The sequence below is a fragment of the Papaver somniferum genome, chromosome 5, assembly GCF_003573695.1.
Source record: "Papaver somniferum cultivar HN1 chromosome 5, ASM357369v1, whole genome shotgun sequence".
NCBI lineage: Eukaryota > Viridiplantae > Streptophyta > Magnoliopsida > Ranunculales > Papaveraceae > Papaver > Papaver somniferum.
The window spans coordinates 34,734,546-34,806,634 of record NC_039362.1 but is presented as its reverse complement, the minus strand read 5'-3'; the positions used below and the strand labels follow the sequence as shown (position 1 = coordinate 34,806,634).

Here is a 72,089-nt window from a genome sequence, read left to right as displayed (position 1 = left end):
TTACAAGTTGTATGATCAATCACGAAGATTAAATCCAACTTGGCTTTGTGATCCCTAATACAAATACTTTTATCTCGCTCTCGTTCATGAAGAACGAAAGACGTGGAAAACAACCTGCAGAGATTACGCCAATTTTCCAAAGGGAAGAAAAACGTGTAAACTCACGAACTCCTTATTTATAATGAACAATAGCTTGGAAGCTAAGCAAAGCTATTTTCCTTTTTCAAGGCTCTTCTAAATATGAGAATCTTTCCTAAGTTACAACTCTTGTCAAAATAATTAAATAAATAACTTATTTAGCAAAAATTGTATTTATGTGAATAAATCACATTTTAACTTAGGAAGGAATCACAAACACTTTAATATGGTAATAAAAAATATTTGGACCAATAGCCATCTTGCCTAGATAAGGAAACATCACCAATTTGACCAAAAATGCTTTTTAATCACGTAATTGGGCCCAAGTCCGTGAACTGTTACAAACATCCCATGGATTGTTTCCTACTAACGAACTGTAACAATCACAACAACACTTATAATTGTTACTTTAATAAATCACTCATAACTTCATCGTTATAACTCGGAATTGAGTGATTCTTGGCTCGTTGGATTCATAAGCTCATTCACTATAACATGAGATTCTTTATAAGGATAAAGGTTATTGTCTCCAAGGTCATGAATCAAATAACCTCAAGTATATATACATAAATGTACATTTACCGTCATTGAAATTGTTCCATGGAGTGAGCATTTATCTTGATAGATTAGAAAGGTAGAATTGAACAAGAATCCAAATGAAATCAATCACATACCTTGTTGATGTTTTCTTGTAGCCTTCAATCTTCAATCTTCATCCTTTAAGGAAAGCTTCGATTCAACTTCTTAGACCTAATCTAGTACGAAACTATATTTAGTATACTAAATCAAGAATGCATTTTGGCAACTAAAATTGACAACTAACTTGACATACCAACGCTAGTGGGTTCAACCGAGCAGTGCTTTAACAATCTCCCCCTTTGTCAATTTTAGTGACAAAACCATTTTACATATGGCTTGTACTTGTTAAACGTAAGAACGACAAGCTTGATCTCATTGGTTCTTCAACTCTTCATGTGTTCATCCTGTACTTGTTGAAGATCCATCATAGTATTATTACACAACATCAAAGTTCCATTGTATCACAACTTGACAATAATACTACGGTGATATGTATCACTCCCCCTTAGTCAATACTTCATCTCACATGGAAACCACTCCCCCTTACACAATGATCCGAAAACCATATGTATACGTAGTGTGAACTACATATTAATTCTCCTCTTTTCGTCAATAAAATTGGCAAAGGTATAAGAACGGGATCCTAATGAAATTTCCTAGAAGAGACGTTTCATAGACTAAAAGAAAAAAATACATACCAACTTAATTTAGATGCAATCATAAATCCGAAGCTAAATGCATTCATCAAGGAGTTTTAAGATACAAGATAACCCCTATAAAATTCCACAGCCGCATACCCCGCAAGATATTACCATTAAGCACAAGTTCAAAAGAACTCTCCCCTATTCGATGTCATTCCTGAAAGAACAACAAGAGCGACCTTACTCCAGAGAGAAGGATTTATAATGGATCTTAGAAATCCTACAAGGAGATATGATTTAAGAACCAATCATTGAAAGTCTCTCATGAGATCATGTTACTAAAAAGTTTAGAACTATCTCATGGTAACAATACACAATATGTGATCATCTTTTCTAAGATACAAACTTGTATAAACAAGACTTGATATGCTTAGAAGGAAGAATAAACTTTTCCAAAAGGATTTACACCAAGAATGATTACCATAAGAGTATGAAAAAGTTTCTTTGACAATAAAAACCAGTATCCATGGCTTCGATAATTGCTTCTAACCTGTTATATTTAAGAATTTCAATCACAAATCAAGTTAGGTAATTAAGACTCATACATGTGGTATCTAGCCATATGATCGCTTCCATATTAACCATATTCTTCTTCACCATAACTAGTTCAGTTGACTTCAAATGAACTAGTTAGAGAGTTGTTCAATTGCTATGAGATCTTATGTAACTACACAAGACACAATTGAAACAAAGATGATTCGATTCGATTGAATCGGCTCATGAACTTTATAGACACAGTTTGCATACTGTATTCCTTAATAATTTAAGTTTCCTGTTCAGAGCACATCTTTAGATCATAACCCACTCAAGTTCGCAAACAAGTTCGCGGACTTAAGGCAACCGGCAGAGTTTTTCAAACTCAGCAGAAAATCTCGGCAAAGAGACTTCCGCCAGTTTGCGGACTAGGTTCACGGACTGAGTTCGCGGACTAAACACGCAAACGAGTTTTTGGAAATCTCAGCAGAAATTCTCGGTAAGAGAACTTCCGTCAGTTCGCGGACTTGGCAAAGCCAATTCCTCCGGTTTATCTCAATCAACAAAGTTCGCAAACTTCAGATTAAGGAATAGGGTTTATGCACATATGTGTTTCCACAACAATGCTTATATCCATCATTGGTTATATTGATCTAAACCCTCATTTCAATCATTGAAACATTCTTAGAGGACGTTATATAGTTGTTACACTATTTATCGTCAAAGCAATTTTCAAAGTGATTGAAACATCATGACTTTCGTCACTAGGTGAAGATAAACTTGATTGAAGCGAAAGCTTACCAACACATGTTTCGAGGAATATATAAGCGAGTTAAACTCAGCTCGAAACAATAAATTGTTCCACATATTCAGAAATTTCTCAACTTAATATGTGCGCCACGATTCTTTTGCAATCCTCACCGCATTTATTAGGGCTTCTTGGCGATGATGCACTTTCAACACAATCAGGTTGTGTTGAGGTGAGCAAAATCTTGCTCACTACAGGTATTCGAAACAAAATCATGCATGGACTCTAGGAATTTAAAAACTTCCTTGAAACTTTCAATAAATGTTTCATACCTTTTTAAGATGTTATCCCTTGTCAAACTCTTGTCTGGGAGATCCTTCTTAATAGTACTCGTTGCTTTATTAGTCTTCTTTGGTACCCATTTCAGAGCAGCTTTTGGAGCAACGTATTTCTTTTTCTCCCCAATATAATTATGAAACTTCTTTGGGGGAATACTGAAAAAACTGGTATTATGAGACACAATTTTTCTCCAGTTTGGAACATCAGATCTTTTCATCTTAACAGAATCATATTTGGTTTTATCTCGTTTAAGATATCTGCAATTCCTTTGCAAGTGACCTGGTTTTCCACAATAAAAACAATGTTTAGTAGAATGGAACAAGTTATGTTTAGTGTTACCTGAACGTGTATGTGCTTGCTTTGGAGCTTGACAGAATTTCCTCTTGTCTTTAATGGCAGTTTGTAGAGATACTTTTCTTTTGTCGACCGTGGAAGGTTTTGATTGTGAAGAATCTTTAGCTTTGACAAATTTTACCTCTTTGCAAACACTTGGAGCGTCTATTCCTTTATAGCCCAATCCTCGTGTATCACGATGAATTCTACATGCTCCCAGTATCGAGGTTAATTTATCTGAGCTGCTATTCTAGACAAACTCTCTTTTAAGCTCGAGTTTTCTTCTTCCAACCTTTTGACCTTTTCAAGTGCAGTAACTAGATCATTCTTGGATGATTCACATTGAACTTTGAGATCTTCTTGTTCCGAATCAAATAACAAGTTCATCTCAATATTCTCCAAGTTATCTAGCTTCGCTTGAAGAGTAACTTCCCAATCTCGACCTTCAGCAATTTCTTCTTTAAGCTTTCGTATTTCGTTGAGATAATCTCTTACACCAATAGAATCAATTTGGTCTTGCAAGTCCTTATTCTGACTACAAAGTCTTTCATATTTAACTTTCTCACTGAAGATGGTGCTATCAGCTTCCGAAAGTTTCCGATGACATTCTTTAAGAAGATTATTAGCAACTGGATCAACATGGAACACTTCTTCGTCAGAATCAAAAAGAATTTTTCCAGAAGCTAATGCAACCTCGCCTATGAGCTCTTAAGGATTATAATATTTAGGTTCATCATCAAGAGTAGGCAAATCTGTTGTATATTCCGATTGTCTACGGCTCCAGCTAGGACATACTGAAGAAAGATGCCCGAAACCATGACAGTTATAGCATTGTACATCATCATTAGGAGATGTTGTAACTTTAGAGAAACTCTTTTCCCTGTCTCTCAATAGTTTTCTAAATTGTCGTGGAGTAAGATCCTTAGCATCTGGCGAACCAGATTTATCCTTAGAGGATTCAGAATTGTTTGCAGCTTTAAGAGAAATCACCTCTTTTCTTGCGTGTTCATAATCAAAGATCTTTAACTTTCCAACAAGAGTATTTTTGGAGAGTGTAGAAAGCTCGTTTGCTTCTTCAATGACATGTTTCTTAGACTCGTATCTTGCTGGTAGAGACCTGAGAATTTTACACATAATATCTTTCTCTGGAATAGTTCTTCCTAATGAAAAAGAGGAGTTAACTATTTGAGAAAGTCTTTGGTTAAACTCATCAAAGGTTTCATCATCATACATGCGAAGGTTTTCCCAGTCAGAAGCTAGATATTGAAGCCTTGCTTCTTTCTCAGAAGCATTCCCTTCGAATACGGTTTCTAAGATATCCCAAGCATATTTAGACTTATTACACGCAGTAACGTGGTGCTGAAGATCTGGGGTAATGGCGTGGATGATCACATTTAATTAATCCTTCATAATTTTTGCTTTGCAGCAAGAATCTCAAGATCATCATAATCACCAATATCCTTTTCAACAGTTACACCGTCTACTGTAACTGATTGAGGATCATAGCCATTAACAATAAGAACCTATGATTTAAAATCTCGCGCTTGAATGAACGAACGCATAGCAATTTTCCACCATAAATAGTTCGTGTCATCGAAGACTGGCGGTACGTTTATAGAGATATCACCTTTGTCCATAGAATCAGATTGCTACAAACACCAACTTATGAGGTCTTAGCGTGTTTACCTGCTCTGATACCAATTGAAAAAACGGGGGTCTAACAACACCACCCGATATTTCGTTTGGCAATCTAGACAAACTCCAATATACCTTCAAGAGAATCAACTAGACAGTTAGACTCAATCTATAAAAAGTATATCAAAGAGTTTTATATCTCTATATCTTGATTCAATCTGCAATCAGCAAATAGAGATTTGTGATCCCGATTGAATATAAGAGGATTAACTTGAACGGTATCAGAGACCAATGTTCAAGTGTCAATCAATTCACTCAACAACCCTAAGGCCGGATACAAGAACTGATTGATCTTAACGTACAACCTGTGATATTTCTATTTATATAAATAAAATATAATGCGAAAAAGAAATAACACAGACACCATAAATTTGTTAACGAGGAAACCGCAAACGCAGAAAAACCCCATGACCTAGTACAAAATAAACACACACTGATAATAATCTGTTACACCAATTTCCTACTACCTATTCGGACTAGATGTAATACTTTCTTCAGTACTTGTAAAACTCCTAGCAGAATACCGATTCTCTTTAGAAATTCTTCACACAAATCTTCTAGAAGAACCCAAGGTTCTCTTTAGAAGATACACCACCACGATTAATACGATTCAATATTTTGTTTGCACAAAACATCGGTTTGATTTCCCTTTAGATGTAAATCAAGGTTTTGGAAATCTTGTGTTTATTTTGATAAAAACAATTACTAGGTAAAAGTAATACCAAAACAAACTTGAAAATTAGGGTTTTAACTTACAATCAGTATGCGTACACACAAGGAGTCCGTGAACCTGATTTCCGTAAGTAAACTTGGGTGATTCCAAAGATCAATTTCCAAGTTAAGAAAACCCTAATAATTCTACAACAAGAACAACTAGAATAAATCTAGAGATATCTTGTTTCAAACTTCTCAAGGATTTTTACGAGATGCCTCAATAGAAGTTTTTCTTTCTAGTCTCCGATTTCGACTAACAAGTGTTGGTATACGATCGGAAACTGAAATCTATCAAAACCTAGGGTTTATGATCAACAACTCTTGAATGGTTTTATATCAGAAGAGAAAACCTTAGAATATACAAGAGGTGAAAAACCTAGATTACAAGTTGTATGATCAATCACGAAGATTAAATCCAACTTGGATTTGTGATCCCTAATACAAAGACTTTTATCTCACTCTCGTTCACGAAGAACGGAAGACGTGGAAAACAACCTGCAGTGCTTACGCCAATTTTCCAAAGGGAAGAAAAACGTGTAAACTCACGAAATCCTTATTTATAATGAACAATAGCTTGGAAGCTAAGCAAAGCTATTTTCCTTTTTCAATACTCTTCTAAATATGGGAGTCTTTCCTAAGTTACATCTCTTGCCAAAGTAATTAAATAAATAACTTATTTAGCAAAAATTGTATTTATGTGAATAAATCACATTTTAACTTAGGAAGGAATTACAAACACTTTAATATGGTAATCAAAAATGTTTGGACCAATAGCCATCTTGCCTAGATAAGGAAACATGACTAATTTGACCAAAAATGCCTTTTAGTCACGTAATTGGGCCCAAGTCCGTGAACTGTTACAAACAACAACACTTATAATTGTTATTTTAATAAATCACTCATAACTTCATCGTTATAACTTGGAATTGAGTGATTCTTGACTCGTTGGATTCATAAGATCATTCACTATAACACGAGATTTTTTATAAGGATAAAGGTTATTGTCTCCAAGGTCATGAATCAAATAACCTCAAGTATATATTTACCGTCATTGAAATTGTTCCCATAGAGTGAGCATTTATCTTGATAGATTAGAAAGGTAGAATTGAACAAGAATCCAAATGAAATCAATCACATACCTTTGTTGATGAAGTACTTGTTGATGTATTCTTGTAGCCTTCAATCTTCAATCTTCATCCTTTAAGGATATCTTCGATTCAACTTCTTAGACCTAATCTAGTACGAAACTATCTTTATTATGCTAAATCAAGAATGCATCTTGGCAACTAAAATTGACAACTAACTTGACATACCAACGCTAGTGGGTTTAACCGAGCAGTGCTCTAATACCTATCAGTAATACCCCGACTAAATAATTCTTCAACAAGACAAAAGAGGATCTCCCTGACGGGCACCCCTAGTACAACTAAAATAACCCATAGATCTACCATTTACAATTATAAAAAGCTTTGATGATTAGATAGTTGTTTGATTCCAACCGACAAACTAAGGAAAAAACCAAAAGCTATTAGAGTTTGAAATATAAATTTCCAGTCAAGAATATCAAAAGCTTCCTAATATCAAATTTCATAGCCATATTACCTCCAAACGTCTTGTAATCAAGCAGATTACAAGCTCCACAAGTGAGACTAACGAGTTCAAAAATACTTCTACCCTCCAGGAATGCCCTCTATTGCGAAGAGATGATTATAAACGATGTAGGGCTAAGTCTAGTAGCCAAATTGGAAGTAAAAATTACGAAAGCAATAGAACGAAACTTCTCAATAACATCAGCCCCAAGATCTTTAGGACGAAGAATAATGTGATTAGGATTTACACTGGGGACTAGCCGGCCCCGGTCAAAAAAATTGCACTGATTTAATAACATCCTCGCCAACCACATTAAAAGAATTAGTGGATAAATACCCCCAAGGTTTCTTTTTTACCTAAGTTTTGCAATTGATATCAATCTACTGTTTTTGTCATGATTAAAATTATTCATTGATTTGTTTTGAAGTGATTTGCTTTACTCTGATTATCTCTTTCTTCTAACTTTCTCACTTCTTGTTTCTTCATATTAGGTCATGGGCATTTGAAGGAAGCAACATAGGGTCTGGTGTCTATCATCATGAGATTGTGGGATTTGATTTGAGATAAAGCCTATTCTAAAGGTTCCTTCTAGGTATGGTTTTGATTCTCCCAATTAATCTGTCATTGTTTCTCTGATTGATTTCTTCTGAAGTTGGTATTTAGGTATGCTTTTTAGCATCATGAATAAGGATTGAATTTTCTAAGTAACTTTATAAATGGTATTTAGGGTCGACTGTTTATTTAATTGTTGATTTGGGAAAAGACAAATTTATTTTTGAGGGCTTTCAGTTTTTGAGAAGTTCTACTGATTAGAGGCTATAGTTTTTCTCTATGGTGGTATCCTGATTGAAGAAATCTAAGAGACTGGTAATTTTTATATATCTTTCTAGTTTCTGCTGTTTACTCTCTGGATACTATTTTTTATTGGGAAGCTTAAGAAGATTTAGATGGAAACTTTTCTTAATTACTTTTCACAGATTTTTATTCTATTTTCTTATTTGTTAGTGGAACTATCTCAGAATTTTTTCAACACTTGGCATTCATATTTGGTAAGCATGGGGAGTCCTTGTCTGCAGCTGATGGAATGTTTGTCTGTTGAGTGTGGTTAAGTTCTTTGTCAGTTGATTCAGCTTGAGATAATAGATATGATTATTCTTCTTTGTTAGGATAACCACTTGCTTAATTTTTCAATTTCCTTTATATTGAAACTGTTGTAGCACCTTACTTTCTTCTCTTCTGGGTGATTGCTTTTATCTTTTTTTTCTCATTCCATACTATTGAATATGGATCTCCTTGCAGATCATGTGAGAGTGTTAGATTTAGATTTATATGAAGATGTTGAAGAATTCCCTTTTAGGCTTGTTGGGTTGTTATGTGATAACTATCGCAACTATCATAAAACCTCTGTCAAACATTATTTGAATAGAATTTGGACTATCAAATCTGCTGATTTTAAAGTAGACAAACCTTATATCCAGGGCATGAAAGAAAATTTGAACCTTTTTGTGATTATGTTCAAAAAGAAGGGGGGTTTAGACTTAGCATTTGCATCTAGACCTTCAATGTTTTTTGGTCATTTGTTTGCAATTCAGCTTTTGGGTAATCTGGAATCAATTTTTGATTTGGTATGGGATAAAACTTTAATGTCTGTCCAGATTACAATTCCCTATGTTCTTATTAATAAACTTGGCTTGGTTGGGGTATACCCAGATTAATTGGGGTATACCCAATTTTAATTGGACTATTTCTTAAGGGAAAATGAGGAGTCCTAATGGGTAAAGTTACAAAACTACCCTTATCCTTTATAATTCTAATTACCATAAATCAGTTTTCATTCTCTTCATTTCACCTTCTTATCTTCTTCTTCTCCTCCCCAAACACCTTACCGGCTCCTCCATCCCCCACCACCGAAACTCGTCTATTAATTCGTCGTAATCGTCGATTCAAAAGTTCCGATTAATATTCAAAAATGGAACCACCACGGCGGAAGGGAACTCGTATGAAAGACGCTAATAGAAAACCCAATGAATATAACCCTGGATTTGCAAAATTAGTTCAACAAAAAGAGAAGAAAAAAACGATTGAAGAAGAAGAAATCGTAGCCGCCGAAAAAGGAGACATGGTGCGATTAAGAAAGTAAGGGCCTACTTAAACTCACTCTAGTACTTCAATTTCATGTTCTCATGTCAAATTAGATCAGAAAAATTAAAACTCTAAATTTGCAGTTATATAGCCGGCAAGGTGTTTGTTCCACGACCTTGCCGACATTTTATAGCTAGGTTTAGTCGGCAAGCTCTTAGGTTGAAGATCTTGACGGCTGTTAATATCTGTAACTGGTACTCACAGGGTCGGCAAGGTATTCAACCTAAGAGCTTGCCGGCGGTAGTTTTTTTTATAGTCGGCAGTGTTATAATTTTTTACCCTGCCGACTATTTTGAAAATAGTTTGCGTCTCCTGATGCCTTAAATTTTAAACGTCGGAATGGTATTTGAATACCACCCTGCCAGATTTATGTTAGCCGATATTGTTTTGATTATAGAGCCTGCCGACAATTGATGTTGAAAATCTTGTGTTCAAGTTGTTATAAGCCGGCAGGTTATTGGAATAAGACCCTGCCGACTATGCTTTAGCCGACATGTAGTTTAGATATCGACCCTTCAGACTTTTGTGTCGTCGACAAGGTTATATTTGTCGACCCTGCCGACTGTTGATTTTTTTTTTTAAATTGTTCCTGTTTAGGTCGCAAAAGGGAAAGCATAAAACTGCTACTCCTTCTTCAAGACCTCCTCGTGTTGGTGAAAAACTCTTGACTGCAACACATCGAGGGGAATTTGTTGTGCCGGGAACGCTCAAGATCCGTGTACAGAATGATTCTCAACCACCACAGGAACCAAATGATTCGGATGAAACTCCAGATGAAGACCAATCAATTCCATCTGGTAGAAGAGGTGATGATGATGATGTTGAAAGAACTTTGGCTGCTGGAGGAGGCGACAATGATGATGATGATGGTGATCAAAATATGCCACATGTTGGAGGAGGTAATGATGATGATGGTAATGGAGATAAAGAAAAGGATAGAGAAGATGAAATTATTGAAGAGGAAGAGGAACAAGAAGAAGAAGTAGGTGGAGAACAAACCCAAGATGCAACCAAAAGACCGAATATGATTATCACTAAACCAGCTGACTCCCACATGCCTCCCTATCACTTGATGGTTTGACTGAAACCAGGTGAGCCTCCAAAGGGAACCCCAGAAGATGGTGAACATTTTCTTTTTGGATATAAAGACTCATGGGCATGTCAAATCCATAATACCATCGTAAGTAATCTCAATCCGTCTTTGTTTTTTATTTAAGTGTATCTATCTTAAATTTGCGTCAAGTGTTTGTATTTCTTTTCATTTTGTTTTTTTGGTATTTAGGATCACAAACATGCCATCCGTCTCATGAGGCGCCAAGCTTCATGTTCAGTGACTAAGAACTGGGATCTTAACGATGAATGTGACGAGGTGCAAGCGATTGTCAAGAACTCCGGGTTGTGGCTTGCGGTGGAGAGTTCGAATACTGAGCATGATATAGTTACCGTATCTGCATTCTGTGAGAGGTTCTACGGAGAGACTGATACAATGTTATTCCCATTCGGTGATATGGCGATAATTCCCGATGATGCTCATCAAATTCTAGGCCTCGAGGTTGAGGGAAAAGAAACCAGTGATGGCTTTGATAATAAAATTTCTTGGGAGGGTATCTTCAAATTGACCAAAACTTTGTTCGGTTGGGATCAGATTGAGACGGAGTCTATGCTTGTGGTGAAGGATGGTCATCTAAGCAAGAAGTTTAATCTGAAGAAGTTGAAGGACACATTATCTGGGACCAAGAAAATCTATAATGAGGAAGGAAGGGTGGACTTGGTGCGAATCAATGCTACCGCGTCAGCTTATTTGCTATACGTCCTGGGCAAATGTATCTTCCCCGACAGTTCCGGAAGCTTGGTCGACGTCAGGTATATGCAACTGTTGGATCCCTTAGATAAGATGCATGAGTATTCTTGGGGTACTGCGGTGGTCTCCTTCTTAAACAATGAGTTGACAAAGGGTTCAAGGGCACTCACTGTGCAAGTTAACGGAAATATATGTCTCTTCCAGGTATTTTTATTGTCTAAATCATTTATATTTGCAAAATTCTCGTAAGATAAGATTCTTACTAAACTTTGTGTTTGCATAGGTTTGGATATATGAGAACTTCCCCACTTTGATGAAATCCAACTCCTACATCAAAGTAGATGAGAATGTTGCGGTTGATAAGCCAAGAGGGCAAAGATACAGTTTTAAGGGTGGTCAGGATAAGGAAATGCCGCAATAGCTTATCAAAATCCGAATCGCCATCGACAAATTGACTGCGGATGAGGTAATATTTGATTAGTATCGAGATGCTAGAAATCAAGGTTTATTCCAAAGGAGAGATGATGTTGCATTATACAACGGTCCCTTGTTGTACACCCATGGATATTCAATGTATGCCACATCGGGTAATGCGACAATTGGGTTACATCCAAGAAAAACCCCATTTCGATGCTGAGCCGGACTTTAAATTGCTAAGGGAGGACCGCACCACGTCCCAAAAAATTATTAACATCACTTACGCTCCAGCTTCAGTTAAAGATAATTGGAACGAAAGACGTGGCCATAAAGTCGATACAAGTCTTTTGGACGAGGTGACAGAAGGTCATGAGAGATACATGTCGTGGTACTTGGGTTGGGCTCGTCCTACTGTGATTAGGGAAATGACTGCTGAAGAATTGGCTCATAAGAGGAAGATGGCATTGAAAGACCCAGCAACAAGTCTTAAGTTCTTTGTAAGTATTTTAGAGTTGCTCTTACTGTTTTAACATTACATTATCGAATCATTCTATTAATTGTTTGTTGTTTAATTGAAAATAGAAGAAGCATTTGAAGAGCCTTGTGAGGGTGATGTGTTGCGCGAGAGAAAGAGGAGAGCCTTTGTCGATTGAAGATCAAAGCAAGCACATTAACTTTGCTAGCAATGTTGAAAATGAGGATGCCACCGAATTCTTCAAGCAAGCTGATGCTGAATTAAAGAGGGAAGAAAAAGCCAGGAGGGAAGCACAAGCCAAGATGAATGCTGACAAAAAGAGGGGTCGTTCCCGTAGTGGTGAATGTAGTAGTAGTGGTGGTGCTCCTAAACGGGGTCGTGGTCGTGGTCGTGAATGAATGCATTCCTAGTTTATTTCTTTATGTTGTGGTAGATAAATCTTAAGGTTAACGGTTGGACAAATATTTTTTTTTAAGGTTTATGGGACATGTTTTCGTATTTTGGACAAAAAGTGTTGGATTTCTAGTTGTTGAATGAATGGTTTGTTTAGCAATGTAAAGTTTCAATACTTACGCCGACGTGGTCTTGTAAAGTTACATTGCCGACTAAACCAGGGCCGATAAGGTTGTGAATTGTCAGACTGCCGACCCTGACAGCGGAATTGGTGTAGTTACCAGGGTCCGCAAGGTAAGCAGATTAATACCTAGCCGGCTGTTGTACAACCGACAAGGTATTATGTTATCGACCTTGTTGAATATGTGTTGCCGAAAATACCTTCTCCTGATTCCTAAAATCATCATAAGGTCGGCATGGTTATAAAATATGACCTTGCCGACTATATCATAGCCGGAACTCAAGTGACCAAATACCTTTTCGACGGTTATACAGAAGAAAATGAACTCCTGATGCCTAAAATCATCATAAGGTCGGCATGGTAACAAAATTTAGGCCCTGACGGCCAAACTTAGTCGGCATATTGGGGAAACAAAAACCTCGCCGGCAAATTCAAAATTCAAATTTTTGCAAGTACAATTGCATTGATTGACTACCATTACGGCCAAATTTGGGCACCATCCTATAAATACACTACTTCTCTCTACAAAACAATACACAACTATTTGCATATACTCTCCTAAGCTCATATCATCGTACGCTCCATCTAACTCACCCAATATCTCTCTACATACAACAATGACATCATTTGATTCAAATGAAGATTTGGCAATCACCAAAGCTTGGTACGCGGAAACTCGAGTTAAACATCAGTCCTCCGTAAGGGTGGATGCCATAACCTTTTGGGCTAGGGTACACAAAAAATTTAGGCAAGAGTTTGGGAATCCTAATGGAAGAAGTGTTCAACAAGTCCATGATAGGCACCTAGTCATCGAAAATGCGATACTTTCTTATTTAGCTCTCCAACCCCGGATTTTCAACGCTACCAACTTCAACTTGTCCATTGAACAATTTGTAAGTGTTTTTGTGGTTTATTTTACGTGATCCATGTTGTTTGATCTTCCTACTAAACACCACTAAAAAATTAAGTTTGTGTTTTGTTTTTGTAGCATGAAGTTGTCAAAGCGCGCTACTTGGAGGAAAAGGGGGAAGAACTCGCCGATGCAAGCTATGAATTCATGGTCTCCAAAATCACGGAGTATGCCCCGGATTTCATGCAGGACGGAGATGACTGGGATTCCTCCAGCGAAGATTGATGGTTTTAGTGTAGGTTTTGTGGGCAGATCTCTATGTAAACCCTCACGAGACTATAACTCGTCCACTAGGGTCGCCTAGGGGTTCAAAGGCTTGACACACATGCTAAGTGCATTCGTTTTTCCGGCGACAAGGAGTTATATTTTATGTTTCAATCAATGTAGTAACCAAAATTGCATGAATAAAGTGAATTGCATCTATTAGAATTCAGTTTTCTTTTTGGGGATAACTAAAGTCGGCAAGGTTGTAAGATTACAACAGTGCTGACTAAATGCTAGTCGTCAAAATAAGAAAGTTAATAAATGCCGACTACAGATAGCCGGCAAGGTAAGAAATCAATACCATGCCGAATACCGACGCATTTATAACAGTCTTCTATGTGTCAAAAATAATAAAGTCGGCATTTATTTCATTCGTATACCTTGCCGGCCATTTTAAGTCGGCATTTTCTTCATTCGTCGACCTTGCCGGGCGATATTGGTCGGCGTGATCTTCATTAGTCGACCTTGCCGACTTTTCATACTTTCAGAACTGAAAGTGTTGATTTCTTCTTTGATTTTGAGTATGATTTCATACAACAGATTTGCAATCCCCTTTTTAGAAGTGTTTCGGTTGTGTGCTTTCATTTTCGTTGCAAGAGATATTCTCAAAAAAAAAATCATCAAGAATCATCCCACAATAGTTCAATCAAAAACAAAATTTCATAACTTAAATTCATAAGTTTTAATCTATTCAATCAATTTAAACTTAATTAATTAATCTAATCAAATTTTAACGTTAATTAAACAAGGGTAATTTAGCCATTTAGAAAATACATGGTTAAGGGGTGGCTTGGTTTACTTCAAAATGACCCAGATTTTGTCTCATTAAGTATACCCCAATTAATCTGGGTATACCCCAATCAAGCCAAGTTAATAAAGGTAAAGCTAGGGAGATTCTTGAACAGCTAGAGAGAGTTGTAGCAGTTGAAACTCAAATGGGAAATTTTTATGAAGCTAAAGTAATGGTGCCTTTGAAATATCCAATGACAAAGAAAGTAGACTTCAATACCTCTGGAAGAACTATTGTTATGTCTGCTTTTTATCCTAAGCTTCCATTTCATGGTTGTACTAAATGCTTTGTTCTGCTTCATGATGAGGTCATATGTGAAAAGACGAGGGTACCCAAATATACCTCAAACTAAAACTTTTCCACCTGTAAGTCCTTTCTCCGAAAGTGATTGTCTATGGACTGAGTCGAGAGAGTACAACTAATCGGTTCACACTTCGTGTGATCGTCTATGGATATGAGATCGAGGCAATACGACAACAAGATAACTTGTGTGATTGACTATGGATACAAGATCGAGACAATACAACAACGAAGGTATGATTACTTGATAATAGGTTCGGACTTAACCAAACACAATAGGATTGCTATCAAGTAATTAGGAATTAACGTTTGTGTATTTTACTTCTAATTATAATAAAAACAATTATAATTGCGGAAATAGAAAAGTAAAAGACGCAACAAGATTTTGTTAATGACGAAACCGCAAATGTAGAAAAACCCCGGGACTTTGTCCAGAATTGAATACTCTCAGGATTAAGCCGATATACAAAATCTAAACCAACTTCGTATAATTGAGACCAAGCAACTAAGCCTATAGTTCACCTAGTTCCGTCTATATCCCTGCGCCTCCAACTTGCAATAAGTCACGCACTTGGAACAATTCCTTTGGTTCGTATTCCAAACAGTAAAGGAACAACAAATCTGTTCGGTAACAACTCTTTTCAAACAAGTGATATGAGTTTGACAAAAAGCTCTTCCGTTTATCCCAATAAACTCCTTTGTCGGGTTCTTAGATCTATCTAAAAATACAACTACCAAAGTAGTTGGGTCTAGATTTTGCAATCAATACTCTTAGTCACAAAGACAATATATTGATGCCGATCTACTCAACTAATCAATCAAGGTTATCACAGAGATAAACCGATTATAGTTGGATCCCCAGCCGATCAAGTTTTGTGCACACCAAAGATTATGAACTCAAACAAGTAATCTTCTTTGTCTTCAAATCTTCTTAGATCTTCAATAAACATCTGCACACAATCAACTTGAATCTCTTGTGATAAATCACACACAAAACGGAGTCTGTTAACAACGGATTATCACAAGACATCTTTAGATCTACAAACAGTCTAAATATCCCCGTCGAAACTTTGATCTAGTTTGAGTGAATCTTATGTCAGAAGAGAAGATTCTCAAGCATAAACAAACTAGGTGCAATCAAAGTTCAACAACCGTTAGTCAACCAAATCAATCGAAAACTAATAATAAACTGCAATTATCTAGTTTCCCACCAACGGTACTCATAGAGCTTCCCAATCCCAAAGAAGTCTTAAAAACGAGCGGTCGTAAGAGATTTCGCCTAATTATGGTACTTTACTCTCCGAATAGACGGCTCCACCAGTAACAACACAACTAGGTAGTGTTGCTGGCTCTGAGGATTAGTTTGCTCGAAATGCAAACTTTGATATTTATAGACCAAGGAAGTTTGGACACCAAGGAATTTCCAAAACAAAAAAAAATTCTCAAGATATGCAATATATTTCCAAATTCGATTTTCATAATTCCTGAAAATGCTCCGTCCAAATATTGACCGAAATCTCAGTAGAAAATCTCTAATTAGTTAATGTACATTACCAATTTTTATTTTCTAAAGATATGCATTTTAATTGTTGGAAATTAAAAGCATATAAAACTAAAAACCTTAATTAAAAGATTCTCAATTTATTTCGATTTGGGATTCTCCTTTAGTTATTAAGGAATATCTTTGAACAATAAAAGATAAGAGTTACAGCACATGTTCAAAGTATGTCGACATCTTTACTTTGTAAATAGTTTTTCATATTTACAATATTGGAACTGATTTTCTACACTTCTAAACGAGTTTAGAATTGGTTCATCTGATTTCCAAGAACTATGTGATTGATCAAAAATATTCAATCACCATTCATGGGTTTAACGGTTTTACCAAAACAAGTTTCGGTTCCACCTCCAAGTGGCTACTAGGATCGATCACATTAGTTTCCAAAACATTGTTAACTAAGTACCAGGATCGGTTACCACTTATTTATGGTACTTACTTGTGATATGTTGCACAAGTTATATGATCGGTTACACCAATTACTAAAACTTGTTAACCTACTACAAGGATCGATTACACATCTTGTGATTAGTCCCAACCACGTTCTAGGATCGGTTACCCAATGACTAGGAATGGTCACACCAATTAAAAATATCAATCATACCATCTCAGGTGATTACTTAAGATCGGTTTCACCAATAAAAGTCATACTAATACAAAAGTCAGGCATTGTGAATAGTTTTACCAAGATACATAAACAAGTTATGAGCGGTTATACTAAACACACATATTGGTAATCCAAAGATTTGCAATGAATATCAATACCAATAAGCCTAACGATTTCCCTTTCGTTTCATAAAACAAGTTTATGAATTGTACTTCCTTTAAACGAATGTAAAACATTGTTTCCTAGGACGAAATCGTCTCCCATACCCATACACATAATCACAATAGTATTCACACGATTATGTCGATTTCTTATATACGAAATTCAAAAGATAGACGTTTTATTTCGTATTGTAATTCCTTAATACTATGTCTAACTAGAGTATAATCATTCACAGCTTCGCATTTATGTTTTCAATATGCACGAATTGAAAGATACGTTAGGAATGAAACAGTTCAAGTCAAATATTACTAACCTCAAGAGGAAGGATGATGTCGTCGTTGTAGCTCTTTACTTCTTCACATTCTTCAAGTCTTCATGTAATACTTGTAAGTCTCATATCCTAGTAACTTTCTAGCTAACCTATACGAAGTTGACTCTAGTAAATAATCAAACGACTCTTTGAATGAGTTTTGAATCACTAAAATATGACAACCAAACTTGACATACCAACGCTTGGTGGGTTCAACCGAGCTATGCTCTAACAATCTCCCTATTTGTCAATTTTAATGAAAAAACTCTTATATCATATGGATAAACAATTTACAATAATTCATTACACATACGCTTGATTCCAAGTTTCAACAACACAATAACCTGTATACATTCAATCCATAAATGACGTTGTTGACATTATAATAACAAAGATAATACTCCTCCTAAAGGTAAGATACGTAGATTTTCAATCCGCACGTCTTTGTAGTTAAGATAATCACAAGTATCAATATGATATGTTACCCCCCCTTAGTCTATGTTTTACTCTTTCGTTAGATATAACGTTTAAGCACCATTGTCCTTTCCTTTGTGATACCAAATCACTTGTTTACTCCATATATTTCTCCCCCTTTTTGTCACAAAATGACAAAGGTACGAGCAAATAAAAGACAAACCAAAAGGATCTTACTGAAAAATCGGGGGTCTAACAACACCACCCAATATTTCACTTAGCAATCTGTATGGACAAACTCCAATATACTTTTTATGAGAATCAACTAGACAATTAGACTCAATCAATAAAAAGATATATCAAAGAGTTTATATCTCAATCTCTCGATTTGATCTTTACTCAAGCAAATGGAAATCTGCGAGTCTTTATCAAAGAGAGATAACTTGGACGGTACCAAAGACCAATTTCCAATGATCAATCAATATCAATCAACAACCAAAGGTTGGATTTCCAATTGAAGATCTTTAACGCACAACCTGTATTATTTCAATTATATAAAAAATATAATGCGGAAAAGAAATAACACAGACACCAGAAGTTTTGTTAACGAGGAAACCGCAAATACAGAAAAACCCCGGGACCTAGTCCATATTGAATACACACTATATTAAGCCGCTACATACACTAGCCTAATACAAGCTAACTTCGGACTGGACTATAGTTGAACCCCAATCAGTCTCCCACCGATCCAAGGTACAGTTGTACTCCTACGCCTTTGATCTCAGCAGGACACTGCGCACTTGATTCCCTTAGCTGATCTCACCCACAACTAAGAACCCAAAATCGCAGACTTGATAATAAACAAATCTGTCTCACACAAAAAAGTCTATGAAAGGATAAATCTGTCTCCCACAGAAAAACCCTAGGTTTTGTTCCGTCTTAAGATATAAAATCAAGGTGAACATGAACCAATTGATAATCCGGTCTTATATTCCCGAAGAACAGCCTAGATTAATCAATCACCTCTCAACAATCCTTCTTGACTACACAAGCGGTTTTTCGAGGAATCACAAACAGTGAGACGAAGATGTTTGTGACTTCTTTATCTTGCCTATCGGAGAACTCTCACGATCCCAAGCCAATCAAAGATTGTACTCGTATGATAGAAGATGCAAGATCAGATCACACAACTACGATAAAAGTAGTATCGGTCTGGCTTCACAATCCCAATGAAGTCTTTAAGTCGTTAACCTAGTTTTAGATAAGAAAACCAAATGTTAAAGGAGAATCGACTCTAGCGAGCGCACTAGTATCACACAGACGTGTTGGGATTAGTTTTGCACAATGCTATATGTATCCTTTATATAGCCTTCAAATCAGGGTTTTGCCTTAGTTACAAAGCAATCCATATTCACCGTTAGATGAAAACCTGATTTAGATTCAAGCTAATATTTCTCAACCGTTAGATCGAAAACTTAGCTTGTCACACACACTTGGGTAGACGTTTACTGGGTTTGTGAAAACCATGCCCAAACGTGTACGTGTATGTTGGTTCAACATAGTAACCCAAAAGATTAACCATATGAACAACTCATATTAACCTAGTTATTCTTCACCAAAACTAGTTCAATTGACTCAAATGAACTAGTTAGAGAGTTGTTCAATTGTTATGAGATCTTATGTAACTACACAAGACACAATTGAAACAAAGATGATTCGATTCGATGAATCGGATCATGAACTTTATAGCCACGGTTTGCATAAAGCATTCCTTAGTAATTTAAGTTTCATGTTCAGAGTACATCTTTAGATCATAACCACTTAAGCTCACAAACAAGTTCGCGGACTTAAGGAAACCGGCAGAGTTTTCCAAACTCAACAGAAAATCTCGGCAAAGAGACTTCTGCCAGTTCGCGGACTAAACACGCAAACGATTTTTTAGAAAATCCTAGCAGAAATTCTCGGTAAGAGAACTCCCGTCAGTTCACGGGCTTGGCAAAGCCAATTCCTCCGATATCTCTCAATCAACAAAGTTCGAAAACTTTGGACTAAGGAATACATGGTTATGTAATTAAACTCTCATTCCAATCATTGATACATTCTCAGAGGACGTTATATAACCGTTATTCACATACCGTTTCACGTCAGAGCAATTCTCAAAGTAATTAAAACTTTTCATAACTTTCGTCACTAGGTGAAGAAGATAAACTTGATCAAAGCGAAACGCTTTACCAACACACGATTTCGAGAAAAAGATAAGTAGTGAATACTCAGTTCAAAATGTCAAATGTGCATGATCCAATCTATATAGCATACGACTTTTTGTCTCATAAGAAGTAGGAGATAGAATAGATAGACTTTTGAGTGATAGATAAGTTCAAGTCTCCACATACCTTTTTGTTGATGAAGTTCCACGGTTCCTTGTATAGATCTTCGTCATTGTATGATGAATCGCCATGAAGTCCTTGAGCTCAACTACACTTTTCTATCCTAGTCCGAGACTTAGCTATAATAGATTAGAAATCAAGGCTCATAGTTTTGATCACTAACATCGACAAACATGCTTGATATAACAGCACATGCGAGGTTGACCGATCTATTCTCTAACAATATCCCCCTTTGTCAATTTTAGTGACAAAACTATTAATACATATGGAATACAAAAAAGATAAATTTAGTGGCTCCTATTCCATAGTCTAATCTTCAATGTTCCTTGAAATCTTCGTCCTTCCAAGTACTCCAATGATCCCAAAGGTTGTAAGTTTAGCACCACCGTTGTTGAAGATCCGTAGCTATAACAATGAGAGAAATCGAGATTCTCGATCATTATTATACAGTGTGATAGTATCATTATGTAACATCAAATTCCAATTGCATCGACTTTAACAACAATACTATGGTGATATGTACCACTCCCCCTTAGTCAATACTCCATCTCGATCATGGAAACCACTCCCCCTTACACAATGATCCGAAAACGATATGTATTTGTAGTGTGAACTACATTATTTCTCCCCCTTTTTGTCAATAAAATTGGCAAAGGTAAAAGAACGGGATCATAATAAAATTTCCACAAGAGACATTTTATAGACTAAAAGAAAAAATACATACCAACTTAACTTAGATGCAATCATAAATCCGAAGCTAAATGCATTCATCAAGGACTTTTAAGATACAAGATAACCCCTATAAAATTCCACAGCCGCACACCCCGCAAGATATTACCATGAAGCACAAGTTCAAAAGAACTCTCCCCCATTTGATGTCATTCCCGAAAGAACAACAAGAGCGATCTTAATTTCGAAAGAAAAGAAGGATTTTTTAATTGGACACCAAAAACCATAGAAATGATTTTCTATATCCAAAACTCAACCAAATTAATCACAAGTAAACCCATGATTAATTTAATCGGAATACACAACTAAATCAAACCACAAAAGTGATCAATTTAATTGATTGTGCTCAACATAAGAAAACTCACGGAGCTACGACTAAGATAACCACATAGAGATGACTACCTTAATCGTTCAAATACTCAACATAAGGAAAACCTTACGGAATATACGACTACATCAACCAATAGAACATGATTAGTGTAGCCGTTCATATACTCAACACAAGAGTTTGTGGAATATATGAAAAACTCAACTAGATTAATTACAAGATATAGATGGTGGATTTTCGACAAAGGATAAAATCGTAAACCCATAATTATACGAACTCCTGATCCAGCAATCAGATGTGAGTATTGAGACACGGGTCTCCATCGAATCCTCAGACTGAGAATACTGTCTCTCAGAGTACATGCGGATATGTAGTATCTCGGCTGGACAACGGCATATCCCATGAATACTGAACACTTCAGTAATTATTTCTATATAGAATCACGAGATTGACGGCTCCTAGACAGCTTGCTCTGCTAGTATAGAGCGATAACGTCTTCAGGATACAAACAACAGTTTTCCCTGACTATATAAAGGACATGAAGCTCCAGCAAGCTCATGTCAGAATAATTAATGCTCCTAGACAGCTTGCTCTGCTAGTATAGAGCCATCAGTTAATTATTCTTAAAATTCTTGGATTCATCCACTGAATTTTTGAAAATATTCAAATATTTTCGTAATATTTCGCTACTTCAATCTATGGTTCTTCCCAGCAGAAATCCATGGGTTAGTAATAAATATTCAACGCACGGGCGTCTGAGCTACCTCCGAGTAAGCCCCGGCTCAAAAGGTGCAAGTGTACTCAACGATGATGCACCAACAATCACCGCACGAACGAGTATTTTAAAATACGACGAAACGATGAACCTATGCAAAATAGGAAGGAAAATAATTAATAATTAAATATTGACCAAGGTGCTGAGGGATTGGGCTCACCGGACGGTCGGCCGTGTCGTGGCTAATCCCACGCCAGTTTTATATTTTATCATGTTTTTTGTTATTTTCCTTGATCTTATGAAAATCCTTTCATTTGAACAAATATCTTTCGTCTTGAGGAAACTCCTCAGTTTCATGGTGTTTCCTTCGCACCAAGGAAATAATATAAAATTCGGAAAAACATTGTGGGGCCCTAATTATTGGCCAACCGGCCATGCCTTGATCTCGGCCAGCCCCACACTTCATGGTTCCTCATTATTTTATTATTATTTTCCTAATCTCATGGTATATTCATAAATCCATGAAAAATATAATATAAAATTAGGAAAACCAGTGGGACCGGGCCCAAGCCGGCCGGCCATGCCCTAGCTGGTCCCACACGTCCCTTTATTTTCTTATTATCATTTTAAGGTTTCCTTGATCCCATGAAATTCCTTGATTTCATGGTATTTCTCTCAAATTATGAAAATTCCTTCAAATCATGGAAAAATACATAAAATTAAGAAAACTCGTGGGACCGAGCCCAAGCCGGTCGGCCATGCGCTAGCCGGTCCCACACACCCTTATTTTTATTATTTTAATATTATTTGCTTCCTTGATCCGATTGAAACTCTTTCACTTTAAGGAAACTCCTTAATTTTAACAAAACTCCTTGATTTCATGATATTTTCTTAAAATCATGAAAAAATAATATAAACTTAGGAAAAGGCACCATGGGACCGTGGTCACTAGGTGGCCGGCCATGCCTTGGCTTCAGCGGTCCCACGCCTCATTATTCCATCATTTTATAATTATTTTCCTTCATCTCATGAAGTTTCATCACTTTTCAGCAAAACCCTGATTTTGTCATATTTTCTCAAATAGTTGCTCAAACGCACGCCAGAAAATATCAAAATTCCGAGGGCTGAGACATGGACATGTTGACGACGCTAGCATGTTACCTTGACCGACCAAGGTTGGCTCTTTGGCTCGCAATGAGCCAGTCCCGCATATTTTCATGATTTGGCCTAATTTGCGCAATTGCACATATTAGGTCCAAAACTCTTCCAAATAATTTTGGAATTTCATGGAGTGATCGTCGTTCGATCCCACGACCATCCAGGGCTGGTTTCATGACCCCTTGGTCGGTCTTTCACCACTCCATAATTAATTAGGTTTTATCACCTAAGGCTTGGACGGGCATTTTTCGAATAAATGATTAAACCAACATTTAATCATTTTTCCATCAACAATCACCAACTCTTCAAGAAATCTTGGTATTTTGCTCACGCGAGCATATGGACACTACATAATCGACCCACGGTCTCATGTAGCCGGTCCTCCTTCATTCCCTGGTTAATTCTCAAATAAACCATCAATTGGTCATCAATTGATCAAATTAGGGTTTCTGAGTCCAAGGATCATAATTCCCGACTCGAACACTAATAACTTTATGACGATCTCATGATCAGTATTATTTTTTATTATGCTCGGTTCAACTACCGGTATACTAATTAACGTTTTATTTTGGTCACGCTACCAATAATTCATCAGACGAGCAACACTTGCTCAGATGAGCAATATTTGCTCAAATCAAAGAATATTGGTTCAACTATCAAAATTCAACAATTCATCGAATGAGCAATACTTGCCTGCCTCAACTATCAACGTGAGAATTATACCTCTGTCTCAACAGACACGATCAATTCATGAGTTTCAGAACATTTTGCAAAATCATGTTTAACTCAGCAAATACATGGACTCATCGTCCCATAAAGTCATGAAGTCAACAACTGACTAATTAACCACGAGACGTCAATCGTGTCACATGGGGGGATATTAACTAGGGTTTTGTTCTGGCGGTCTACGGCACGTGTGTTCATACACACGATGGAATGTGAGCAAGTCGTGCAATCAGTTGAAGGAGTTAACAAAGTAGTGGATGGAAAATCGACCAAGTCTTCGCACGATGAGTAACTGGTTTCAAACACGATTTCCATTTCCCACTCTTTGATTACATCAACTGTCACACTTCATGGGATCATGGTGTCTACAATTCCAGCAATATAAAATAAGTCTCTGAATCATGATTGAAAACAGAAGAAGAATCTCACGTCTCATAGACAACACGAGATCAACACCTCATCAATTGAACAATTACTCTCAACTGAGCAACTTCGATCATTCAGAACTTATCTTATTCAGAATACATAACACACCCACAATCTTTGATTACCATTGATTCCACACATTTCTCAGCTTTCCTCCTACGATCGACCCATCCTCTCTTGTGACCGAATTTACTCTGGAATGGCCATTGTCTTGGTTTAGGCCGGAGTACTACAGATTGATATCTCGATATCAAAACACTCCCTTCTTGCAGTGCATCTGTGTGAGGTTGAACATTTCGCTCGGTTCAAGGAGTCTCCTCCGTACGGTCGCCTCCTCAATCCCGTGAAAACCAGAAAATCGTTTTTACCCACCTACAGATTGACGACCACAGTGGGAGATCATTCTCTCGGTTGCAATCTCAAGCTTTCAAAAGATGGTTGGTCTTAGGTCTTCATCAGAAGCTCCAAACCCTAACCAGAGTATTTCAAATGACGACATTCCTCACGCTCATCCGAACGACTCTGGTAATATTCGTCACTCCTACTTTACTACTCCTTTTCCCTCTATTGATGCGTTCGACGGAGAAATCCCATCATTGGCTGAATTGACACAGAGGCAAGAAATTCTGACTAGGAGCATCAATCGATTGAAGGAGGCAATTGATGAACTCTTCAACTGTATGGTAGAATTGACAAAACTCTTGGGAGCAGAAGTGGTAGATCATCCCAGCGCTACTGCCAACGATACCCCTCAAACCAACAACTTCACTACTTATGAAAGCCGGTAGACCAAGAAGTTGCACATATGATCGAAAGTTTATGTGAGCTTCTACACTTCTCCAGAGATCAACGTACGAGTACATTCGCTGCACTCAACCAGATATCGTCAGACATACCTCTGACTCCGTCGTGCCTAACAGCTGAGGAAACACCCGTGATGTCTGACCATTCATTCAACAACATCACTTTTGGAGAAGAAGACGACATGGTAGACGAAGGACACAATCGAACCATGTACGTGACTGGCTTCATCAGATACTATGAATTCAAGAGAGCCCTCGTTGATACAGGAGCTTCTACAAATATTGTCACTATGAAGACTCTCAAGACGGCCAGATTCCCAAAGCACAAGATTTTTCGGCACCCTATCCTGATGACAGGATTTGAAGGAAGTCAGATCCATACATATGGGTATGCATACATCGATTTGAAGATAGGGCCTATTCAGTCTAAAGTCAAGTTCCATGTGATCGAACAAGAGCCCGACTATCACATGATACTTTGGCGCCCATGGCTCCATGATTACAAGGTGGTCCCTTCCACATACCATCAATGCATGAAGGCACTACTCAACAACAAGATCGTTCGCATCCCAGCTTCGTCATCTCCTTATGCTCCTATATACGATGCTGAGTTCCTTGAATCTCAAAAGAGCATCCCGGAGCCTCCAAGCAAGGTTTGCAGCATCCCTCTTCCACGTTGGAAGGATATTGAAAAGGTCGCTGAGAAGCCATCATCCTCAGATGCTAAGGCGATTAAGTCATCTACTACACCGGTTAAACGCCGTAATGATCAGGTTTCAATTCCAGGATCAAACTTCATAACCAGCCGTGATGCGGAGGGGAGGATCGTTTATCGCCGATGGGAAGATTAGCAATTAATCGGGGAGAACGATGAAAAGTCTCCCCACCCTGAGGAATCATGTCAGAACGAACCGTCACTCGAAGAAGAGGTTCAAGACGCCCCACGACAATTACAAGACGACACTGACTCTACCACTGATGATCTCGAGACAATCAATATTGGGACTGAGGATGATCCAAGGCCGATCCTGATTAGTTCAGCACTGTCATCAGAGGAGCGGGAGGAGTTGATAAAGATGTTAAAAGAATATCAAGATGTTTTCGCATGGACGTATGAGTAAATGCCCGGTCTAGACGACAAACTGGTCAGCCACCACCTGCACATTGTTCCTGACTCCAAAGCTGTCAAACAACCGCCTAGGAAATTTAGACACGAAGTCGAGGAGCAAATCAAAATCGGGATCCAGAAACTACTAGCAGCAGGATTCATCAAGCTTATTCAACATCCAACGTGGCTGGAAAATGTTGTTCCTGTCAAGAAGAAAAATAGTCAAATCAGATATTGCGTCGATTTCAGGATCCTGAATAAATGTTGTCCAAAGGATGATTTTCCTCTACCCAACATTGATATACTCGTCGACGCAACTAGTGGCCACGGTATGTTCTTATTCATGGATGGTTACAGCGGATACAACCAGATCAAGATGTATGAGCATGACTCCAACAAGACTGCATTCCGTACTCCCATCGGGAACTTCCACTACACTGTGATGCCCTTTGGATTAAAGAATGCAGGTGCCACTTATCAACGAGCCATGACTGCCATATTCCACGACAAGATGCACAAACAAGTGGAAGACTACGTCGATGATGTGGTGGTAAAATCGAAGACTCTAAAGTCTCACCTCGAAGTCTTGAGACAAGTATTCGAGAGATGCAGAGATTACAAATTAAAGATGAATCCTTTGAAGTGCACTTTTGGTGTTTCCTCTGGAAAGTTTTTAGGATTCCTAGTCACATCCAAAGGAATCAAAGTCGATCCGGACAAGACGAAAGCTATCACCACCATGCCTGCTCCACGCACCGTAAAGGAACTACAAAGTTTGATGGGAAAGGTAAATTATATTCGACGCTTTATTCCTGGATTGGATCAAATCATTGCCTCATTCACCCATCTACTGAAGAAAGGAGCAAGTTTCACCTGGACAAACGTTCAACAAGAAACCTTCCATAAGATACAGCAGATACTATTGTCACCTGCTGTCATGAAGTCTCCAGTACAGGGACGACCCCTGATTCTTTACACGGCCTCCAGTGACGTTGCTATCGGAGCACTCCTTGCTCAGGAAGACGACGAAGGCATCGAACGACCAATCTACTACTTGAGCCTCACAATGAGAGACGCTCAACTCCGATATCCAAAGGCTGAAAGGGCATGTCTAGCATTAGTACATGCAATCCAGAAGTTCAGGCACTATTTACTGTCCAACAGGGTCGTACTCGTCTCCAAAGTTGATCCTATAAAGTTCCTGCTATCAAATCCAGCCTTGATAGGGAGACCAGCGAAGTGGCTACTCCAGATGTCAGAATTTGACATAGCTTGTATGCTGCCTAAAGCGATCAAAGGCCAAGTAGTTGCAGACTTGCTTGCTGCTTTTCCAGGAGAAGATATGACAACATTACACGAGGATGTACCCGGTGAATTTCCAGATATCTTAGTTACCAAAGAAGAAACATGGCTTCTATACTTTGATGGATCCGCCATCCCTAGCAATGACACCAGAGGAGAGGGAATAGTGCTGGTGTCCCCATCTGGTGAAGTTTTCTCACATTCATTCAAGTTGGATTTCCACTGCACCAACAATTCAGCAGAATATGAAGCCTTCTTATTAGGATTGTCCCTGGCCAAGCAAGCAGGAGCGACACACCTTGAAATAAGAGGAGATTTAAAGTTACTGGTCAATCAGATGAATGGAGCATACTCTCTCAAGGAAATCACGCTCGCTCCATTCCGAACCGAAGATCAACGACTATTAACTCATTTTGCTGATGCCACGATCGTCCATACTGGACGGACCAACAACAGGCATGCCGGCTGCCTAGCAACTCTCGCTTCTAAGCCGCAGTTCGAAGGGGTAGAGAAAACAATCACTGTACAGAGGCGTGATGTGTCGTCTACCTGGCTCACTCAGGTCGAAGACATTTCAACAGACGATTGACGAGCACCCATCATTCATTAATTGAGCATCTCTATTTCAGAAGGCAAAATCAGCCTCAAAGAATAGAAGAATTATTTCCTGCTTCACGGGGCGTTGTATTACCGAAACCCTGATGGATCCCTATCACGGTGCCTTGGAAATGACGAAGCGGAAGAACAACTCAAGCGCATACATGAATAAATCTGCGGACAAACACTAGTAGTAACACTTTACAAGAGTCTTCAAAGGGAAGGATACTACTGGCCTTCCATGGAAGCTCAAGCAAGGGCTCTACAAGGATCTTGTCCCAATTGTCAGACACCTCCCCATCACTTAGAGGTTTTGACAGTCCACAACACTGGGGACTGGAGGGAGCCTTACATCAAACATCTCCGGGATAACGAACTACCAATAGAAAATAAGCAAGCAGTCAAACTCATTCAGAGAGCTAAGAGATTTGTCTTTCTTGACGGGATCTTATACCGCAAAAGCTTTGGTGGGAATTTACTGAGATGTTTAGCTGAACATGAAATCCCAACAATTCTGAAGGAAATGCACGATGGAGAACATCAAGGAAAGAGAAAATTATTTCTTCAAGTCCATGAAAAATATTACTGGCCGACCATAGAAGACGATGCAACTGCATACGTTCAGAGGTGTCACCAATGCCAAATCCATGGTAATCTTATCCATACTCCTTGTCTCCCGTTGAATTCTGTGAATAGTCCATGACCCTTCTACAACTGGGGACTGGATATCATCGGGAAGATCAATCCAGCATCTTCAAAGCAGCATGAATACATCATCACTGCAACTGAGTATTTCACCAAGTGGGTCGAAGCGATTCCTCTTCGAAGCACCACCGGAGTCACGATTGCAGCCTTCATAAAAGAGCACATAATATGTAGATTCGGTGTTCCTAAACACATTGTTACTGATAATGGAACTCCTTTCGCCAATAAACATGTGACTGAACTGCTCAAGGAATACGGCATCAAACAAGTCTTCTCCACACCATATTATCCAAAGGAAACAGACAAGCGGAGAGCACCAACAAAACTTTGATTCGAATTCTCAGTCGGAAAATTCATGACAATCCTCGAACGTGGCATGAACAGCTGCATATGGCTCTATGGGCTTATCGAATCGCACCAAGGAGCTCAGTCGGAACTTCGCCATATTCCCTCGTCTACGGAGCAGACGCCATACTTCCAGCAGAAATCAAAATTCCTTCAGCAAGGATTGCAACATCCAGTGGAGTACAATGGGATGAGGCCGAAGTATCCAAGTCAAGGATCGGTGAATTAGACATGCTCGAGTCAAGGAGGGCTAAGGTGGAAAAATACATAGAAACCTACAAACAAATGATCTCCAGGGCCTACAAAAAAATGGTAAGACCTCGAACATTTCAAGTAGGAGATCTGGTATTAAAGACAACAAAGCACATTCAACAAGATATGTCCGCTCACAAGTTCTCTCCGAAATGGGAGGGACCATATGTAGTCATCAAGGCAGTATCCAGTGGGTACTACATGATCTTAGCTGTGGACGGAGGAGTGGAAGGGAATATAATCAATGAAAAATGGCTCAAAGCCTATTACGCATGATTCATGAAAGCAATTACCTTTTCATCATTTCAAGCATTTTCAAAAATGTAATTTTCATTCCTCCAATGAGCGTGCAGATGCTCCTTTGTTCATTAAACATTTCATAAATGAGAAAAATTCCTTCATATCATGATCAATTATTTCACCTAACCAGAAGCTTAAACCTATTCAAAAACAACAATCATAAATGCTCATTCAGAGCAAACCATCCAACAATGGGTAATCTCTGTAAGCAACCCTGTCAAGTTTCTTCTGAAAACTTTTTGTTTTCGTCCTTAATTCCCGCACCGCCTTCTCAACCCTGGCCGACTCCAAAGCAAGCATCTTCTCCTCCTCCAGCAAAGCAGTAATCAGAGAAATCGCGTCAACCACCTCCGCCGCCTTATGAATCTTGATTATCTCAAGCCGATGACGAAGCCATCCTACATTAAACCGCAAGGTCTCGCACTTCGAAATCATCTCATTCCACCTATGCAATTATTTATTCTTGACATCTGCAGACGCATCTGGTCCATCTTCTCAATGATCGGCAGCAACCCTGCAACTGTAGTCAGGAGGGTTGGTAGAAAACCTTTCCATACTTCGGTCGTAGCAATATGCCCATATCTTTTCCAGATCTTGGTATAAAGGGGCGTCTGACACTTGGGAATGACGAATCCACCGACTACCTCATTGTCTGGGAAAGTATTGGTCAAAGGAACTTCAAACAAAAGTCCAGTTGTTGGATATTCACGAGCGTGAACCCTTTCTTCAACCTCCACAGATTCTGCAGATTCTTCACCAACTCGGTTGATGCTGCCTTCGACCTCAACCACGGTCACAGAATTTCCATTTCTCCTCCTTCTAGCATCAACAACGACACGAACGTTCGCCTACGACGAAATGGAGAAATGCTTAATTTTATCAAAATTGAACGTGATGAAGCTTCGAAAGGTATAAGATTACTTATAGACGATCCAGCCTCAGCATGAGCCGACCTGTACCGGGAAGGAGCTCTAACAGTTCGCTTGGGCCTTGAATTATGAGAAGAAGGATTCTTCTTATTATCCTTCAACAAATCCTTTTCTTATGATCAACAATCTCGATCAGATAAAGACGAAAAGGGTATAAAACTTACTGAGATGGACGCTTCTGTCTCACGCTTCGACTGAGGATCATGTTGAGAAGAAATACTACTGCCCGACATAGCGACAATAAGGTGTGATGACCGAAATTTCTCTGCACGATGAAACTGACTCAGGAATGGAAGAAATATGCACGTAGGTGATAGACTCAAAGTCTTGAAGATATATATTAGACACGTATATTTATCTTCTGCGGACAGTCAATTCAGTTACAGGCTTCACGGAAACCCTAAGTTTCAAACAAGATCAATACTGAAGACGCGGAGGGAAGTAACGCATTGGGGACTGACAATGACATAGTCAGAGAATAGCCACACGGATTTGTACACGTCATGTGTCTCTTAATCATGTCCTGGTACTTCTCACAAGACGGAAATCATCAAAGATCATGATGGATTTAGGCGCATGGACATTGGTCCATTTCATTCGATCAGAAGGAATCAACATTAATAGAAATGTTTATTATTCAGAAGAAAACCCTAACTCTGAGGCAAAGTCATTCAATTAATCAACGAGATGTCTACTACGAAGTCTAAAGAACGTTCAAGTGTTTAAGAAATAAAAGAGGATGGAAGTAAATCAACTCGTCAGACTCATCTGAATTGTCAGAGTCGTCATCACTGTCCTTCTCGTCATCCGAGTTATCAGATTTGTCATCACTGTCTTCCTCTTCATCGGAATCAGCGCCAAGACCGTCGATGAAGTCTGGATGAGCATCAGGATCATCATCTGAGTCCGAGTCTTCTTCTGCTTCAGCTTCAATTTGCTTCATGCTCTTCCGGAACTCTCCTTCATATCGGTCAGGCTTGATCTTGCGCTCTGTAAACACCCACGCAGTTTCCTCTTCAGAAGCATCAGAGTCAGAGGGTACTCCATCGACAAATCGACGTCTCTCCTCATCCGCTTGTACTCGGCGCAGGATTCAATCCCTTCTGCGTTGACGATTCTCTCCTTATCGTTTTCAACCTTTCTATTCATAAGTTCAGCATAAGTGACCCTTCGATCAATCAAGGGTATGCTAGGCTTCACTCCCTCATCATGATTTGTCTTAGCTTTCGATTTGGCTACAAAAGCTTTGGAATCCTCATCAGAAGAGCTGGAGGAAGAAGGGGAGTAATAATAATCGTAATCGTTGCAGCCGGAAGTTGCCATTTTCTGAAACCAGGAACATAAAATTATCAGCGTGCAAGTAAATCCATCTGCAAAAATGGTAACTCTTAACTCTTACCTTTTACGCTTCCACTAACGATAGTGATAGTAATGCTAGAGTTAGCACCTCAAAAATCGTTCGTTTCTTCGAAACCTACAAAAGACGAACGAAACTCAGATTTTCATAAAATCATGAACATTTCCACTGCGTGAACATTCACCATGGAATTATGAAAACTAAAACATTATTTCATCACAAATAATTGTTTACTTTGAATATTACTCGAAATCAAACTTGGTTTTTGAAAATACATATTTACGAAAACGGGAACAATAACTCACGTTTTCGTTTTGTGAGTTACAACTCACGCAAAAAAAAATTCTTTTCCGTGGAGCATGTCACGGTTTTGTTTACAAAAATATTTTTCGTGGACAGGCCACGATCTTATATAAAAAAAAATCTTTTACTTCGTATCGTCATCTGTCTTTAAAACGAAGGTTTATTTCAATTTTGTGAAAGCTCACACATTATAGGATAAAGTTTTGATTTACATGAAAGATCATAAACAAAATTTTATCACTGGACACAAGTCTACATAAAAAAAAAACTTTTTCCTTCGTATTATCCATTCTTTAAAACGAGGGTTTATTTCGGTTTTGTGAGAATTCACTCCTTTTACGATAAAACCTTGGTTCTCATGAAAGCTCATAAACTAAGTTTTATCACTGAACCTAAGTCTATAAAAAAAATCTCTCCTAAATCAGGGATTATTATTAGTTTCTCAAACTAACGATCAAAAGTACATACGTTTTCAAAAACGAGGGTTTTCAACGAAACTCACACTCATATATGCACATATATATAATTTTATTATGATCAAGGCATGAAAAACTCATGAAAATCATAAACATCAGCAAAAAAAAAAAAAAACGGGCTTACCTGGTCGGTGGCCGGAATTGGCCGGCCGGACGATCGGCGGCGAAGCTCTGGCAATTTTTTTTTTTTACTTTCTCTGCTCGGACGTGAAGGAGTTCGAGGGATTAAGGTGTTGGTCATGTGAAGGAGAAATAAAAAAAAAGGGATTAATTCCTTTTATACCAAATTTTATTTCCTAAAACCTAATTTTACAAGGATTTCCTTATTGGGCCCGACCCACGAATCCTAAACGACCAAGGTCCCGTCATCCAAATCAGCGATTCAACACCAATTTATGCTCATTAAACGATGCTCTATCATGCCACTGGGATCTTCATTCAAGCCATGGTTTGCTCGTACTATCAAAATCCGGTAATGTCTTAACTTACGACTAAGATCAATTACTCATATTGTTATGACCGGAAAATCACCATTCAATGCTGACTGAGGAACACGGCTTTCCTCACTAAGAAGGGGACTTAATATAGATGGTGGATTTTCGACAAAGGCTAAAATCATAAACCCATAATTATACGAACTCCTGATCCAGCAATCAGATGTGAGTATTGAGACACGGGTGTCTCATCGAATCCTCTGACTGAGAATACTGTCTCTCAGAGTACATGCGGATATGTAGTCTCACGGCTGGACAACGACATATCCCATGAATACTGAACACTTCAGTAATTATTTCTATATAGAATCACGAGATTGACGGTTCCTAGACAGCTTGCTCTGCTAGTATAGAGCGATAACGTCTTCAGGATACAAAAAAAAGTTTTCCCTGACTATATAAAGGACATGAAGCTCCAACAAGCTCATGTCAGAATAGTTAATGCTCCTAGACAGCTTGCTCTGCTAGTATAGAGCCATCAGTTAATTATTCTTAAAATTCTTGGATTCATCCACTGAATTTCTGAAAATATTCAAATATTTTCGTAATATTTCGTTACTTCAATCTATGGTTCTTCCCAGCAGAAATCCATGGGTTAGTAATTAATATTCAACGCACAGGCGTCTGAGCTACCTCCGAGTAATCCCCGGCTCAAAAGGTGCAAGTGTACTCAACGATGATGCACTAACAATCACCGCACGAACGAGTATTTTAAAATACGACGAAACGATGAACCTATGCAAAATAGGAAGGAAAATAATTAAGAATTAAATATTGACCAAGGTGCTGAGGGATTGGGCTCACCGGCCGGACGGCCGTGTCGTGGCCAATCCCACGCCAGTTTTATATTTTATCATGTTTTTTGTTATTTTCCTTGATCTTATGAAAATCCTTTCATTTGAAGAAATATCCTTCGTCTTGAGGAAACTCCTCAGTTTCAAGGTGTTTCCTTCGCAGCAAGGAAATAATATAAAATTCGGAAAAAATTGTGGGGCCGTGATTATTGGCCAACCGACCATGCCTTGATCCCGGCCGGCCCCACACTTCATGGTTCCTCATTATTTTATTATTATTTTCCTAATCTCATGAAAACTCCTTCATCTCATGGTATTTTCATAAATCCATGAAAAATATAATATAAAATTAGGAAAACCCGTGGGATCGCCCAAGCCGGCCGGCCGTTCCCTAGCCGGTCCCACACGTCCCTTTATTTTATTATTATTATTTTAAGGTTTCCTTGATCCCATGAAATTCCTTGATTTCATGGTATTTCTCTCAAATTATGAAAATTCCTTCAAATCATGGAAAAGTACATAAAATTAAGGAAACTCGTGGGACCGGGCCAAAGCCGGCAGGCCATGCCCTAGCCGGTCGCACACGCCCTTATTTTTATTATTTTAATATTATTTGCTTCCTTGATCCCATGGAAACTCTTTCACTTTAAGGAAACTCCTTAATTTTAACAAAACTCCTTGATTTCATGATATTTTCATAAAATCATGAAAAAAATAATATAAAATTAGAAAAAGGCACCATGAGACCGTGGTCACTAGCCGGCCGGCCATGCCTTGGCTTCAGCGGTCCCACGCCTCATTATTCCTTCATTTTATAATTATTTTCCTTCATCTCATGAAGTTTCCTCAGTTTCAGCAAAACCCTGATTTTGTCATATTTTCTCAAATAGTTGCTCAAACGCACGCCATAAAATATCAAAACTCTCAGGACTGAGACACAGACGTGTTGACGACGCGAGCATGTTACCTTGACAAACAAAGGTTCGCTCTTTGGCTCGCAATGAGCCAGTCCCGCATATTTTCATGATTTGGCCTAATTTGCGCAATTGCACATATTAGGTCCAAAACTCTTCCAAATAATTTTGGAATTTCATGGAGTGATCGTCGTTCGATCCCACGACCATCCAGGGCTAGTTTCATGACCCCTTGGTCGGTCTTTCACCACTCCATAATTAATTAGGTTTTATCACCTAAGGCTTGGACGAGCATTTTTCGAATTAAATGATTAAACCAGCATTTAATCATTCTTTCATCAACAAATCACCAACTCTTCAAGAAATCTTGGTATTTTGCTCACGCAAGCATACAAACGCTACATAATCGACCCACAATATCATGTAGCCGGTCCTCCTTCATTCCATGGTTAATTCTCAAATAAACCATCAATTGGTCATCAATTGATCAAATTAGGGTTTCTGAGTCCAAGGATCATAATTACCGACTCCAACACTATTAACTTTATGACGATCTCATGGTCAGAATTCTTATTTATTATGCTCGGTTCAACTACCAGTATACTAATTAACGTTTTATTTTGGTCACGCTACCAATAATTCCTCAGACGAGCAACACTTGCCCAGATGAGCAATATTTTCTCAAATCAAGGAATATTGGTTAAACTATCAAAATTCAACAATTTATCGAACGAGCAATACTTGCCTGCCTCAACTATCAACGTGATAATTATACCTTTGTCTCAACAGACACAATCAATTCATGAGTTTCAGAACATTTTGCAAAATCATGCTCAACTCAGCAAATACATGGACTCATCGTCCCATAAAGTCATGAAGTCAACAACTGACTAATTAACCACGAGACGTCAATCGTGTCACATGGAGGGATATTAACTAGGGTTTTGGTCTGGCGGTCTACGGCACGTGTGTTCATACACACGATGGAATGTGAGCAAGTCGTGCAATCAGTTGAAGGAGTTAACAAAGTAGTGGATGGAAAATCGACCAAGTCTCCGCACGATGAGCAACTGGTTTCAAACACAATTTCCATTTCCCACTCTTTGATTCCATCAACTGTCACACTTCATGGGATCATGGTGTCTACAATTCCAGCAATATAAATAAGTCTCTGAATCATGATTGAAAACAGAAGAAGAATCTCACGTCTCATAGACAACACGAGATCAACACCTCATCAATTGAGCAATTACTCTCAACTGAGCAACTTCGATCATTCAGAACTTATCTTATTCAGAATACATAACACACCTACAATCTTTGATTACCATTGATTTCACACATTTCTCAGCTTCCCTCCTACAAATCGACCCATCCTCTCTTATGACTGAATTTACTCTGGAACGGACATTGTCTTGGTTTAGGCCGGAGTACTACAGATTGATCTCTCGAATTCAAAGCACTCCCTCCTTGCAGAGCATCTGTGTGAGGTTGAATATTTCGCTCGGTTTAAGGAGTCTCCTCAGTACGGTCGTCTCCTCAATCCCGTGAAAACCAGCAAATCGTTTTGGCCCACCTACACAAGAGAACCTATAATTAATGTAATTATAATACACAACCAAACCAATCACCGAAGCAATCAATTTAATTGTCAAAAGATTTTGCTCGACAAAAGAAGACTTTTGGAGCAAACAACTAAATAACCAATCAAGATGATTAATTTAGTTCAAGAATGCTCAACATATAGCATCTCATGGAACAACCAACCAGGCCAATATTAATCGACATAGTTGTAAGGTGCTCAACATAAGATACAGAATGGATCCTTCACGGTAAAACATAACAAAATGGATCAATGAAGATCAATACCGTGGATAACATACAAGGATCTATTCTATTTTGCATCACTATTTTCATAACGACATAATAGACTTTATCCTTGTCAAACAAAAGATTTCATCCTATTTTCCATCAAATACATGACTGCATAGGCATAACTTTTGTAATTGTCAAAAGTCCATTCGTCCTTTTATCAATACGAATATCAATTTATGAACGACTTTACTTTTGACAAAATATGGGACCTTCAAGTTCACGGACGCAAACAATACATATCCCATAAAAATATTGCAATAGTTCAAAACAGATTAATATTGCAATCATATCATCCTCCAAATATTTTTAGAATTTAAAAACCAATAAACCTAAAAAATAACATAAGAAGATGAAAATAAAAATAGCTATGTGTAGTCACAATCTTCGCTATTCAAAGCACTAGTTATTCTTCCAACTAATCCAAAAAGAAGACATACTAGGCAACAATTCCTTTGAGAAATTCTTAATTATTCCCGAACTCCTTGTTATCGACAACCATCGGTACATAAGGTTCACGGAGATAAGTGTCAATACCCACGAACTGTCTTGGTTGAAGAGGTCGAATTAGGGTCCTCTGAATTTCCAAAGATTTAGACACGAACGTCTTTATTTCATAAATCTCCCTTCTTATTTCCTTTAACTCATCAAGAATATCGGAAAACTTCTGAGAGTTAGAAGGAACAACCCTGGTTTTTCTTGTATTCCTTCTTTTTCTTTTCAGGGACTTAGAAACAGGAGATTTCTCTTTTTCCTTGATTGAAGACTTAACAATCATGTTGACATCCTTTCCATCTGACGACATAGTGCTTTGAGAACAGTTATGAACAACTGGATTTGTGTGATGGAATCACTTAACTCAGCAAGCAGTCTTATAAAGGATGTCAAAAGGAAAAAGGAATGTAGGGTTCGAAACCTATTGACAGGTTCGTATACGCCCAACTCTAAAACCCTATAAAGAGTAGAATTATCGATAATAACCCTTTCTTTTATTTGATAGACAAAAAAATAACAAATCTAAGAAAAGAAGGAAAAACTTTTCTGAAGCCTGGATCATCACTCAATCTTGTCTCTTTTCGAACAGGCACATGAGACAAGATTTTCCCAACAACACAATCAAGTTGTGTTGTGATGAACAACGTTTTGTCCATCTTTTTCCTCATGGGAGGAATCTTCTGATCTCTGTCTATCAAAATGATTTGACCATATTTTCTTTTCAAATGGTCTTATTCTATCCTTGGAAACCAACTTCTTAGACGAAGATAAGATCCTACATACCTCGGCGGTCTTCTGAGAAAGTTTCAGCTTCCTTGCTAATTAATCTGCTCTTCGTTGAAGTTTGATGGCGTGCCTTATTTGGTGCTTGTATTTGTAACACCTTGATAGTTCGTGTCCCTTCATCGAACAAAACGAGCACGTCAATCTTGGATAGTATTCATGCATTTGAGATGTGCAAGCAGCTAGACATACAGTTGATCCTGAAACATCACTGATAGGGTTTCCAGTTATCGGATTCAGTGAATCTTCCAGCTTTATTGGGTTTTCCTCTTCTCCGAACCCATTAAGGTTGATATATGTATTGCTACAAGTATCAAAATCGATATTTTCATAAAGAATCCCTACACTTGATTTCCTATCTTCATCGGAATCATAGGTTTCAGACATTTCATCAAGTGTTACAGCTAGACCTTTGTTCCCAGTGTATTTTCTACGATTTGGGCATTCGTTAGCAAAATGGCCAAAACCCTTACACTTAAAGCACTGAGGCATGTCCTCGTCATCAGCCTCGTCAGCATCCCTGTTTTTAGGAGGTACGCGACCGTGAGGTTTGTCTGATGACTTAGGTTTGTCTCTTGAAACCGTTTACTTATATTCAACAGAAGATCCCTGAACTGTCTTGTGATCAAGGAGACTAATTTGTCAAGATCTTCATCCGAAAAATCATCCTCAGACTGATCATCCTCAGAGACATGAACACTCTTACCTTTGACAAGTAATTTAGTGTTATTTTGGGCTTTAAAGGAAACATCCTTACCGCTTTGGATGTATGCTCATGGTCAAAGATCTTAAGCTTTGCAACCAAGGTGTTTCTGGAAAGATTATCGAGGTTATTCCCCTCAACGATGGCATGCTTCTTAGACTCGTATCTAGATGGCAGAGATCTGAGAATTTTCATCACAATGTCCTTTTCAGGAATAGTCTTACCCAATGAAAAAGATGCATTAATAATTTCAGATACTTTGTGATTAAACTCATCAAATGTTTCTTCATCTGCCATACGAAGGTTCTCCCAATCGGAATTAAGGTTTTGAAGCCTAGCATCCTTTTCACTGGAGTTTCCTTCAAATACGGTTTATAAGATATCCCAAGCATCTTTAGATATAGTGCAGTTTGTCACATGATGCTGAAGATTTGGGGTAATTGCATGTATGATAGCATTCAAACCTTCGGAATTTTGCTTTGCAGCAGTTATCTCAACAACGGTGTATTCACCAATAGGTTTGGGAATGTTTACATCACCAACTGCCACAACGGGAGCATCATAACCATTAGCCACATATACCCATGATTGAAAATAACGCGATTGAAGAAAAGCTCGCATAGCAATTTTCCACCATAAGTAATTGGAGCCATCGAAAACTGGTGGTACGTTAATAGAGATAACACCTCTGTCCATAGAGTCAGATCGCTAAAAACACGGACTTGTTAGGTCTTAAACGTGTTTGCCTGCTATGATACCAATTGAAAAAGCGGGGGTCTAACAACACCACCCAATATTTCACTTAGAAATCTGTATGGACAAACTCCAATATAATTTTTATGAGAATCAACTAGACAGTTAGACTCAATCAATAAAAAGATATATCAAAGAGTTTATATCTCAATCTCTCGATTTGATCTTTACTCAAGCAAATGGAAATCTGCGAGTCTTTATCAAAGAGAGATAACTTGGGCGGTACCAAAGACCAATGTCCAAGGATCAATCAATATCAATCAACAACCAAAGTTTGGATTTCCAATTGATGATCTTTAACGCACAACCTGTATTATTTCAATTATATAAAAAATATAATGCGGAAAAGAAATAACACAGACACTAGAAGTTTTGTTAACGAGGAAACTGTAAATGCAGAAAAACCCCGGGACCTAGTCCAGATTGAATACACACTATATTAAGCCGTTACAGACACTAGCCTACTACAAGCTAACATCGGACTGGACTATAGTTGAACCCCAATCAGTCTCCCAACGATCCAAGGTACAGTTGTACTCCTATGCCTCTGATCCCAGCAGGACACTGCGTACTTGATTCCGTTAGGTGATCTCACCCACAACTAAGAACCCAAAATCGCAGACTTGATAATAAACAAATCTGTCTCACACAGAAAAGTCTATCAAAGGATAAATCTGTTTCTCACAGAAAAACCCTAGGTTTTGTTCCGTCTTAAGATATAAAATCAAGGTGAACATGAACCATTGATAATCCGGTCTTATATTCCCGAAGAACAACCTAGATTAATCAATCACCTCTCAACAATCCTTCTTGACTACACAAGCGGTTTGTCGAGGAATCACAGACAGTGAGACGAAGATGTTTGTGTCGGAGAACTCTCACGATCTCAAGCCAATCAAAGATTGTACTCGTACGATAGAAGATGCAATATCAGATCATACAACTACGATAAAAGTAGTATCGGTCTGGCTTCACAATCCCAATGAAGTCTTTAAGTCGTTAACCTGGTTTTAGAGAAGAAAACCAAAGGTTAAAGGAGAATCGACTCTAGCGAGCGCACTAGTATCACACAGACGTGTTGGGATTAGTTTTGCACAATGCTAGATGTCTCCTTTATATAGCCTTCAAATCAGGGTTTTGCCTTAGTTACAAAGCAATCCATATTCACCGTTAGATAAAAACCTTATTTAGATTCAAGATAATATTTCTCAACCGTTAGATCGAAAACTTAGCTTGTCACACACACTTGGGTAGACGTTTACTGGGTTTGTGAAAACCATGCCCAAACGTGTACGCGTATGTTGGTTCAACATAGTAAACCAAAAGGTTAACCATATGAGAAATTCATATTAACCTAGTTATTCTTCACCAAAACTAGTTCAATTGACTCAAATGAACTAGTTAGAGAGTTGTTCAATTGCTATGAGATCTTATGTAACTACACAATACACAATTGAAACAAAGATGATTCGATTCGATGAATCGGCTCAAGAACTAGACACGGTTTGCATAAAGCATTCCTTAGTAATTGAATTTTCATGTTCAGAACACATCTTTAGATCATAACCACTTAAGCTCACAAATAAGTTCACGGACTTAAGGCAACCGACAGAGTTTTCCAAACTCAGCAGAAAATCTCGGCAAAGAGACTTCCGCCAGTTCGCGGACTAAACACGCAAACGAGTTTTTGGAAAATCCCAGCAGAAATTCTCAGTAAGAGAACTTCCGTCAGTTCGCGACTGAGTTCGCGGACTGGGTTCGCGGACTTGGCAAAGGCAATTCCTCCGGTCTCTCTCAATCAACAAAGTTCGAAAACTTCGGATTGAGGAATACATGGTTATGTAATCTAAACTCTCATTCCAATCATTGAGACATTCTCAGAGGACGTTATATAGCCGTTATTCACAGACCGTTTCATGTCAGAGCAATTCTCAAAGTAATTGAAACTTTTCATGACTTTCGTCACTAAGTGAAGATAAACTTGATCAAAGCGAAACGCTTTACCAACACACGATTTCGAGAGAAAGATAAGTAGTGAATACTCAGCTCAAAATGTCAAATGTGTATGATCCAGTCTATATAGCATACGACTTTTTGTCTCATAAGAAGTAGGAGATAGAATAGATAGATTTTTGAGTGATAGATAAGTTCAAGTCTCCACATACCTTTTTGTTGATGAAGTTCCACGGTTCCTTGTATAGATCTTCTTCGTTGTATGATGAATCACCATGAAGTCCTTGAGCTCAACTACACATTTTTATCCTAGTCCGAGACTTAGCTATAATAGACTAGAAATCAAGACTCATAGTTTTGATCACTAACATTGACAAACATGCTTGATATAGCAACACATGCGAGGTCGACCCAGCTATGCTCTAACACTTACAAATCTCAAAACACTTGCAACCTATAAGAGTTAAGCACGAGGGTTCCGCACACCATTTTAGATAACCAATATCAAAACCGAAACTATAAAGTAATTTTGTTTTGATATGTTACCAAGGAAACAATTGCCTGAAGAAATTTTCCCTAATAGTTTAGCAAATCAAAAATCGACTAAGCACCTTAGTTCTTTTGCTAAACCGATTGCACAAATACAATCGCTTGTTTGATAAGACCAAAATAAAGATCAGAATTAACTTTATTTTTCTCATCAGGTTCTAATTATTCAAATAATAACTTAGAACTTTCACTTTTAAACAAGACAAGTACTAGGTTAGTTAACTAGCATTTTTTGTTAAGGCATTCGATTAGACTTGAATAACCGAAACCTCCACTTTGATAAGTCTAACTAAGATCAGAATTAACTTACTTTCTCTTATGCAGAATCGAATTGGACTAAACAATTGATCCCGAAAACCCTTTTGTTAAGCCATAAAAAATTCATACAAACCATATAAATCAAGTTGCATAATTATTTACCTCAACCGGAAGCAATTGAAACAATCATAGACATTAAAGTACCGCAATTGCACCGAAATTTTGTAAGCCTAAACAATTGATACCAAACCATAAAGCAAGATAACAATAGTTTTTCTTAACCGGAAACAATTGAATCACACACATGCATCCATACACAAATAATGGAATAAACATCAATTGTACCGAAATTTTGTTAAGCAAAAGCAAAATATATGCAATAAAATCAGGCTTTTCTTAAATAGGAAAACGATAAACTAACAAATTCGTTACCTCAAGTTGCGCATCCTCTTCACCCCCAAAATATATGTCATTAAATGCAAGTTCACATTAGAACTCTTCCCCGTTATGTTGTCATCCTCTCGCAAAATAAAAGAACAACAACAAATACCAACCTTTACCAGAGAAAGGTTGAAAATCGGTTTTAACTAATGCAAAACAAAAGTTGAAACCCCGAAACACATATGCTTTTATGTTAAACCAAATGATTCAACATATTGTGACTTTTTCACACATGAGTTTTAATCGGAACCCCTTATGATCCTTTGATAAAGCCTACCAACATGGGCTAGAACTCAATCCTGCTAAACCAAAAAGTCACCCAAACCATAAGGGTTCACACCATATGAGATCGAATAACAAGGTTATGAAAACCGAAATCAAACATCCCATAAACATACATAGCAATAATATAAAGCATTCAAGCACATGTTATGTAATCAAAAACTATCACAAGAAAAATTATATAATAATAATTTTATTCATAAAAAATAGATAGTTTTATTCATAATAGACCTTATACAATTATTGAAAGAAATCAAAAACTGGTGTTTATTTTTCTTGATTAATTATTGGGAGGAACATTCCTTGTGATCAAGGAATTTTCGATGCTCTTCTTCTATTTTCGATTCTTGGTTCCAAATTAAACTCTGATTCAATCTTTAGAATTCCTTTAAGAGTTTCTGGATATTTTCGAGCAGCAAAGCCCAACTCTTTCTGAAAACATTCAAGTTGTTTACCAAGAGTTTCAAGATGAGCTAGAAGATACTTGTTGTTATAATTCGGTGAAATCCTTTCAACCGTTTTATTACTGGATTGGCCTCCAATCATTTGACATATAGTCCTTTTAGAGACAGTCGTAATGCTTCTCATGTCATCAAAATCATCTCCCGCGATGAATTCACAAATCTCTATAATTATGCATAGAAAACCGAGATACCTCTTTATTCCCGAGGAAGAAATAGAATCTGAGATTTTTATCATTTGACTGACAATGATTCCATAGATATCAATTTGAGAGTCTCCTGTTAACAGAAAATAAACAAAAATCTGACTTATCTCTAATGCTAGCAAATAGGGTTTCTAAAGCAAGTTTACCGAATACCCTTAGGTAGAAGGGTATATATTTTGTTGGTAATCTACCATTTTCCCACTATGTCGATCTTCCAATGAGATGTTTTGAAATGGTATCGTTCTCAATTTCAAATCCAGTAATCAAGTGATTACATTCCACATTGTACTCAATAGCATTAGAAATTGTCTTATGATCAATATAGTAGAGTCCTTGACCAACAAGAGTAACAAAGGTAAGATTTTTATGATCAACATTATGAATATTTGCATAAAAGACTCTTACTGTATCAGGTGAATATTTTTCAAATCAAAAAGCTTTCTTAGTTCCGATCTTGAACAAGCTTCACATAATCCTTATCTTGGACATCCGGATCGAATTTATTTTCAGTAGTGAATTCCATCCTCTTGAGAGTTTCGTATTTTATAAAGCAGGATCTGAAAAAAAAGGAGTAAATTCATGCTTGTCATCAATACTGTTAGGAATCTGATCCTATCATATCATCTTATCTGACTCGGTCATCAGATGGTGTGTCTCTTGATTTCCTCTTTCTTATATTTGCAAAAATATGAAAAACCCTAGTTATAGTTTCGATTAATCTTCCCCAGTATGTTTCTGAGCATAGAAAGAGGTTATCTTTTATAGGAAGAATAAATATAAAAAACTGGAAATAACTAGCTTTAGGAAATTCTACCAAAACTGGAAACTAAGGCTTGTGGGGAGACAATTCCGATTTTATATCTAGGTATTTATTTTGGAAAACCGGTTTTTCATGGTCTGGATCTTTATCTCGGACTGATTCTATGTTTCTGTCCAAAAATATGTTTACTCGCTTATTACCAGAATTTGATAACATCATTTGAAATGCACTCAAGAATTCTCTAATAGAGTATACAAAGATAAATTTGAACATACTATGATATTTGTTAAAAATACCATTAGAATCATAAATCCTGTAATATTTCAAAAGATCACTTGCTTCATTAAAACAATTATGAGGTGTATGCAGCAATCCATTGTTAATAGAATTATTAACCGAAAATTCGTTCCTTGTAAGGTTACACGGTTTCCAAAATCGCATCCTAGGTAGCGATACATTGACAATCTTCGATCTAAAAATGTACATATATATACTTTGGTAGGTCATCCAAAATATATTTAAGATTCCATATTTATCAAGAACACAGTAGCCATGGTTCATATAATAATGAAATTTTTTGAGAGGAATCTCATGCATTTTCAAGATACATCATGTCTCATAGAGAATTGTATCATTGTCACAGTTAGTATCAAACACAATAATATACAATCATGTCGGATCCAAAGGATCATTTACATCATCCAAGACATACATATATATAATTCCAATTCCTAAAACATTTAGGAATAAGAGTATTACATACTTCATTCGTGTCTTCCACCACGAGTTTTTAAAGTAGTCAAATCCTGCCATTACGTTAACTGAATCAACAATTAGATTCAATTTCTTATAGGTTGGATCGCACCAAACACAGATTGTTATATATTTTTGTGTTTTCCTACTCTGATACCAATTGAACATACGAGGGTACCCAAATATACCTCAATCTAAAACTTTTCCACCTATAAGTCCTTTCTCCGAAAGTGATTGTCTATGGACTAAGTCGAGACAATACAACTAATCGGTTCACACTTCGTGTGATCGTCTATGGATACGAGATCGAGACAATACGACAAAAAGATAAGTTGTGTGATTGGCTATGGATACAAGATCGAGACAATACAACAACAAAGTATGATTACTTGATAATAGGTTCGGACTTCCAAACATAATAGGATTGCTATCAAGTAATTAGGAATTAACGTTTGTGTATTTTACTTCTAATTATAATAAAGACAATTATAATTGCGGAAATATAAAAGTAAAAGACACAACAATATTTTGTTAACGAGGAAACCGCAAATGCAGAAAAACCCCGGGACCTTGTCCATAATTGAATACTCTCAGGATTAAGCCGCTATACAAAATCTAAACCAACTTCGTATAGTTGAGACCTAGCAACTAAACCTATAGTTCACCTAGTTCCGTATGTATCCATGCGCCTCCAACTTGCAATAAGTCACGTACTTGGAACAATTCCTTTGGTTCGTTTCCAAACAGTAAAGGAACAACAAATCTGTTCGATAACAACTCTTTTCAAACAAGTGATATGAGTTTGACAAAAGGCGCTTCCGTTTATCCCAATAAACTCCTTTGTCAGGTTCTTAGATCTATCTAAAAATACAACTACCAAAGTACTTGGGTCTAGATTTTTCAATCAATACTCTTAGTCACAAATACAATATATTGATACCGATCTACTCAACTAATCAATCAAGGTTATCACAAAGATAAATCGATTATAGTTGGATTCCCAGCCGATTAAGTTTTCTGCACACCAAAGATTATGAACTCAAACAAGTAATCCTTTTTGTCTTTAAATCTTCTTAGATCTTCAATAAAGACCCGTATACAATCAACTTGGATCTCTTGTGATCAATTACATACAGAACGGAGTCTGTTAACAATGGATTATCAAAAGACGTCTTTAGATCTACAAACAGTCTAAAGATCCCCGTCGAAACTTCAATCTAGTTTGAGTGAATCTTATATCAGAAGAGAAGATTCTCAAGCATAAACAAACTAGGTGCAATCAAAGTTCAACAACTGATAGTCAATAAAATCAATCGAAAACTAATAATAAACTGCAATTATCTTGTTTACCACCAACGGTACTCGTAGAGCTTCCTAATCCCAAAGAAGTCTTTAAAACGAGCGGTCGTAAAAGATTTCGCCTAATTAGGGTACTTTCCTCTCCGAATAGACGGATCCACCAGTAACAACACAACTAAGTAGTTTTGCTGGCTCTGAGGATTAGTTTGCTCGAAATGAAAACTTCAATATTTATAGACCAAGGAAGTTTGGACACCAAGGAATTTCCAAAACCGAAAATATTCTCAATCCTATGAGAAGCCAAGTCCTTGAGTGTACGATTTGCATCACCCATTGCTTCTTCTTCTTCTTCATTAGTGGTTCTTCTACAAATGGAACCTCTTGTTCTTCTTCTAGTTGTAATTCTTCTTCCACTTCTAACTCTTGTTCTTCCGTTGTGTCTTGACTTGGTTGGAGTATTGTGCCTCTTCGAGTAGCTATCCCGCACCTTGGATAGTTCCAATATTTAGAAGTTAGGGATTAGGTACCTGAAAACAATTCTTGCAAACAAGTGATAAACAAGACAAGAAAACAAAAAGAAAATATGAAAGCAGAAATGATGATAAGAAATTAAAAACTTAGTAACAAGCCGTATGCCTCCCCGGCAGCGGCGCCAAAATTTTGACTGGTTGTCAGCCGTGCAAATATAATTCACTTTCTCACTCAACTAGATATAAATATAGTACGTGATAAGAAAGAGTTCGTTCCCACAGAGAGGCTTTTGTTGTTATCAAATTTTCAGATTCTTAAGTAACCAAGGGGGGGGGGGATAGTTTTTTTTTTATCTAAATAAACAACGCAATATAAGTAATCAAAAGCAATAAAATAATTTGAATAATCAATAAGGATAAGATATTGGTCATGGGATAGTATCATTCACAAACATGTATTTTCATCAATGACTAGAATTGGAATTTTAATCTCTCATCTATTAGAAGTCCTAGGATACCTTGATCGCAAGAGTATCCCGTTTATTTCCCGATTTTATCACAAACAACATTAAAAGATGCTATTGTGAAATCTACCTAGAAAGCAACCTAAAGTGTAAAAGCACAATTAAGTTTAACTCCCTAAGAGCAATAATTTCTATGAAATAAGACTAATCAATGCAAACAAATGTGTAAAAGCACTAATTCGTTTTAACAAAGGTTATGATTCATATGCTATTATAAAGATGTATCACTACAAGTAATAATGGCACTATGCTACTTAGAATCAGGGATAAACAACTATTTCGTATTGAAAACCCTAATCTAGCAATAGAGATGAAGACTAATCTAATTGATTCCGGACTCAACCAAACTAGCATTCAAATCATAAAACAATATCAACCATGAATCATAAACAATAAAGTTTTGAGACAAAACTAATTCATTGATTTAAATAACATGCTTGAGAAATCAACTTTTATCCCGTAACCAACAATTGAGTTTAGTTACTCATAATAATGGAGTTCATCATAATCATAATCATAAAATAATTGAAGAAGATGAAAAATAAAACGAAAGCAAACCCTAGTTGTAGCTATCTCCAAAGCTCCAAGAATAATACGTGATCTCCCCAAAAGAAAGTAGAATACCTTTTTTTGTAGCTTTTCTCCCTTCCAAAATTAGGTCAAGTCTTCAAAAGCCCAAGGTCCAATAGCAAGATGCCCACCAAGCCCATATGTGAGAAAAACCCATGTAAAAAAATATGTCTAAAATCGTCGCCGGAAATTGACCGGCAAAGTCGCCGGAAAACAGCTCAGGTGACCGGCAAAGTCCGCCCGGTCGCCGGTCAACGGGTCAAATCGGTCGGGTCAACCGAGTCAAGGTGAGTCAGTTCTAGTCAGGTCTGAGTTAAGTCTAACTCAGCTGACTTGTTAAGCCACAACCATTTTGCAGGCCAAAGCTTTGCTGATGCACAATGATTGTGCATCACTGCTTCTTGGCAAACGAACTTGTGATGCACAATCATTGTGCATCACTGCCAAATCCAACTGCATTCATTCCTACACATTCATCTACACTGCTCCCTGTAAACTAACTGCGATTCGATGCCACCACCTGCAAGTCAGGTCCAGCCAATTCTTGCAATTATGCATCTCCATTTTTATGAAGCTCTCAACACATACACATGTAATATAGTTCATAACTGCAACATTAACACCAACAATTCCACCTGCAGTATCATTCATATTCAATACCACCAACAACTTGAACTGCAGCTCCAATCTTTCCTTGTACACCCATGACTGCTATTCCATTCACAGCTCCATAACCTTTGCAACATAACACGGCACCACTAGCTCATGCTCATCTGATCTCTACTTGTAGCTCTTTCCCTGCTTCATTCCGATCTATATTAACAACTCAACTTGAACATCATCAGCACAAACCCATTTCTTTGCACTAACTGTAGCTGCATCATAGACTCATACTCTTCTCAGGTCACTGCAACACATAGCACCAATACCTGCATTCATTCAATTGCAACAAGTCTTCAGTTCAGCTGCAACAACAACTCTATTTGCGAGAACATCCAATCTTCACTTACAAGAACAGCCGATCTTCACTTCCCTGTAACTCCAAACTGTAATCATCCATTTTGCACTTAAACCTATAATTCCAGTTCCTCCAACACTTCCTCTCTTCAATTGACGGAAGACAAGCATAGCCACCAATTGTCTTCTCATCCTCCAACCACGACATAAATCGCAGCTGCTGCTCATAGTACTCAAGCCATTGCACCCACCTGCAGCTTCTCTGAAACTTCCTAAACTGCTCAGCTGCTTCAATCTCTTCCATCTGCGGCAGCTTATTGCAGTGCCAAACCAAGACAACTGCCATTCATCTCCACAAAACATCACTTGTATCTTCACCATTTAGCTTCCTACATAGATTCAACTGCAAACCAAACCTTACCACCATACTATTCTTCATCTGACTTGCAACCCCATTCTCAGATCACTGCACATTAGCTCACCCATCTTCTCAAATCTCTTCTCCGTCAGGTGACTAATCAAAACCCATTTGAATCTCGACTTTAATCTTCACTTTCATCACCAGTACACAACATCAATTCATCATTTGAATCTCATCAACATAAATCTAATTTCTTCAGCTAAGTTCTCGATTGAGAGTTCAAACTCGACAAAACCCTAGCTTCAGAAACTCAGAAACTTCTCTATTCATGCTCAAATGCAATTCCAAAACCCAAATATAAAATCAACTCAGATTCAACATCTACTAACCCTAAATCATTATCAGTTGTTCCATCATCGTTCTGAACCAAACCCATGTCAGATTTCTTCCTCCATTCAACTCCAGCTGCAACCTCTTCTTAATTTTGTTCTTGACAGCAACAGATTGAAAACCCCCATCTCAATTCGTCTGAATTTTCTCTCATCTGTGTTCTTGTTCTTCTCGCAAACCCTAACAATCGATACATATCTCATCTCTAACAACTTCATCTCCTCTCTGCTCAAATTCTACCACTCTGAATTTCTTTTCTGTGAAGATAATGAAGCTGAAGATAATGATGAGAAGCATTGTCTCCTCTCTGAATTTTAGGGTATGTGTAGGAGTAGAAATTGATAAGGACATTCAGGTGCAGTCGATAAGGGCCACCCAATTCATTTTTGGCTTGTCAGTTTCGCAGAACTGACTGCCTACTCTGTTTTCTTGCTCAATTGTCAGTTGCACGGAACTGACAGATATTCTTCACCTCTTTTGTTGCATCACTTTAGCTAGATCCAAGTATCACTCGCCGTGAATTGGTCTTTTTGCCATTTTCGCTCCAAATTAATGATTTCTCCTTCTTTTGCTTCCAATGAGTCCATTGCACCTAATAAACTCAAACTCACACATAAGATACATAATTCTAAAGAAAAATAGCAAAGAAGGCATAAACTATAGATATAAAATTAGGTGTTTTACAACACCTATCACTCAAAATGCAAACTTCAATATTTATAGACCAAGGAAGTTTGGACACCAAGGAATTTCCAAAACCGAAAATATTCTCAAGATATGCAATATATTTCCAAATTCGGTTTTCATGATTCCCGGAAATGCTCTGTCCAAATATTGACCGAAATCTCAGTAGAAAATCTTCAATTAGTAACTGCACATTACCAATTTTTATTTTCTAAAGATATGCATTTTAATTGCTGGAAATTAAAAGCATATAAAACTAAAAACCTTAATTAAAAGATTCTCAATTTATTTCGATCCGGGATTCTCCTTCAGTTATTAAGGAATATCTTTGAACAATAAAAGATAAGAGTTATTGCACATGTTCAAAGTATGTCGACATCTTTACTTTGTAAATCCTTTTAACATATTTACAATCTTGGAACCGATTTGCCACACTTCTAAATGAGTTTAGAATTGGTTCATCTGATTTCCAAGAACTATGTGATTGATCAAAAACATTCAATAACCATTCATGGGTTTAACGGTTCTACCAAAACAAGTTTCGGTTATACCTCCAAGTGGCTACTAGGATCGATCACATTAGTTTCCAAAACATTGTTAACTAAGTACCAGGATCGGTTGCCACTAATTTGTGTACTTGTGATCGGTTGCACAAGTTATAGGATCGGTTACAGCAATTACTAAAACTTGTTAACCTACTACAAGGATCGATTACACATCTTGTGATTAGTCCCAACCAAGTTCTAGGATCGCTTACCCAATGACTAGGAATGGTCACACCAATTACAAATATCGATCATACCATATCAGGTGATTACTTAAGATCGGTTTCACTAATAAAAGTCATACCAATACAAAAGTCAGGCATTGTGAATAGTTTTACCAAGATACATAAACAAGTTATGAGCGGTTATACTAAACACACATATTGGTAATCCAAAGATTTACAATGAATAACAATACCAATAAGCCTAGCGATTTCCCTTTCGATTCATAAAACAAGTTTATGAATTGTACTTCCTTTAAAAGAATGTAAAACATTGTTTCCTAGGACGAAATCTTCACCCATACCCATACACATAATCACAATAGCATTCATACGATTATGTAGATGTCTTATGTACAAAGTTCAAAAGATAGACATTATACTTCGTATTGTAATTCCTTAATATTATGTCTAACTAGAGTATAATCATTCACAGCTTCGCAGTTACGTTTTCAATATGCACGACTTGAAAGATACGTTAGGAATGAAACAGTTCAAGTCAAATATTACTAACCTCAAGAGAAAGGATGATGTCGTCGTTGTAGCTCTTTACTTCTTCACATTCTTCAAGTCTTTATGTAATACTTGTAAGTCTCATATCCTAGTAACTTTCTAGCTAACCTATACGAAGTTGACTCTAGTAAATAATCAAACGACTCTTGAAAATGAGTTCTGATTCACTAAAATTTGACAACCAAACTTGACATACCAATGCTTGGTGGGTTCAACTGAGATATGCTCTAACAATATGTAAGGAAATACAGATGAAAATTTATGTTAAGGCTCTTCCTGCACCTGCTCCAAAATCTACTCATGTTGCACTAACTAAGGTTGCTGCTGCTTCGGAAAAAGGAGAAAGCTCTGGAACTGTTAAGAGGTCAGAACTTAAAGCTGAAGTCAGCCCTGCATCAAAACCATATGTTGTCTCAGTCAGTCTTCATCATGTTGGTGCTTTAAGAAGTTTAGGTTCCACTTCTATTCCTGTGGTGTCTTCTGGTTTTCCTCATCTTCCTACCGTTTCTTCCTTAACTATAAAAGAGTCAGCTTCTTCATATGTTAATGAAAATGTTACACCTTCTACAAATCTTTTAGCTATGCCTCCTGCTATTTCTGCTCCAGTTGAAAGTGGTTTTCATTTTGATCCTGCTTCTCTAGCTTATGTTAGGAAAGGAAAGAGATCTAGAACTTCTTTTGAGTCTGTTTTTCTGGGCAATAGCTCTTGTTCATTTTATTCCTTTATGGTGCCTGATAAGCACGAAAGTGCTACATTTTATACCCATATTTATATTAGCTAGGACTCAATATTTTGACTAATGACACTATTTTAGTGCTTTTGCATAAAGTACAAGTGAATTCGATCATCCAGCGAATAAACATCAAAATGTGAGACTTAATGGTGAAGCGAGTCGATATCAGCACACTAATGCCACCTAAGATTGGTCAAGAGTGACTTTATTATTGTTAGCATAAGAATGGAAGAATATCACCTCCATGACCACGTGCAAATGAAGAAAAAGGAAAGATTAATATATCTTGTCCTTACATAAGTTCTCTTGCTATATTTATATAAAGAATCTGAAGGAATATTTGAAGCCAACTGACGTCATTTTGCAAATACAGTTAAGGTGGGACCCAACACATGCAAGAAAATATCATGCTTTCTAAATGAAATTCATATACTATGGAAAGTGGAGATTCGATGATACTTTACAATGTCTCGTCATATTATGACACGCGGCACAACATCATTGGGTGAATTTATATTTTCATGACATGTGGCAGACTTCTATTGGGAGGTGATGTGGCGACGAAGAAGAAAAACGTGAATTCATTTGTGAGCTATATTTATGTGTTGTTTCAAAATATACTTAGGGGGCGCCCGGCCACAGAGCTGGAAGAGAAACAAGAGAAGGATTTTGGAGTTTTGTTTTCGATTTTTCGTTTATCTTTAGCTAAAGTTTGATTTTAATATGTTTATGATTTTTGAGAAAGCCATGGCTAGCTAGAGTTATGTTAGGGTTTGGGTAGAAACCAATTTAATTGTGTAAACTCTACATTTATATGCTCAATAATGATTTAAATGACTAGTAGTTTTTCTTCATATAGCTTGGTATTTCATTGTTCATGTGATTTTCTTGATTATTTATGCTTTTGAATTGATATTTCGTTCTTCGGTTAAATCCCTAGACGTGGTATGCAAGGATAGATAGGTAATGCTTTAGAATCACTACTCATGAAGCGAAGAAAACTAGAGCGGAGAAACAATATTTGAAAATGCATGGAATAAATTTTTAAAGATTAGTATAGTTTGCATAATTAATTGGTGGAAACCGAAAATCCTAACAACCTTCTATCATTCTGTTTTTTCGTTAAAATTATTTATTGTTTCATTTTGTTTCAAATTTCTGAAAACTCATTAAACATTATCTATTTGATTATTTGGTCTTGGTATTAGTTAGAAGTAGTATTTTCACACTCCTCGTGAGAACGACCTGTACTTGCCATTGTTCTACTAGTGAGACACTGTGCACTTGCCTTCAAAAAGAAAAAAAAATCTAAAAATGGTCATATGGCTATTAAACTTGATCGCTCCAAAGCTTTTGATAGGTTAGAGTAGTCCTTTATTCTGGTCGTCTTTAAGAAACTTATCTTTTCTGAGGATTGGTGCCATCTGATTTTTCAATGCATAAGTACTATTTCGTACTCTGTTCTGGTTAATGGTTCCTGGTGAAATATTCTTCCCCACTGGAGGTATTAGGCAAGGAGATTGTCTTTCTCCTTATATCTTTATTCTATGCATGGAAGTTCTGTCCCAATTGCTCTTAAAAGTGGAATCAGATAAATACAAGGTTTTAAATTTAAAAAGAATAGTCCTTCGATTTCACATTTATTCTTTGGTGATGATTGTATGATGTTTGCTAAAGCTTCTATTACTTATGCTAGAAATCTTAAGAAGATTATTAATGTTTTTGCTAAGGCTTCAGGACAAGCAATCAATTTTAAGAAGTCTGGGTTTATTGATAATGGGAAAATGCACCATAAACATATTAAACTTATGTCTAGAACTTTAAAAATTAAGTTTTTAAGTAATTATGAGAAATATCTAGGAACCCCCCTTTTTATAGGTAGAGATAAATCTAAATCCTTTTATTTTCTAGTTGAGAATTTTTACTCTAGATTAAGATCTTGTAAGAAGACTAACTTGAAAGTTGCTGGTAGGACAGTTGTAACAAAACATGTTCTTTCGAGTTTAGCTGTTTATCACATGTCCTGTTTTCCTTTGCCGAAAAAGATTACTTCCAAAATTGATACAATACAAAGAACTTTCTGGTGGTCTAAGAAAAATCTTAAACATGCAGCTTATTTTTGTTCATCGGGTGATATAGGTAAGTCTAAACTCTATGGTGGATTGCGAATTAGAAACACATATGCTACTAATAGGGTGTTCATCTGCAAACTAGGTTGGAGAGTAATCAGTAATCCGAATAACTTGGTATCTATTTTTCTGAAAGATAAGTATTTTCCTAATCAGAATTTGTTGGAGATTGATAAAGCTGCGGATTCCTCTTCCTGGATTTGGAAAGGGATTGTTATTGGATTAAATTTTACTAGGGATAATGTAGTTACTAAAATCAATGACAGTGCTTCCAATAAGATTCGGAGTTTTAATTGGATTTCGTCTTCTTTTTCTCCTCCAGTTTCTAGTCATCGTAATTACTGTAATTATACTGTTGTTAGTGATCTTATTGATGTCCAAAACAATTGTTGGAATGTTAGTTTACTGTATGATTTATTTTCTCCTGGTGAAGTGATCAGAATTAGGACAATTAGGATAAATCTTAATAAGAGTGATAGATTAATGTGGGCGCATACTAAAAATGGTGCCTTTACTATTAAATCTGCTTATAGAAGTTATATGAATGAGAATAGTGCTTTGGAAGATGCTAATTTTTGGAGGAAAGTTTGGGCAATTGACTGTCTGCCGAAAATAAAAAATTTCATGTGGAAATCTTTGCTCAAATGCTGCCAGTTAACTCTCTTCTTCAGTTTTATAATCCTTATGTGGATGTGAAGTGTCCTTTATGTCATGATCATGAAGAAACTGTTGTGCATTTATTTATTAAAGGTCCGGTTGTTACTCATATATGGTTTGGGGTCTCTTTCGAACATTTAATTAATACTGATTTGGAGTGGATTGATGATATATTTATGTTTTGGCATGATATTGGTCTTAGTTTATCTCCCTTTAATGTTAATTGGCCGAGTATTGGTGCCATTGTTATGTGGTGCATTTGGAAGTTAAGGTGTGATGTTAGTTTCAGGAATACTACTATTGATATAAATAAAGCTGTTATGGAGACTAAAAAAATGATCAACACCTATATTGCTCGCCCGTTAATGATTAGAAGAGTTAATAAGGATATTAAAGTTCCCAAGTCTGAGGTAGAACATTTTATGTTCATTGATGGTTCCTTTAAAGATTATGATATGGGTTTGGGTGTTATTTGGTGCGATATTGCAGGAAGAATAAGAATAATTCGCGCGGACTTTGGGTTGATTTCAGATGCAGTTGGTGCTGAAACGGCTGCTCTAATTTTGGCTATCTCTTGGGCAAAAAAAATGAATCTATTCAAAATCATCATTGTTAGTGATTGTGTACAGCTGATGGATTTTGTGAATGGAGGCAGTACTAACATAGATTGGAGAAGCAGTGACCTTCTTGAAGACTGACGGATTTTATTTTCTAGTCTTTGTTCCTTTAAAGTTGTGGATATAAAGCGTGTGAAAAACAATCTAGCAGACCGGCTTGCATGTCGGGCTGTAAATTCAGTGTCAAAGATCTTTGGGTCTCCTTTCCTTCTTTTTTGAAAACTCTTTTTAGGAAGGAGACCTTAACTGCTGTTTGTAATTCTCTATTTTGTTAATCCCATGGTGTGTTTCTTAGCAAAAAAAAAGGATAAATACCCCCAAAACCATCAGAAACCGGAGCACTATTTACATTCATACTGACATTTGGCTTCATTTTTTCGAGAAGTAAGATTATATTACCCTTTTTTTGGGGGGTATGCAAAAGGGGAATAAAAAGGAAAATTAAGCTACATTCAAGAAAGTAGCTATGTTAGCCAGGATACTGCAGTTAGTCCCTTCATCCTGGATTTTGAGATATAAAGCTTAAACACTCGAGGAAAAAATATGCGCCCCAAATTTTAACGGATCCGCCAGTATAATAAACATTTAAAAAGTTATTTACTTTTTGGGCAGTGGAAATTTAATTAAAGTTATTATAAAACAAGATAGGAAAAAATAAATAAGTAAAATTCTTTAGTCCCTATAGATAGGCAGAAAACCAATTCCAATGTGGTTTCTTCCATATTTACCCTTATTAAAGAACATGATATTAATAAACTTAGTTAATGCTTTTAGTAATTCCCAAGAACAATTACACTTTCCAATGGATAAAATCTCTTAATAAATTGATATTTTTCATATCTCCTAGATAAATATATTGGAATTGATGAGGTTAAATCAGGGAACATAAGGAAAATTTATAAAAACCAAAATCTTTCTTATTCTAAGAGAATTTCACTTTTCCGCCTATATATAGGGGACGGAGGGAGTAAATAACACAATTTTATAAAACTCCGCCAATTTTTATATGGCTTTAAACAAAAAATTTAAGTTACAAGATAACACAAATTACAAGAGAAAATAAAATAAAATAAAATAAAAATAGAACCCTATTATTGGGGCTTGGAAAGTCCTGATCTTTTGACCATTTTGGGGGCTTAAATGCTTAGGGGAGGCAAAAATTAGATGCGGGGAGATTCAAGTGACTTAAAAGTCTGATTTACCCTCTCCTCTAAATAAAACCTAATCTTACTTTTAACCCTCTCCCATTCATTTTCTCTATTCTCCTTCATCTTCTTAAAAACTCTCAAAAACCAAAATCAAAAACATCTTATTCTCCATTGATTCTCAAGATGGCATCAAGACCAAGAGTGACAAGATCCGGCCGATTGAACCAGATTCTGGATCAGGGCAAGTTATTGATATTCCTTTTCATGGTGATGTGGTGAACCAATCTCTTCAAACACCTTCAAATCATCTTATGTACCAATCTGTTCAAACACCGACGAATCCTCCACAAATGACTCCTACTAGGTAAGAATCGAAAAACCCAGCAGTTATTTTACCATTAGATTGACAAAATAGGTTCAATCATCGATTTAGGGTTTCCAAAAATGGTTGTCTGAAGTGTTTACGGCCGGGATATCATATCGTCCTGGCCGTAATGTTCACCTAACGGTTGGGACATCAAGAACTCCCAGCCGTTAATGTCTCTTGCGGTTTGGAAAATTTGATAACCCAACCGTAAAATTCCTTACGTATGGGATTTTCCTAGACGTAATTCTTCCTGTGTTTGCAGAGTAAAATTGATTTATGAGTGTTTCGGTTGGGATTTTCCTATCCATAAATAATATTTTCTAGCCGATACTTTGTTTACGGTTCGGTCGTCCGTATATTTCTAAGCCGAGACTATTTTGACGGTTATGAGGTCTCAGTTTTCCCAGCTGATAAAGTTTATAACAGATGGATTATCTGTTATTTCCAATCCGTAATCCTATCTTCTGATATGTTTTCATCATTTTTAGGAACCCTAAAAAGGAGAAAGAACCCCGGGAACTACCAATGTGTGATATTGCTACGATGATGGTACATAGACTAAGTATATGATTCTATTTTTGGTATACGTTTCTCAAATTATGTACCACTATTAATTGAATGATTTGCAAATAGGTCAAGAGAGCTAAGTGGACTGCCAGGGGACTAAGACGTAACATTGAGAAGGTTTTATATTTGGATTACGAGGAACAAAGAACACTGATTCTCAGGCTTCTGGAGTTATATAATCCAGCGAAGGATGATCTCTATACTAACGACGAGGATGATTGGATTAGTCTTTCCCAAACTCCTGACAGTTCTTCATCATCTTCTGAGGATGTTCCTTCGATTGTTTATCGTAGTGGATGATTGTAAGTTATGTACTTGTTTAAGTCATTCCATCTTATGTTTATGCAGACTTTTAGCATGTTTAACGTTATGGATTTGGGTGATTTACTTTTCAGAGTTGCTTTTCATTAATCTTGAATGAATGGATAATAGTGTTTTGATTCTTTCTTAATTTATCAGATTCTTGTTTAAGATACTAACATTCCAGGGAAAATTACGGCCAGGATTACCAGCCGTAAGTTGTGTTAACGACTAGGATTATCAGCCGCAAGTTGTATTAACGGTTAGGATTAGCATCCGTGACCAGAATTACGGGAAGGAATCCCAGCCGAAATCAGCTTTACGGTTTGGTGTCTCAGTCGTAACTAAGTAAAATCTTAAACTGATATTACAGGAATAGTTACGGCCAGGATTACCAGTCGTAAAACTCACAGTACCCAGAATTACGGGCAGGAAACCTAGCCGATATTGTTTTATGGTTTGGTGTCTCAGTCGTTACTTAGTAAAATCTGAAACCGGTATTACAAGAAGAGTTACAGCCAGGATTACGAGCCGTAAATTTTACATTACCCAGAAATACGTGTTGGATTCCTAGCCGTTACGGGGTTTTCGCTTAGGTTTCCAGTCGGGATTCTGCGAATAGCTCAGTTGGGTCATCACGGCTAGGTCGTGTCAGCGTATGACCTGGCCATAAATACCTCTAAATAACCACATAAATTTATCAAATTATCATTACACACACAAAATAAGAGTAAAACTAGATTCTTCATATATAATGAATGATTCAAAATACATAGGTTCACCACATTGTTATCATATTATCATTTTAATCACCACCCTCCAAAAAACATTGTTATCATATACCTTCACACCATATTTACTCATACTCATCCTCATCGGAACTCATTAGTACACACAACGGGCCCTCGATAACTGTAATGCATCCCACAATTGAAATCTTTCCTCGAACCTATGACACCAACTCATTGGTATTTCGCCGTCACATCCGCCTACCTTCCTTAATGGAGGTAATGGGCATCCATCTTTCAATTGGAGGCTAATAAAATGGTTCATGTTCACGAACCCCATGATGACTATCTTCGGAGATTCTTCTTCGGTAAAAACACGTCTTGTTGGTGCATATGTAACACTATCTGCATAGGAGATGGAATGAATAACGCAATGGAATGTGTTGGAGAGTAGATATCCACATATTGGCATTCTCATCCAATATTCACTTGTAAAACACTTGTTGCCCATTAAACACCGTTCAAATGCTTTGAACTCCTCGTTTAGCATCGCCTCCGTGTCATTTCTTTCGAATCTCATCATTGGCTTGTAGAAATCGGGGAAACCACGTAGTTCAAGCAAACACTTTTGCCTAACATAAGTAATTTGATCCACGAACACATGGTAACCACAATTTTCGTCGCCTTCAACATCGCCGGTGGACTTGACGTAGTTATGAATAAAATGTGGTAAAAAATGCATGTAATTTTTGTATGTAAGTAGGTCGGATATAATTACCTTCCTCATCTATAGGGGGTGATTTAATCGAACCTACATCCAAGAAGACTGTCTCTTTCTCACCGTCAAGGTTACTAACAACTCTTTGTGGGTTCATTAGTGATGGTTCGACCATCGATGCTTTTCCTTTGACATCATTACCTCGGATTCCCGCTAATTGTTTAATACCAACCGCACCACCAACTTTTCTTTGGACACTACTAGCTTCTTTTGTTGTTGAACCTTGTTGGGATGGAACAACCGGGTCTTTAATTTTGACTCCACTATCAACTTTTCTTTTTGAACTTTCTTGGGATGCAACAACCACATTCTTCTTGCGGCATTTTCGCTTCATTTCACTAGCTCCGCTTGGTCCACCTTTTTCCATTTCCTTTCGTTTAAGTTTGTACAATTCGTTCAACTTCTCATAGGCCGAAGAATCTCTTCGCATTGAAGGAGTCAATTGTGGACCTTCTTGAACCTTTCTCTTAGCTTCTGCCCTTTCTTGTTTCTTTGTTGTTTTGGTCGAAGGCCTACCCTTTCCCTTCCCCTTCTTAGGTTCTAAAATATCTTCTCTAGTGAATGGAAGGTTGAATCTCCGCAATTCATACAACCAAAGTTGTATTTGCGCCGGTTGTAAAGAAGCATACTTCTCAAAAAGTTCCTTGTGTACCTCCGTGTCGCAAAACACTTCCCCAAGACCTTGATTTGGTGATGGATCTTTAAATGTTAGTTGTTTCCAAAATGGATCTATATCTTCAATCGGAATCATCCTTGTGGGATAATTTTCTACCGCATGCCTACATGGGATCCCCAAAGCCGACTTAATGGGACAATTACATCTCATTCCGGGTGGAAAATTGTGTTCCTCCCAAGCCTCCACTTCCGTTATCATTTTTAGGATTGCCCATTGAGAAACATATAAACTTATTCCCCAGAGCCAAGGGCCATCCCGGTAGTCGGTAATGAGTCTAAATCGACTCTTTTCAAAATACCCTTTAATTCTATCGAGATCACGCTTGAAATACTCAACCATAGCTTCAAAAACAACAACGAATCCACCATCACAACCATTTAACTTACTCTTTAACCGATAGTGAGCCGACTCCACCGTGCTTGTGGCTTGATTTCCATAATGTCTATAACGGTTTACCCATGCACTAACAAACTTTTCTTTGTGGGGATCCAATAACTCGTTCTTCAAATATGTTATAACATCTGGGTAGGTTGACCATTTTTCCATTACAAAACGCTCCCTTAGGAAATATAATGGTTACGTGAGCGACCATATTAGTTGTTCCCAATCACCTTGAAAATCCGCCCAAAGAACTGATAAGCACGCAAGTGCGACGCTTTTTCACCCATAACTATATTAGCTAGGCCTCATTTTATTACTAATAAAGTTGTTTATAGGTATTTTCAGAAAATAAATGTTTTTGGAAGAATCGTCTCGAAAAGTTGTTAAAGGCATCTCTGGAGGGCATTTGTTATTCGGACTCTCATTGTTGGTTAAGGGGCACCTCAATTACTAAAGGGCACCTGCTTTACTATTCAGCACCCACTGCTATTCACACACCGGGTTTGGTTAAGGTATGTCCATCTTCTTCCTCGTTTGAAACTGAAAATGGCGGGAAACTTGGTTCATCGGAAAAACAGATTTTAGGGTTTGCATTTGGAGACGATTCAAGAAGACTCAATGGGGGAATTTGTTTGGGAAGTTTTGACTGAGCTTAACAGGCCTGGTAACGAGTTTTGATTCGATTAGAATTTATTGGAATCACCGCTGGAAGAAAATATGGATTGTTATTCTCGGGTTTATCCCGGAAAAGTTTTGCTTGGATTTGTGTGGAGTTTAAGTCAGACTAAAGCACAGAAACCGGTTGGATTGGGCCTGTTAAACTCAAACAGGTCTGGTAAGTCCTTTGCATTCAAGAAAAGATGGGTTGAATACGTGGATTTTGTTATAACAGAAAAGAGAATATATTCACGGGTTTTCCAGCATTTACTGAGATTGGCGTGTGCGAGAATCAATATTTGAAGAGTTTTAAACGTCTTAGGAGGGTGTTTGGATGCTGCAGAGTCGTGATGAAGTAAAACAGGGAAGTACTTGGTGTGATATTTTGGGAAGCAACGAGATATTCTGTTTTGAATTTGGAGAGATTTTCTCGTGATTTTATTCAACAGATTGATTGGAAATGAGATATTGTGACTTAACAGGGATGGTAAGTCTCCCAGATTCGCAAAAAGAGGGATAATTTACCAAGCTATGAAAAACAGGGCATTCACGTACGAGAGAGATATTCAGGATTTTGTGCTAATATTTTGGAAAGATTGCGTATCTCCACAGTTGTTAACTCAATATTATGCATGTTCCAGAATATTTAGAGTGTGTCTGAAGCAATTGAACGCATGAAGGAGGAAAGAAAGGGAAGAAAATATCTCGAGGATATATTCTTTTACTGCCGAGTAATGGAAGAATTTTTGGAGTGATTGAGCAAGATTTCTTGCTGCTGCTGGATATATAAAGGGTGATGGTGTTTCTTAGAAAGGCATCGAGTGATTGGGGAGGCTACAGAGTCGAGAGAATTGCTGCAGAGAAAAACAGTGAGGAACGAAGAACAGACTTGCAAAGACAGTCGTAAAAAGACTGTCGTTTACTCTTAAGAAATAAGACTGTCCATTGCGACAGTTTTCCGTTATTATTTGTGTCAGTGAGTTTCCAACGTTTATAAACGTTTCGATTCCCTGTTTTAATTGATTTTCTCTTTTTCTCTTCTTTGTAAACACTATTTGAGCAATGAAATATTATTTTGAGAGTGTTTTCACCATGTGGAGCTAAACCCCATCACCGGGACGATGGAGGAAGCCGAATTTCATACTTGGGTAAAATTATTGTATTCTTTATTTGACTTTTTCACTTAATTAAAATAGAATTATGATTTGAAAAAATTAGTTATTATTTTATTAGATGGGTCATGCTTGCTTATATGTTTGATGTCCCATGCTTACGATTTATAACTAATGTTTGGAGAATCTACCTTGGCAACAATAAGAGTCGATGTTGTTTTATTGAGAGATAATTGTTGAGAATGAATAATTGAACCTATTGATATGAATTCGGTGGAATCCTAATCCCAATGACTCTCGCTTTTATTCCTTTAAAATTAATCTCAACAAGTCTTAGAGTTCGAATCCTATTTACTACGACAACAAATTGAAAATCACATCAAGCACCTCAGCTGTCTTGTAATTGATCTCAAACTTTATTTCTCTTCTTGTTGTATCTCCAACGGTAGATTTTTAATCCTCTCCATCTCGGTCTTCTTTGCTAGCCATATAACCCTCTTGCAATTAGTTTGCACATTGTTCCATAGATGAAACATGCAAAGATGATGACGCGCGTAGGGGAAAACATGTGGTATGGCCCACATAAATTCTTCCTCCTTATCCGTAATCAACAATTGTGGAGTATAACCTTCTTGATACAATAACTTCACCTTTTGCAATCCCCACAAATAACTTTCCTTCGTCTCGACGGTAAATGTCGACTTGGTAGATGTTTGCCCAACAAAGTTCAATATCAGCATCTTGTACTTGTTAGTTTTATACGTGCAATCCATAAAGAGAATTTGATGAAAGCATCTTGCCAATTGTACACATTCTGGATTCGCGACGAAAAGATATTCCACTTCATTTACTTCATTCCTTTCATAGGCGGTAGAGTACTTTTCCTCCTCAAACAAAAACAATAATTGTTGCATAAGCACTCTCTCTTCCCATGACTCTTTTCTAAATTTTTCTCTTTCGTTATAGATAGTTGACAATGAGGATGAGTTTTGGGGGTTTAACACCTTCACTCCACTAAGAATATCAATAGGTCTTGTGCGTCTTTTACTCAACACGCATACTAATTCCTTTTCCAAAGGATTGAGCCTTGCCGAATAAGGATGGTTGATCAAACTCTCCGGAATAGGATGATTATGATAACCCGAGATGACTTTTTCCATATACCACATTTTCTTGTCGTCATTAAATTTAAATTTAAGCTTAAAAGGGCACCCGGTCTTCTTCGTATTATATACTCCCTTCTTCCTCGCGGTTTTTGGTTTATACTCACTACCCTTTTTCCAGTGGCTCTCATACTTTAGACTACACTCGCAAAGCATTTGAAAGTCGTTGAATGTAACTTGTTTATTCTGGACTATGATGCACATCTTTTTCAGCCCTTGTGATCGAGCCCACTTCTTTGCATCTTCCTTATCTTTCCACTCATAGTTGTTTGCATAGTGAGCACTTGTGTCCTCAGAAACTTGCACAGGTTGGGGTTGATCTTGCATAACCTCGTTTTGGTCTTCAATAACCACCTCTTGGTCTTCCATAAACACCTCTTGGTCTTCTACCGGAATGTACGGTACAATCTATAATAGAATGACATATGTAACATAATTATTCAAAATAGAAATTTAAACACACAGAAACGGCTGGGTCTACAAGTGATATTCCAGCCGTCAAATAGTTTATGGCTGGGTCGACAAGTGATATTCCAGCCGTCATAACATAAACAGCTGGGTCGAAAAGAATTATTCCGAACCGTAAATGGGTTACGTCTAGGAACTCCAGGACGTAAATTTCCCTGTAAGTGGATGAGTAAGCTTACAGCCTAAAAAACGAGCCGTAAAACCAGTAACGGCTGGGTAACCCAACCGGCGCCGACAACATTAAATAGCATTTAATATTTTCGGATAGGAAACTTAACCGCCACCGACAGTATTAAATGCTTCCCATGCACGTAGAAAAACCTGGCCGTAATTTTTTAATTACGACCAGGAGTATTTATCGTCCCATCCGTAACATGCTAATATCGGCTGGGAGTTCATCGCTAGTGAGCCATTATAATGAATAACGACTGGGAGTTCATGGTTTCCCAGCCGTGATTAGACCTGGCGGCTGGAAACCTAGGGTTTTCAGAAGGAAAAAATCGAAATTTCTTGCAACTCTGAGCTTAAAAACTGAAATGGGGGTTAGAATATAGGTATACCTGGTAATCTTGAGCAATTGTTTCTTCGATATCTTCTTCTTCTTGGCTTGGTCCTTCGAAATCATAGTACAGTTCATAAGGGTTATTTTGAGTTTGTGAAATTTTTTCATGATTTTCTGAAAAATCGGCAAAGAACTGATCGTTGTTTATGGGTAATAATATGTTATCATATTTTGAAGATGAAGGGTCACTTACATCAAAAGTTTTGCTTGAATCATTCATTTGCAAAAAAAATCTCCAATTTTTTTTCTCTTCTTCTTCTTCTTCTTCTTCCCTCTGATTTTCTTTTGTTTTGATTTTCAGTTTCATCACTTCACTTAAAAAGATGAATTAGTCTTAATTGATTTTCTAATAATGATTAATAATGTTAATGAGGTTTTATTATCTAAAATCATATGGGGTCATATTAGTCTGTATATAAATATATGATGAGGGGTGTCCCAATTGATATTTGGTGACCCTAGAAAGCCCCAAATAAACTTGACTTTCTAAGCCCCAATAATAGAGTTCTAAAAATAACATCTTATAAGTTGTAACCGACCAAAAGACCCAGGAAATAAGTAACATAATTTTGATAATTAATAAGGGGAAAGCCACTTTTACTAGCGGGAAAGCTGACTTAGTCTATGGTATTTGACTACCGGTCAATATTAGGTGGATATGATAATAAGCTTTCCCCTTTCGATTTTTCTGTTTCTTTTTGAGCTTAACTTCCTTTATCATCTTTTCTGTGTTACTGTGTTAGTAAGATAATCACTACAAAACTTGAATATTATCGTTTTTGAACTAAACTAATATATATATGTATGGCTCAAACAGTTACAATACTCAATAAAATGCTTATAAAAACAATAACCATACCATATGCACATTATATCAAAGCTTGAAAATAGAACACCATATATAAATGGATTGAATGACCGAAGATACTGGTGTTTGCAATTTATAATGCAGTTTACAGTAGTTTTAGTGGTTACTCGAATTTAATTAAACAAATACTGTTAGAGCATGGCTCGGTTGAACCCACCAAGCGTTGGTATGTCAAGTTTGGTTGTCATATTTTAGTGAATCAAAACTCATGTTAAGAGTCTCTTGATTATGTACAAGAGTTAAACTTCGTATAGGTTAGCTTGAAAGTATTAGGATATGAGACATTACAAGTATTGCGAAGACTTGAAGATGTGAAGAAGCAAGGAGCTACAACGACAAAAATCATCCTTCCGCTTGAGGTTAGTGATATTTGACTTGAACTGTTTCATTCCCTAACGTATATTTCAAGTCGTGCATATTGAAAACATAACTGCGAAGCATATTCGAACTCTAGATAGACATAGTATTAAGGAATACAATACGAGGTTTATTGCTTAACCATTAAACTTTGTAGATAAGACATCGCCATAATCATTTGAATGCTATTGTGATTATGTATGGGTATGAGGTGAGGATTTCATCCTAGGGAACAATGTTTACATGTGTTCTAAGGAAGTAAGTTCATAAACTTGTTTGTGAACCGAAAAGGAAATTGCCAGGTGTTATTGTTTTTGTTATTCATTGCTTATCTTATGAACAACCAATATGTATGATAGAGTATAACCGCTCACAACTTGTTGTGTTCTTGGTAGAACTGTTCACAAAGGCCTGACTTATGTATTGGTATAACTTTTATTAGTAAAACCGATCGTAAGTAATCACCTGTGGTATGATCGTATTTTTTATGACTGACCTTGTAATGGAAAGGGAACCGATCCTAGTAAGGGAAAGGGAACCGATCCTTGTATAGGTTGCAACAAGGTTTATAGCAGAAAGGGGAACCGATCCTATGGACATGTGCAACACATATAAGTTAGATACCAATATATGTGAGGAACCGATCCTAGTACCTAGTCAACCGAACTTTTGTGAAGCTAGTATGACTATGCACAATACTCACATGGAGGTAGAACAAAAACTTGTTTTGGTAGAACCGTAAACCCATGGTTGTGATTGAATGTTGGTTTGATCAATCACATAGTTCTTGAAAGTCAGATGAACCAATTCTAAACTTGTTTGGAAGTGTGGAAAGTGAACTTACAAAGTAAAGATGTCGACAAACTTTGAACACGTGCTATGAATGTTTATTTATATAATTGTTCAAAGATATTCCTTAATGGCTAAGGGAAGAGAATCCCAGGATCGAAACATAAGTAAGTTAAGAATCTTTTAATTAAGGTTATTAATTTCATTTTGTAGGGAAATTACAGAATTAGTAATGTGCATTTACTAATTAGATTTTCCGAGAGATTTCGATCGTTGTTTTTGGACAAAGCATTTCCAGGAATTATCAAAACCGAATCTGTGTTTTTATGAATATCTTGAGAATATTTTTGGTTTTGGAAATTTCTTGGTGTCCAAACTTCCTTGTCTATAAATACACGAAGTTTGCCTTTCTAGCAAACTAATCCTTCGTAACAACAGACTTCCTCTTTTGTCTTTGTTACTGGTGTAGCCGCCTATCGGAGAGGAGAGTAATCTAATTAGGTGAAATCTGTTACGGCCGCTCGATTTAAAGTCTTCTTTGGGATTGAGAAGCTCTAGCGCGACCCGTTGGTGGGAAATTAGATAATTGCGGTTTATCTTTGTTTTCGATTGATTTGATTGACTAACGGTGGTTGAAATCTGATTGCACCTACTTTGTTTATTCTTGAGAATCTTCTCTTCTGATATAAGATTCACTGAAGCTAGTTCAGAGTTTCAACAGGGATCTTTAGACTGTTGTTAGTTCTAAAGACGATCTTGTGATAATCCATTGTTAATACTCTATTCGGTGCGTGATTGATCACAAGAGATTCAAGTGATTGTATGCATGTTTTTATTGAAGATTTAAGAAGATTTGAAGACAAAGAAGATATTGAAGATCTGACTTGGGTTTTATAATCTTTTGTGTGCACAATACTTGTTTCGGTAAAGGAGGATCCAATTAATAATCGGTTTATCCTTGTGGTAGATTGGATTGATTAATTGAGTAGATCGGCATCAACACAGTTCTTCGGATTAAAGGTGTTGTTGGCGTAATCTTAAACAATTACCTTTGGGTGATTGAACATAAGATATATTTAAGGAGTTTATGTTAAGATAAACGGAAGAGCATTTGTCTAACTCATATCACTTTGTTGAATAGAGTTAATACCAAACAGATTTGTTCCTTTACTGTTTGGAATACGAACCAAAGGAATTGTTCCATATACGTGACTTATTCATAAGTCAGGAGGCGTGGGAATACAGACGGAACTAAGTGAACTATAAGGTTAGTTACTTGGTCTCAACTATACGAAGTTAGGTGTAATTTTGTGTAGCGGCTTAATCCTGAGAGTATTCAATTATGGACTAGGTCCCGGGTTTTTTTTTGCATTTGCGTTTCCTTGTTAACAAAATTTTGCTGTGTCATTTACTTTTATTTTCCGCATTATAATTGTTTTATTATAATTAAAGTAAATCACACAAACGTTAATTCCTATTTACTTGATAAGCAATCCTATTGTGTTTGGTTAAGTCCGAACCTATGTATCAAGTAAACATACTTCGTTGTTGTATTGTCTCGATCTCGTATCCATAGACGATCACACGAAGTGTAAACCGATTATTTGTGTTGTCTCGACTCAGTCCATAGACAATCACTTTCGGAGAAAGGACTTATAGGTAGGAAAAGTTTTAGCTTGAGGTATATTTGAGTACCCTCGCCCTTTCAATTGGTATCAGAGCAAGCAAACACGAAAAGATCTAACAATCTGTGTTTGGTGCGATCCAACCTATAAGAATGAATACAAAGGATGATTCAGTTAACGTAAGTCAAGATGATAAGTCCGGTCTTGAAGATAACACCCTGTGTGAATCTACTGATCAAGCTGATCTCTACAATGTAGACTCAAGTGATTGGCAAACTTGCCTTCAAAAGGAACTTGATGAGATTTCTGAAGATGGTGATTTAGAAATTGATCAAGATGTTGAAGAAGATTTGTCTGAATACTCTTCATTACTAGAGGTTGTTTCTATAAAGAAACTATCTTCTTTAGATGTGATTGGACTTCTTGCTCCTCTTAGCAGAGAAAACAGAAAACTGAGAAAAGTCTTTTCTGGCTTTTTCCATGGATATCAGACCTCCAGATATCTTCTCAAAGACTACAAAGAAAGTCTTCACTCAAAAAACCTTGAATTCGAGAATCTCAACAGGAAACATTTCTTGTTGAATAAAAAACTTCTTGATACAGAATCTTTGATTAAGTCTAAACATTCAACAAGTAATGGTCAACAGAAGTCTGATCCTGTGAAAGGAAATCCTCTTGAAGATCAACTAGCTGAAGCTCTTGAAACAATCAAGATGCTAGATGAAGAAGTTGTGAGGCTGAGAAGACTTAATGATAGCACAATTAACTTATCTTCCATGTTAGACGCAGGTCATGGCGACAAACAAGGATTAGAATATGATGGAATTGATATTTCATCGATCAACAAAGAAGTAAAATTCGTAAAAGGGGTCTGTCTGCCTACTCCTGAAGATCCACCGGTACAAACTCCTGAAGATCCACCGGTACAAGTATGCTTACATGATTCACCCAAGTGCTCAAGTGAGATTCCACCAGAAAAGGTCTCCGAATACAAACAGAAGAAGAGTCCAACCAATAAGCATTATCTTGACCGAAATTCTCATAAAGGTAAGCCTAAAAACTACACACCTTTCAATAAGCATTGTTTTTAGTATAGAGAAAAAGGTCATAAGCAAAAGGAGTGTATGATTTGAAAGATGCATAATGCTCTATCATATGTCACAAAAGAATTGGATAACTTCTTTTTGAAAAAACTCTCAGAACACCACTGTCCAATGAGACAAACGAATTTTTACAAAAATTCAAAAACATGTCCAAAAGGAAATAACCCTAAAAGGAGAAATAATGTAAAGGGTAATACCTTCTTCAATAAGGATATGAGATCTGATGTTTCAAGGTGGAAACATGCAATGTCTCTAGAAATAAAGAACATTCGTTCAAAGTCTACCTACAAATTGATACCAAAATATGAGAAGGTATCAAAAGAAAGTCATCTAAAACAAAGTCAAAAAGGGGCAATCATGTTTTAATCCTAAACAAAGATGACTATGAAAGTCTAGTAGTTAGACTCAAAAAGGATCTAGAGACATCCAGTGATATCAATGTGAAAACATCTTTTGATGATTTACTACAAAGTAGAACAATAAGGGAGGGGCCGAACATGGTTTTAAAATAATTGTTTCCTCACTTCTGTAAGGAAAGTGTTATTCTTAGGAATTAATTTAAAAAAAAAACTTTCCTTTTTGGTCTAAAAAACAAAGAATATAAGTAGGTCCGATTTTGGCCACCTTGTAATATAGTATTACAATGCTTTCACCATTTGAAGAAAATAAGGAGGACCTGACAGAAGAAGTTTAAGAAATAATTAGCTCTTGTATTATCTTGCCTCGTTCAAATATTTTTTACATGATCCCTTTCATGGCAGAAGGAAAAGAACGGTATGATGTTGTCTGTGATTTTTGTGCGGAAAAGATTGAAAGGACTCTTGAGTCTAGCTGCACATATTATGAGAAAAGAATATATGGAATCTGTTCCAATTATTGTTCCTTTCCTATCAATACTACACTCTCAACAATTTTTGCTCAAAACTTGTTTGAGGGAACAATGGAACTCATTGGAAGAAGAGATCTTCTCAAGGATGATCTTCTTTATGCTAAAACAAGTATCGCTGGATATAAAGAATCTATTGCAAAATATAGATGGCCTGAAGATCTTGGAGAATTTAGAAGAAATTTAGATTTCTCTAAAGAAGAAGAAACAAAAATTGAGGTTCTTCTAAAAGAGTTCTCCAGTAAGTCATGCAATGAAAGATGAGATTAGATTCTTATTTGAAACTAGGCTACTTTATGAAAAATCTAGTTTAATAGACATCAATTTTTAATTTCTTTCATTGATTGTATTGGTCTATTATGAATAAAATTATTTGATTAGTAATTTTCTTGTGATAGTTTTCGGTTTACATAGCCTGTGCTTAGTTGCTTTTACCTTATTGCTGTGTATGTTTATGGGATGTTTGATTTCGGTTTTTCTACCTTAATATTCGATCTCATATATTGTGAACCCTCATGGTTTGGGTGACTTTTTGATTTAGCGAGATTAAGTTTTAGCCCTAGTAGGTAAGCTTTATCAAAGGATTATGAGGGGTTATAATAGAAACAGTATGTGAAAAGTCACAATATGTTGAATCGGTTTTGGTTTAGCATAAAAGCATATGTGTTTCGACGGTTTTCAACTTTTGCTTGCGATTGTTAAAACCGGTTTTCAACCTTTCTCTGGTAAAGGTTGAGGTGTATTGTTATTCTTTTGTTCACGCATAAGAATGACAACGTGGTGATATTTCGATATCAATTCTCCCTGGACGAAGATGCAATCATATTGGAGAAGTGGATACGAAATTTGAGGTAAAAATCTTGTTAGTTAATTGTTTTCCTGTTTAAGAAAAGCCTGAGTTTATATTATATATATTTGTTGCTTTTGCTTAACAAAATTTCGGTTCAATTGATATTTATTCCATGATGTGTGTGGATGTGTGTTTCAATTGGTTCCGGTTAAGAAAAACTATTGTTATCTTGCTTTATTGTGTGGTATCAATTGTTTAGGCTTACAAAATTACGGTGCAATCGCGGTGCTTATAATGTCTATGTTGTTTCAATTGCTTCCGGTTGAGGTGAATAATTATGCAAGTTGAATTTATTTTCGTTTGTATGAATTATTTATGGCTTAACGAAATAATATGTGTACGGGATGAGTTGTTTAGTCCAATTCGATTCCGGATGAGAAACTAAGTTAATTCTGATCTTAGTTAGACTTATCGAAGTGAGGTTTCAGTTATTCAAGTCTAATCGAATGCCTAACCAAGAAATGCTAGTTAACTAACCTAGTACTTGTCTTGTTTAAAATTGAAAGGTCTAAGTTTATGGATAATTAGAACCTGATGAGAAAAATGGATTTTATTCTTTTTTTTGGTCTTATCGAATTAAG

General features: G+C 37.0%; 2 protein-coding genes across 2 annotated transcripts; one reads left to right on the top strand and one right to left on the bottom strand.

The window, feature by feature from the left end:
- Window positions 1–52,237: 52,237 nt before the first annotated feature.
- On the top strand, window positions 52,238–56,204 carry LOC113278940. The gene is made up of 3 exons (XM_026527662.1): window positions 52,238–52,733; window positions 54,398–55,440; window positions 55,548–56,204. Exons 1-3 carry the CDS (start codon window positions 52,238–52,240, stop codon window positions 56,202–56,204), a joined length of 2,196 nt encoding a protein of 731 aa, XP_026383447.1.
- Window positions 56,205–63,253: 7,049 nt separating this feature from the next.
- Window positions 63,254–65,093, bottom strand: LOC113278939 (protein FAR1-RELATED SEQUENCE 5-like). Its single transcript, XM_026527661.1, has 3 exons — window positions 65,029–65,093; window positions 64,464–64,623; window positions 63,254–64,408 (listed from the first exon to the last, which is right to left on the bottom strand). Exons 1-3 carry the CDS (start codon window positions 65,091–65,093, stop codon window positions 63,254–63,256), a joined length of 1,380 nt encoding a protein of 459 aa, XP_026383446.1.
- Window positions 65,094–72,089: the final 6,996 nt, after the last annotated feature.

Bases quoted from the DNA above. Each gene is read 5' to 3' on its own strand.
- LOC113278940 (XM_026527662.1), top strand. From the start codon at position 52,238: ATGAAAATTTATGTTAAGGCTCTTCCTGCACCTGCTCCAAAATCTACT. The intron at 52,734-54,397 runs GTGCTACATTTT...TGTTTGCTAAAG, and splicing joins GGTGCCTGATAAGCACGAAA to CTTCTATTACTTATGCTAGA. The intron at 55,441-55,547 runs GCAATTGACTGT...GTGGATGTGAAG, and splicing joins ATTTTTGGAGGAAAGTTTGG to TGTCCTTTATGTCATGATCA.
- LOC113278939 (XM_026527661.1), bottom strand. From the start codon at position 65,093: ATGATTTCGAAGGACCAAGCCAAGAAGAAGAAGATATCGAAGAAACAA. The intron at 64,624-65,028 runs GTATACCTATAT...ATCCACTTACAG, and splicing joins CAATTGCTCAAGATTACCAG to GGAAATTTACGTCCTGGAGT. The intron at 64,409-64,463 runs GTGTGTTTAAAT...ATTCTATTATAG, and splicing joins TTGTAGACCCAGCCGTTTCT to ATTGTACCGTACATTCCGGT.